Below are 71,353 nucleotides of genomic sequence, written 5' to 3'. Positions count from 1 at the left end.
AAGCTTTCTTTGGAAAGAGAATCAGAACAAAACTGGGTGGGTTTTCCTGATGGATCAAAGCCTCAGTTTCTGTAAACTCATCAGCATAGAGGTGCGATGTTCAGGGCTGGTGTCTGCAGAGCAGCGCCCAGCAAAGCCCTCATCAGAGAGGTCCTGTCTGTGGTGTGGGTCTGCAGTCAGGAGCAGAGCTTAGAGATCTTCTTTCCCATCAGTTTGTGGCACACACATTTGGTTCTAGTGTTTGGAAGCAAACCCACTCATCTGACCTGCTTGCCACTCTGAGCTCAAAGAAAGTTCAAATCCAAGCGGGACTGGAGTGATCTCCCTCATCCAGTGTCTCCAGTGTTCTTTTCTTTCTAAGAAACCAGGGAATTTCCTCCCTGCCCAGTCTGGGACTTCATCCCATGTAGAGAAGGTGGCAGGTGAGAAGAGCTGGCAGGGAGAGCCCATTCCCTCAGCCCAGACTTCCTGGCAGTCCCACAAGGCCAAAGCTGTTTGGAGCTGTACTCCTTGGAAGGTTTGCAGAGCTTTGCTTAGGCAGATACTCCTTTTTTTTCCCCTTTCCCCAACCTCCTCTGCTGCTGCCTCTGTGGAGCCCTCACCTCCACTGGCCCTTTTGCACTTCAGGCCCAACAATAACCAGTTGTTTATAAATGGCTTTGATAAAGACACTAGTGAAAAGCGAGGCGTTACCCCCAGCACAGCCGAGGCGAGCTCCTTCAGCATGCACAGTCCTTCCTCGCCGCTTCAAAGGCTGCTGCAGACAGGACGTGCTGAGCTGCCTCCAAATGCTCTGGGGCTTCGTGGACACAAATACAAATGTAAGTCTCTGGAAAGAAGATCCTCATATGTGTTGTGAAGCGGTTTCAGGGGTAAAGAGGCCAGATGTGGGAGCGTAACTGGGTTGGAACAGTCTCGTGGTTGCCCCTGTGCCCAGCAGACTGACCTGTCTGACTCCTCACAAGCTTCTAAGAGCTGCATGTGAAAATACAGTGTAACCCTGGAGAAAAAAAAATATATATAACCTATGCTTCAGATTCTGGGCTATTTTTACCATTAAGAATCAAGTCTTTTCTTCCTGAAGAGCAATTTGCTCACACCAGCAGAGGTATCTGATTATCTGCAGTGTCTGCGAGCCCGAGTGACAGTGCAGTGACCTGGGTTAGACTCAGAGGTGTGGTAAGACATCAGGGTTTTATTAACTCGGCAGAGTATTTCTGACCAGAAGTTGTGCTTTCTGCCATCCTCAGAGACACTCTGTGGCGATAATAGCGTTGTTCTGCAACGAGGTGGGAAGTCCAGGCTCTGAGCACTTGTCATCTTGGGATTTCGTGGGACAGCTCGTAAAGGGAGAGTAACTTGTGCACTTAATAAAGGCGTTGTGAAGTCAGCATTTGCCTTGTGGTCTGGTGGGTGCAGCGGGGATGGAGAAGTTTGAGGAAGAGCTGGTTTCAGCTTGGCTCACTCCTCGAGCTGCCCTCCTGTTTTTTCACATGGTAAAAGCGTTTTGCATTGGCTGCTGTGAGTGTACGTACTGTTTCTGAGGAGGAAGGTTGGTAGTTGTTCCCTCAGGTCCTTGGGGCTTTACACAACAGCGCAGCTCAGGGAGTAATCCTGTGTACCAGGGAACTTGTGCTCTCGCAGCCCCTGGGTGATGCCAGTGGAGGCAGGATTAGGGCCGCCGCATGTGACCAACTTGTATCTGTGGCCCGTGCTTGGGATTTGGGGGTGAATGCTTGGCAAATGGCAGCTTTATAATCTAGAATCTGACATCACCTTGAAATATCCAGCCAGGGCATGAAGTATAGTTGTCATGTGCCAGTTTGGCATACAATGTCACTTGTATTTCGCTCTGTTAGTTCAGAAGTGGCAGTGTATTAAAATCAAACCCTACTTGTCCCTGCCAGCTTCGCCAGCCTGGTTCCGTGCCCACTGTGTTGCCAGTAATTCCCCCCACTGTTCGCTGTGAGGTTCATGCAGAGCCACTCTGTCCAAAGTCTCAGTGCAGTTAATTATCTGTATTAAAATTGGGTTGATAAGATTTCTGGAGATGTCACACTGAGCTGCACAGGAGTGCAAGGAAAATGAAGGACCAGAGGCGGTACAGCGAGCGCAGGATAAGCTGCCCAGCTCAGCAGTGAGCGGCGGCTTTGCACGAGGATGAACGTGCAGCGTGTTGCACCCTGGATGCATCCCTGACACAAAGAGGCAAGTGCTGTTGTTTATCCTCCTGGATAACTAAGGAAGAAGGAGCTGCTCTTCCTCATGGCAAGCATCCTACTCAAAAATGCCAAAGGTCCCTGCCACTCTAGCCCCAACTTCACTGTTAAATTGCAGAAGGAAAACCTTCTACATGAACTTTGCAGCCCAATGAGCAGCAGAGTTTTCAAAGACAAAGAGCAGTCCAGAAATGCCTCTTTCTCCTGGGGATCTGTGGCCAAGAGAGCCTTTCCTCTGTGGAAAGATGGGAGCCCCAACACATGCCTGTACCCTGCCTGGGTTCCTTGAGCTTCCTGTGCTAAGACATCCAGGACACACCATTCTTCCAAATTCTTCTCTAGTAGTTCTACCCTACAATCATCTTACCTCACAAACCCCCTCCTAATTGTTTTTTGGTCTTCCAAGTTTACCCTTCTGCCTCCCGCAGAGATGCTAATGAAGTGTGAGTGTACATGGATGCAGGCTGCTTGGGAATTTGACAGGGCTCTTGCCCAGCCCTTGTTTTCTCATTAACCTGCTGCTGTGTGAGGAAGGAAGTGAGAGCTCCGCGTTCCGTCCCTGCCTCCAGCTTCCCCTTAGCAATCCAAGCCCCAGAATAATTTTTTTTTCTTTAAATATACCAATAACTGTTACTTTGTTTATTAGGAGCAGAACACGTGCCAGCTGAATTGCCTGTGTAATCCACTGAAATGGAGAAGTTACACGCTGACACGTTAGCCCTGAGCCCAACTCCTTGTGCCAGCCGCTTCAGGGGACATGAGCTCAGGTTCCCCGCGGCTTTACGCAGGTGGTACCCAAGCACGGCTTTGGGTCCTGTCTCTGAATAAAGATTAGTCAAAGGAATGCTGAGATGGGACTAGGGACCCCCTGCCTGAGCCATTTCATGCCCGTCCTACTGGGCATCCCAGAGAGGAGCAGCTTGGGGGGGTGTTCTGGGTAAGCAGGAGCTTAGCAACCTGTGCAGTAAGGTGCTGGGCTTTAAGGCCAGAGAGTCCAGAGTGTCAACGCGTTGCAGGAAGTCGAGATGCCCATACCAGTTAAAACCAGTGGGGTGTGTTGAGCCCACCTGAGCTGGTGTTCTGCAAACACCAGCCAACGTGATTTGTTGTCTCACGACGTTGTTGCTTACGAGGTGCAATGAGTAAGAGCAGCTTCCTGAGCAGGATCTGCCTCTCCCTAAATGATGGGGACAGGAGGGATACGTCACCAAGGCCAAGGTTGGCTCCCATGGAAAAATTTCCAAGCAAGTGATTTATTTTTTTTCTTGTATCACCTGGACCCACGTGTTGTATAGGCACTGCATTCTTCAGGGAGGATCTCAGCTTTAATTCCTCTTTGTTTTATAAATAAATGAAAAATTCTGATGGTAGCAGACAATCCCCCAAGAAGTTTTGACGTTGTGACACGTAAAATAAACAATGTTTCAGCAGCTCTGCAGAGAGGGTGTGCTGGCACCGTTTCCAACTTCTGTCTCCCCCAGTATTAGGAATGGGATGTAGTTTGGCTTTCCTCAGCCTCTTCCAGACCTGAAGCACCAAATTTTGATCTATCTGCCGAGCGCCTATTGTGGGAAATTTGGAGTAACTCCACTGAAGTCAATTGGGTTGCCCTGGATTTACAGTGCTGTAAATGAGATCAGAATTTGGCTCAAAGTATATTCCATTAATGAGTCAGATACTGGCAGTGCAGCCAATATGCACCCAGAAATGGCTTTAACACAGCCTAGGATGTTCAGAATTGTTTTATTGAGGGGTGGGCTGAAGGCCAGGATTCTGGGGTTCTCTTTTATTCTTTCCATGAAATTCACCTTCATGCAGCCGGCCAGCACGAGGCTGGTGCACAACTTAAGAGCCATTTAAGCTCTTTGAAAGGGGCTTGCGAGAGGCATAAACATTGTGCTGAGCTCTCTGCCTGCCCCGGGGCAGATTTATCGCTTGGAGTTCAAGGCATTCTAGGATTTATCAACTTTTACAGGTTTTTAAAGATTTTCTATACGTTAAGTGACACGGAGAGACAGTGTGGAAAATATAGTGACACCAGGATGAGCTGCTGCAGGCCGTAGGTGGCACAGTAGGACCTGGGTCTGTAGCTGGCTTTTGGAAGTGCTACTACAGGAGAAATAATAAATAAGGATTAGATGTTTCTTCTTTGAAGGGAATCCTTTAATCAACTCCCAGAGTCTTTACTTCGGTGTGACTTGAGTCTGTATCTCGCCTCTTTGAGTGTAAGCACGCGCATCCCAGGCTCTTCCTCTGCACTGCCAGCCCCATTTCCTGGTATCCCATTTCCCAGGCTGGGCTGTGCTTTCCCCCCCAGCAGTGCAGGTGGGGATAACACTGACGCCCTCTCTCTGGAAATGCCTGGTGTGAGAAATGCAGGTGCCCAGCCTCTCCTCCTGGAGAGCCAGCCGTGACACCGTGACACCGGCTGGCTGTCGGTGCTCAGCACAGGCCAAGACCTGGGTGTGCAGTTGTGCAAGTGCACGCTGAGATCCCTGGAGGTGTGTGGAGTGCAGGGCTGCAGGAGGGACACAGATGCCGGCTGTGGAGCCGAACAGGGATGCGTTTCAAGCTCTGGGCTTCTTACTGACAGGTCTTTATGGTCGGGCCGTGCTCTGTTGGCTGTTGGTGTGCAGCCGGTGTTAATCGCCTTCGTGCTTTCTCAAGCAGTGAACACCTTTTTGATTTACCTTCTGCCAAAACCAAAGTTAAGCAGGTTTGCAACAATAACTTGTCCAATAGCTCTGGCGCTTCCTGAGCGGGCGCGTACGCTCAGGCTGCGGGCGGGCGGGCGCTGTGTGGCTAGCTGGTAGCCCTGATCTCAGCAGGACAGATGAAAACGTGCTTCCATTCTAGATGATTCATCCTGGCATCAGTCCTTCAAGCTATTTTCACTGTTGCTTCAGATTCCTAGAAACTAGAAAGCAAGGCTGTAAAGCGAGGGAGGGAGAGGTGGTAATTGCCACATCCTGTGCGCAGCAGCAGCTGGAGCAGCTGCCAGTGTCTGGGATAAAGCGGGTAACAGCTACATCTCACGAGGCTGAGCCAGGGATGTTCTAGGTTACACAGAGTCCATCGCAGCACCAGAATCTGTCTGCTCTCAGAGGAGGTTTCAGCACATCTCAGAGGCAGCGTCACTGATCTGTGGTAACCTTCACGCTGGCATAGGCAGGGCAGTAACACAGGAGGAAGGGAAGCGATTCTGGGTTTACATCAGAGTCCTGCGGATCAGAATCTGCCCCAGAGCTGTTTGCCAGCCCTAATTATACTCTGACTTCATAGCTGATGCAGTTGCACAGTCAGCTGCTCCCCCTTCCTTTCTCCCACCCGGGTGAAATCACCTCATCCAGAAGGCGAGCAGAGGTTTCTCCACTGAGGGTTTTGTTAGATCACTCGTTGTCAGAGTCTCTGTGAGCCAGACAGCACAGGCTGCAGGAGGGGATCTACCCCAGCATCAACAAACCTAGGTATAAACGGGGAGATGGGAATATCACAGTCGATGCCCCTTGGGCAGCTCTCCTGCTAATTTGCACTTAGATGGGTGCCTTTCTCTAAGCACTTTATTAATTAAGGCTCGCAGCCCACCTAAGAGGCAAGTAAGTTATTACTGCCCTCATTTTACAGCAGCAACTGAAAGAAGTGGTTTGCCCAAGGCCACAAATCTAATCAGTGGTGGAACCAGGAAGGAGTGAGCTCTTCCAGGCTCCCGTGATACTCAACACGACCCACTGCCTACCTGTAACGAAATTAATGGCTTTCCTAAAAGTTAACATTTTTGTTAACGTGATGTAAATGAAGATGGAGCACCCAAAAGAACGAGCCTTGCAAGAGGAAACCTCACCAGAAATCCTGCAGTGGCACAGGGATAAAGGCATAATCTCTTGGGTTGAACCACAAAACCATCCTCCCCATAAATTACATACCTCTTCGGGTCGGTAAATTTAGCAGGAGGGTACAAGCATAAATTTAAAAGAAGCTTTTATTGTAACCAATGCATCAATCTAATTAAAACCAAACGCAATTCTTTTGCTTTCTTAGGCTGGAGAAAACCCTGTGCCCTTGGAGAAAATTGTTTCCCCTTTTCCTACAGGGAACCCAGAGCCTGAGCAGCAGCTGTGAAGAGTGGAGATAAAGAAAGAAGTGGAAGATGTTGGAAGTGCTTTGGGCAACGTGAAGAAGGATTTGCACGGAAGGAGCTGTTCAAGGGCCCAGCAGCAAAACAGAGACACATACATGCTTATATATAGAAGAATGTAAACCCTCCTGTATGCATACGTTAAAACGTGCATGCCTTGTTGAGAACGTAAGCAACATTCCTTGTAGATGATGGTGGTCTGAGCATTCATGCTCCTGCAGTCTGAGTGAAGAGATTAGTGATGTCCTTGCTGTAATGCTAGCATTTTCTCCACTGCGCCTTGTTTATGGCAACATAAACGTTCCTTTCCATGCAGCAGGATGAGAAGTAACCTGTACATCCAGAGTTAAGGGTCTTGAGAGACCAAACTTGCTGCAAAACGGGCATGTCCTAGCCGTGGTGGTGGTGGTGGGGGAGCAGGTGCTGAGCAGCTTGGACAGCAGACAGTTTGTGTGTGTATATATTAAGCTCTATAGCACCAGGTGAGATAAGCTTTTCTTATGACTTCAGTTTCTCTGGTGCTACATTTAATATTTGTCTGGGGCTAAACTGCCTCTCTGTGGTGCTACAGTTTCCCCAAGAGGATGTTCTGAAACACGGGACAAGGAGAAATCTATTTTGGTTATTAATATTTATACACGAGATGATAGCAAAAAAAACTACTACTTGTGGAGAAGGTGCTATTTTTTCCTTTCGTTCAATCTCTGCATAAATTAACACAAAACAAATAATCTAGCCCAGAACTTTATGAAACTAATTTTCCTTGGGGCAGTTCTTTTGATGGTTTGGAGCTTGGGAAGCAGCATTCCCCGTGGTGGCAAAGACACGCCAGCTCTTTTCACCACAGTTACATGCCAGAGTCCCAGGGCAAACCTCCTACAGCTCCAGAGCTGGGTGTTGGCTGGGATGTTGAGTTGAGCGGTCTTGGATCCCCGTGAACCAGGGAAGAGAACTGTATCCAGACTGATCAATAGACTAGGGGATAGCAGAGCTTGTCCTTAGAAGTCAAAGGGCTTTTTTTCAGTCTTTTACTGAGCACTTTTTTTCTTGCAGCCAAAACTACCTGTCAGAGTCAGGATACCCGACTTACAGTAACCCTTAGGCACAGCTTTTTAGAAACATTTTTTTCCAGCTTCAGATATTTGCACCAGGAAATCCACCCTCTCATGGCAGGGGGGGATTTTCAAAGGCGTAAAGGAATGTTAAGAGCCCGATTTCCAAAGGAAGTTTGGCTCATGGTCTTTTTTAAAACCATTTCCTAACCCTCACCCAGGCACGGAACCAGCCGAGCGGCCGCCGTGTCCCCGTCAGACCCTGCACTGGTCACCTCTGCAGGAGAAATGTTTCTAAGCAATGGAAAAGCTAAACTCTCCCTTTATGTAACGTTCAGCGCCGTGTTTCGGGCCCCTGCATGCATATTCATGGGTGTTACTGATCCCTGTCACTCGGGGAGCAGTGAAAGGGCTGTGCTGAACGAGCAAATTGTTCCTAATGAATAACCTTGCCCTACTTCACGTGCCGTGCAGTGTTGGGAGGGATCATGTAGCTAAATGTAGTTTGTCTATTGATAGAGTTTGGGTGCCCTCAGAACCGCAGGGACCGAGAGGACACTCTCCTGCCCTTTGTGGCCCGATGCTCAGTAACCCCCGCAGCCCGCACCCCTTCCCGGCTCAGCGCCCCCTCCCCCGGATAAGTGAGAGTTCTGCTGGCACAAGGAGGAGCCTCAGCTGATCTCAGCAGTGTGGCCAGTGCTGGGCTGGTGAGTGCTGGGCCGGGCAGGGTCTTTAGAACACAACTCTCTGTGAAGGAGGAAGTGGAATTTACAGTATCGCACAAGTCACATTTGAACTGGAAAGAACTGATCTGGCAGAGAGGCTGTGTCACTTTGCCAGTCTCCCCTTCAACCCCCATCTCCCCTCACCCTCTGTGTGTTCCCCTCACACACACTGTGACAACCCAGCTGGTGTAGGAGCTGCCTTCCATTTCTCAGTGCAAGAGAGGAGGCTGTCCCGCAGATTCCTCACCTGTAACGATCGCTGGATGCTGGGTTCTGAATGCAGAATAAGCTCCCACCTGGAATAGGCACTATTCCACCTGCCACCCAATGGCACTGCTGGTGCTTTCCCGGCCATGCTGTAGCCTGGAGACTTCTCGTAGCGTTTTTCCCCCAGAGGTGATTCCCCTGAAGCAGCACAGCGAAGGGAAAGGAAGGAACACCCTGTCCTTCCTGTGGGGTCCTCACCACGGGAAAGCCCCTCAAGTCAGTGATCACCCTCAGTAGCAAAGGGATTGGCTGATCTCCTTTAGTCCTACCCCAGCCTGGACAGGCTTTTCTGTAAAAACCCTTCTGTAAAAGCCCCAGGACTCCCAGGGGATCGGGGGATCAGGGGGATCAGCCTTCTCCTTGGTTGTTCCCAACATTCAGCTAAAACGTTTGAAGACATGTGCTGCCCACTGGCATTCTTGTGAAGCCACCACCAGCCCCGTGGTGCTTCCCAGGTGTAACCAAGAGCAGGCCCAGTACCCCCAATCCTGCTTTCATCCTGATTTGCTTCATGTTGTAGTTCTAAATTGGATGTTCAGTGTGAACCAAGGGTTAAGTTCTGGAGACTTTCATCTATTGGTGCTGGGTCAAGCAAGCTCTGCCTGAGGAACAGCTCACCAGCAGCGCGTAGCCAGCACTCACTGTACATAAACCCAATTACTTACTAGAGGGTCTGTATTTGTTAAAGCCTTACATTTTCTGGTATCGTTGCTATTCTTGAATGCCTCCACTTTTTGACAAGGGGTGTTTTTATCCTTTTTAAAATACCTGATTTAACCCTGGTCGATGTTTGTATCGGGAAAGCAAGCATGCTGTGTGCTCCCCTAGCGCTGTTCTACCGCACTGCAACAGCTGGGAGATGCTGGGGGTTCTGTACCGGACTGACGGGTAGGAAACCAGCACAGTCCCTCTCGCTCCTCCTTTCTCTTTCACAGCAGCCAGGCAGTCATTGATTTTGATTAGCTGCGCGGTTGCGCCTCCGTGAAGACTGGGGAGTGCTCTCTAAATGAAGGGGAAAAAAAAAAGACCTCATCTTAGGTTTCAGCAGACGGTGCGTGTGCAAGCCAGAGGAGGAGGTTATGAGATCATAGTCTATATAGAACGGCGCATAATGTGGCTGTGAGGAAAGACTTTATTAATTTTTAAAGTGGCACTCCACCAGGACAGCTCCCATCACATGCTGGAACTTCATATTTCAAGTTAAAAAAGCAGTCAGCAGTCTAGTGTGTGCTACGGATCAGTTTCTCTCCCCCCTGCCTGCTCCAGTAAGTCCTCTGGCCAAATTAATTCTAGGAGAGCACTGCTGCCTGGATGCAGACAACAGGGGTGCACCCAGGACAGAATTTAGCCCATGAATTCCAGATTCCTTCCTCTCAGAATTATCTTCAGTAGATAAAAAATATAGAATGGGACCAGGGCTCCTGTCATACACTTCAACGTGTGCAGGAGAGGCTTCACCCAACAAAAACAGACAGCAAATCACCAAGATTGGTGAGTTGTCAGCGATGAGGACCAAGAAACCCATCGTGCTTCTGCTTTAGAGCCTCCAGACGTGCAGAAATCACCCTAATTTAGCTGAGCCCATCACTAAAGCTGCTGAGTTACATCAGAAACACTTGTTGAATCAGTTTAACCCGATTCCTTTCTCCACCATGCCAAAGGGTCTCCACTCTGCCACAAAACAGCAGCAGGACCTTCTAGTGAAATGGGTGACAGGGAGACTTGGTTAAGCTGGTGCAGCTGGTGTGTCCACACGCACCGTGGCATCAGGCACTTTTCCCTGCTGCCTGTAAGACCAAACGCTTGGCTGCATCCTGCCACAGCTGTGGTCCTCGGAGGCCGGGCAGGTGTGTTTGGGGAATCTCACTTTGGGGGGGGTGGGACAGGTGACAAAACAGAGAGTGGGGAAGCAAAACCAAAGGAGATCTTTCCCTTCACAAAACTGCACTACCAGGTACGAATCATTCACGGTGGGGCCAGCATAGTGCATCTACCCAAACATTTAATCTCTTACAAACAGTTTGAAGACATCTGGCCGTGATGTTGACAGAAGGGTGAGTTACCTGTAACAAACTACCTGTGGCACCTAAGTAAATCCTGGAGCCATGTTTATTTGTGCACATCAAACCCTCCTGGCTGCATTCTGCCTCCCCAAAGGGTGAACAGTCCCTTCGCTTTTCCATTTTGAATCCAGCTTCCAAACTGGCCTCAGTCCTGTGTCACACTCTGAGAGGTGCTGTGTGCTGCGCTGGCTGAACTGGTCAGGTTGGGAGACACTGGCCACGCTCGTTCCATAGCCAGAGGCCTTGGGAAGTCTGCCTGATGCAGGCCTTGCTCTTCCACAGGGAAACACTAGACAGCTGAATGGAGGAGAGGAAACCCCGCACACTGCTCCTGCCTTGGCCTTCTACTTCTGTCCTGGTCTGGATGTGTGAGCCCTTCTCATTCCAAGGGCGATCCTTCTGCACAGCACAGGTCCATGTCCATGTCCCAGCATAAAACCCTGCTGCTTTCCTCTGGCAGTCCCCCTGGCTTGAACCACGCACCCCCTGCATGAGGTGTCTCTGTCAGCACCAGCCCCAAAGGCACTCGGGTCTCCTGAACATGGGCACTGCCCACAGCAGCTGTGGGGAAAGCTGAGTGTTCAGTCAGAGCTGCAGAACTCCCATTCCCCAACAGAAATGTACCACTACAAACCACAAAACAGGTGAATACTTTTTTTCTGGACAATATTTATTGGCATATGAGTGACGTTCTATGTAACTCTGCTCAGCCCTCTGCAGTGTTCACTCTGCTCCAATACTTGAGTAGTTGAATCCCACAAGTTTTTCAATATTTACAGAAAGTGACTTTGGAGCTTGGCAAACATTCCCTGAAAGCCCCTGGGCACCGAGCTCCTGTTCCAAGTTACAGCCATTATTACCCACAGGTGCAACCCGAGTAGGGAGGAAAACCAGCTACAATGGGACTTAGTTTCCATGAGTCTTCACAGCGTAACCTTTCCAATCCATCCAGCAGCTTATCATAAGAGAAAAACCTCCCCATCATCTTTAGACCTTAGGACACTGGCAGATTTTCCACTCTGCTCCCAGATGAACAGAATAAAGCGGAGGAAGTGCAGTGAATACACAATTCCTGCACGTTCTGGTTCAATACTATTCAGATGTCACCTCTTGCAGAGTCACTGTGCAAGTTTCCACCCTCACCAAAGCGAGAGCAATGCATATGCTCACTGCTGATATGAGTTGATGGAGGCTCCTGTTTGTGGTTGGATGTGGCTTCTCTCTTTTGTAAAAGGAATTTCATATGCTGAAACTCTTTGTACATATTTATAATGACTTTATTAAAAAAAAGAAAAATAACTGTTCAATGGTGAAAAAAGGCTCCAGTCTTTATTTCCTCTCTGACCTGTGACACAATCATTTCTTTCATAACCCTGTCTTCCCATCAACAGAGGTTTCTCATCAGTTGCTGTTGGAACCTAAGGTTCCCCTGTGTATTTTCTGGTCCAGATGTGGTGTTCCAGGAGAGGGTAGCGTGGTGCTGCCTCACAAAACTGGCACCCTAACTCCACGAGGGGGAGGAGGGTCTGTCCAGCTGCTAACAGCACAGAGCTGGTTCTTCCCCAGCAGCCAGGCAGGAATGGGGACTGAAAGGTGTCAGTTTACTTTTACAGCTGTGTAACAGTGGCCTGTAGTAAATTCTTTAATCTTGCAGGAATTGAGATGATCTTCATTATGCTTCTAATAGAATAAATACCCACAGCATAAAATTTCACCTTCTATTTAGCAGTAGTTAATTTTAACAGAGAAGTGGGTGACTTCTGGACAGGGACCAGAATGCTGCCTTGGAACAGCGAGGGAAAGCAAAACCAAGAAGGGGCCACTGAGCTGAAGCAAACAAAAAACCCTCATTCAAAGTAAAGTTCTTTAGAAAATGCTGCTGCTGGTGCTGGGGTTTTTAACACATCCCAGTTCTCCCACTGTGCTGCTCTGCATCTTACTGTGGGATCTTCCTGAGTCCCTGGACTGTAGCAAAGTGTTTCGAGTACACGGTGATGACAGTCACCTCTTTCTTATCACACTGCCAAAGGGGAAAGATCATTCAACAACGGAAAGGTAAAGAAAAAGTGAAAAAAAGAGATGTGAAACAGTGTATGAAACGCTGTCTGTGGTGTGAGGCTCGCACTGGCCTTTCCTTACACTTCTCCAAACACCTTTTCCAGGAGCGTTTAGATAAAAAAATCAGAATTACAGGTGCCTTTTCAAACCCTTTGAAAGCAGGTACCACCAACCCCTTATTAGTGAACTGGCACTGCACTGAAAACGAACTGAAACCTTTCATAAACTGCCTGCCCACAGAGTGAGTAATTTTCCCTTCTCCCAGTGAATACACCAGGCTCTCGTACCTAACATTTCTGTGCCCACTGAACCCTTCCTTCCCTCCTGAGCAATTGTCCCTCATCCCCAAAAGGCTATTCCCACTGGGGACAGCCACTGGATTCCTTGGCTTAGCTTTCCACTTCGTGGGATCCATATTCACTCTGTTCTGGGGAAGTGAAGCTTTTCCTCTACTCCCCTTGTATCTCTCAAGCCAGCTTCGGACTATCTTCCCTGCGCAGGCTCTGCTGCTCCTCGTTTCTCCTCCAGCCATACTACCTATTATTTCCAAAGAAATGTTGAGCCCTAATCCTGTTACCATTACCTCCTGTTTGCTTTAATTCTTCTCCCCGAGGAGTTTGGCAGCAGGAGGGGAAGGCGGCAGCCAGTACACACACAGAGGCTCATTTCCCCCAGGTACAGTTCTTCCTGATTATCCACTCAAGTGGGATTGTAACCTTACGGCCATTTCCATAGTAATGAGCACGGAAGATGCCACAATTGCCTAATGAGGCGCTTTCTCTGGGCGCAGCAAAGAGCAGAGGTTGTTTAGGAAAGAAAAAAGCTCCGGCAGCTCCATTTGCATGCAAGTGCCACTGCAGCACCTCAGCAGGGAGGAAACGGCAGCAATATAAAGTACGTCCTTTCTGGTTAACAACACAGGGTCTCTCCTCAAAGAGCTGCTTGGGAAGCGGAGGCGATACCCCCGAGTCTCCGCCACCGCAGGTGGGTTTCCCAGCCCGTGTATAACCAGGCTGGCTCCCCACGCCGTGCAGCTGCTCCAGTGTGATTCTGCCCTCGAGCCAGCGGGTCTCACTAAATCCAAAGCTCTCCGGGGGCCCTGGATCCCGATGCCCCAGCGTTTCTCTATCAGAGATGCTGTTCGGGCTCAGCGCTGCGTGAGCACATTTCTGCTGGGTTTGGAGCCAGGCAGGTCCTGGCTGCGGAGCGGCGCTGGTCGCTGGAGGCTGCAAGCCCTGCTGCAAGAGGCTGCACCGAGGGGGGTGTTGCAGTTAGGACTGTAACTTCTCACCTGGCCACATCCAACTTGACTGAAATCTCTCCCCATCTCCCACTGTTCTCCCCATATGGTGGGAAATCAGAAAGTCTGATCATGAAAGTTAAAGAGGAGGAGCATTCCCCAGAAAAGCAGGTGTCATTTCCAGCTTCACTAGTGTGGTGCTTCCCAAGTTCCTTGAGATTTTCTTGACAGCACGTGTAATTTGTGGAATCAATCACAAAATCGTGGCTGCTGGGAAATGACCTTTCCCCAACCCCAAATAAACTCTGGGCACAGGTTTCTGAAGCACTGCATTGGAAGAGTGGTTCTCAAAGGTGGTGTGACAGCAATAATTCTGTGAAGTTATAGATCCAGGGAAGCTGGGGCCATTTGATGTGGAAAATCACCTTTTTCCAGTACCCCAGGTTACACACCTGCAGTCACAGTGTGCTTCTTTCCTGGTACACACAGTATTTGGCTATACTAAAAGGACTGAAAACAAGGAAACATCGCAGGCAGTTCATAACCATGTAAGTTCAAGAAAGAACCTTGGCTGTAGCTTAGCCAGGGGGTTTGCCATAACACAGAACACACCTTCCTTGCCTCTGAGGATAAAGTTTCTGGCTGGTAACAGTTGTTCCGTTGGCTCCTGCAGAAACAGAGCTGGAAGAATGACTAAGACAACAAATCTGTAGGTAACTAAATAGGGGCACGGGGTCACCAGATTTTCCAGCCTTTCCCTTCTCTCCACACGTTCCTCCGTTGTCAGTGTGTATTTAGTACACCTGGAAATGAGCAGAGGTGGTACCGTCTTTCCAGCAACGCAGGGTTTCTACTGTGAGAGATCGACAAAGGGGGCAGGTTTTCTCCCTGTCAAACCAGAGGCAGAGGCATTCCTCACAAAAGACGTGCTGTGGGGAAGAAAGGGCATCGTCACAGCAAGGCCAGAGGGTCAGTCTGGCCACCAAGGGTGACACTCAGCAGGGCAGCCAGGGGAGCACATAACGACTTGGGTTCAGGCTGACAAGTGGCTGACTACCGGTACCCACGGGGTATGGAAAACAAAGCCCAGCATCAGTGTGCCAATGCTAATGATACATTACTCTGTCTCTTAATGTAGCAATAGAAAGAAACATTAAAGAGGCCTACAAAGTTTGGGCTAAGAAGGGAGTTGAGAAGGTTTTATCTCCCCCTGTTTCCATCCTCAATTTCCTGGGTTATTTTACAAGTCTTTTCCTAGCTCAAACCAGCCCCTTTCTTCCCCTGCTTCTTACTGGATGTGTTTTGTTCTGTTCACACCACCTTTGCAATCCCTGGTTCCCCTTTTCTATAAATGTCACTTTTCACCACTTATCTCCTCTCAATTCTACGCTGAGCCAAAACAGGGCTCTCCCTCTGGAGTGTACTATCAGAGACCAGGAGGGACAGCTGTCCAGCACACATCCCTGTCTGCTGGAAGACCAGAAGCAGGGCAAGAAGGGAGCATCAGAAGCAGTTAGAAGCTGAGACGTCCTCAACATGTCTGGAGTCAGCAGAAACATTACTCATCAAAGCCCCAACTCTGATAAGCACACACAAAGATAGCTTCTTTGGGGCTCCCAGCTGGGTAACAGCTGCACAGATGTTTGTAGGAATAGTAGAGGCATTTTTGAGGTGCAGGTGACCTACTTGTTTTAACTTCATAACCCTGGTACAAAGCATGGGAATGTTACAGCTCTTTGGAAAAAGGCTCTTGAGCTGTCTCATGGTGTCCCAAGGGAGCATACATCCCTCTAACCCCATTCCCAGAAATGGCCAAGCCATTCTGCTGTTTCTGGTGTGCACCCACCAGGAACAGCCTCCAGGATGCAGCATTTCACCCCCCCAGACCAGGTTATAAGCAGCGGGAGAGAGAATCTCAGGGAAGCATCACCAGTGTTGCCAGGAGGCGATGCCGTCAGCTGGCCTCCGATACAGTAACAGAACCCCTGGCAGCACCAGACTAGGACTACTCCTTACTCAGAGCACGTTACTCCTAAGACCCAGGCTTTGCCAGTGTTTACTAACTGAGAAACACGCCAATTCCCACGTGCTGGCAGCGGGGAGCAACTCCTACACGCAGAGCTACTTTTATTCCCAGCCAGGTGTTGGGAGCCCAGACCGCGACTACACGGGCAGTGGGTTGCCTGCAGACCAGCCAGCCACCCAAGGGTCAGATAAAGCCCCGTGTTCTAGATGCAAGCCCTGGACTGCCAGCTGGCAGGGCCTGCACTGCAAGGCTGCTCTTTTCCATCTCAATAGCCATGCTCAGCCCCTGAAGAGTGGCTCAGCTACCACCAGTCACTGGCTATCCGGAAGAGGGCAATAAATACCCGCTAGGCCCTAGGTTAAGACCCAGCAGATGATTTTAGAAGTGCTTAGGCCAACTGTGCTTCTCCCCAGCTGCAGAAGTTAACCAAATGAATGCCAACAGTGAAACCTGAGGTGGGATGTTGGGGGTCTTACCTGGCACATAAGGATCAAAGGCTCCCTGAATTCTGCCTGGCAAATGGCACAGATGTCACCTGCCTCACTGCACTGCTGGCTGGTAGCACGGACACCATAGGTCTGTTAGGGAGAGGTGGAAAAAAACCCAGTGTCAAAGGGCTTGCAGGTCATCTGGTTTGTGGCTAAGCATAGACATAGACACTGTTTTTCACACCCAGATCCCCTGCATGACCTGGGAAGGATGCTGGTGCACAGGGAAGGGAGATTTGGGGACCAGCACACAGAACACAGGGAGTCTGGTGCTCTGTGCTCTGTTTTGTTTTCCCCTCGAGCTGACTCCATCTTTTAGTGCCTCCACTTGTGGAGCAACGATAATGAAATTTAATGAGCTCAACAGGGAGCTGGAAGGATTAATTCAGCATCATTTGCAGAGGTGTTTAGATAGTGGGAGGTATTATTATTAGCAAGTTAGACAATAGAAGAAAGAACAACAGCAGCAGCACCCACAGGCTTCAGACTTTTCTTTTTTAAATATGTGGAAGGTAAATGTCATTTCTCTTATTGTAACAGTGAAAGGGGGAATGAAAACATGCTAAGGAAAGATGACCAGCCCAAGCCCACAGGAGAAGCAAGGCTCACCCTAGTGAACATCTACATTACGTTCCTTTCCTCTACAGGCTGCAGTCTTACCATTTGAAAATGTAAGTCACAGTATTCACAGTAACAGATCTAAGTATCAGTTCTCTATGATGTGATGCCTGGGATCACTTCTGTGCACTCTGGGATCCCTTTTAATGTCACTGTGCACCAGGCAGTACCTGTGTCTATTTAAAGTCTTCCTCACATTACAAAGTTTTGTCAGCTTCTTGCAGTTTTGACCTCTGTGGATTGATCCACAGGGCTTCCAATGAGATGGAACAGGCCAGGCCAGCAACGATCTCTTACCATGGCTGGGACAGGGCAGGCGTTGGGAAAGGTTCCTGATGTTCCTGGCAAGAAACACCAGCTCATCCAGTCACTGGACAAGGAATGACCCTGATCCACTGAGCAGTTTTCAACTCCATGATTCAATAGTAACAAGGTTGTTCTACCTGTGAAATAGCTCTGACACACACCACTGCTTACCTGTGGGGTGCAAAGGACCTTCAGCGCCTTCCGGACACTTCCCACGCGGCCACAGATGTCGAAAGACTGCAACAGAGACAGTCCAGGTTAGAGACAGAATTTGGGGGTGTGAGCACGTGTGTGTGTCTTCAGATGGGTCCTTGGAGGGAACAAAGACCCTGTGTAACAATGGTGCCAGAAAAGATTTCATAGTGATCAGGAAATATGTAATAAATGCAAATTGACAGTGCAGAAGGGCAGCCAGAACAGCTCTGGTAACAACAGACTGCAGACCAGGGGTTCACAGGACAGACAGAGGAACAGGCTCCAGGGGTTGTGGTGCTGTGAACAGCCCAGCCCTGCTACAGAGGAAAGGGCTAAAAGGGACCCGTTCCCACCCTGGGAACTGAGAGCCAGAGAAGCCCAGAAGTGAGTAAGAAAACACTGTGGCTAGTGCAGAGAAAGAGGGAAGGAAGGGTGGTCTGGGGGAAAAGGGGATTTCCCTTTGGGGAAAAGGGGGATTTCCCAGGGCTGTGTGGCTCTGCCAGGCAGCTTGACATTTCAGGGCCCAGGTGATACTATGAAAGGAGTGGGAATTGTCCTGCTGTGGACAGTGAATTAGTGTAGTGCAGCAGCTGAAAATTACCAAGAAAAGAATGGCTGAGGAAGGAGAAGCAGGACTGAGCCTGAGTTGCTCCCACCTGCCTAAAGAATGGGAAACTTCAAATGCTTGGAAGGGAGAGAGCTTCCAGCACCATGGTACTTTGTGGATGCCCAAAGACAGCCAACAGCAGGGCCAACAGCAGGTCCTTTTCTTTCCCCCTCCCTTCATTGCCCAGCAAACATGATGTAACTGCATCTGGAGAGCAGCGCTCATTCTGGGCTCCTCATTAAAAGACTAAAAGCAGTTCAGAGAAGAGCAGAAATGAACCTGCAGAAAATGATTTCTGAAAAGAGACTAAAAGACATAAATATTTACAGCTTGGCTGAGCAGTACAGAAGTGGGGGAAAAGATGATAAACTGCCTACAAATATCAAGGGGCTGAACACACTCAGCATTCTTAAAGTGAAGACAGGGTACTACTCATAAAAGGGAAAACAGCTTGAAAAACCTGATTTGGTATGCCAGCTTCATCCTCCCTATCTGGCAGGACAGAGGGAAAGGACACTAGACAAGATATGAAGAAATGATTGCTCAAGGAACAGCCCTGCATTAGCCAGAAGGGCCAGATGACATAACAGGACCTTTCCCTTTCTATCCTGTCTGAGAGAGGGCAGAGTGCTCAGATCTGGAGTGGGCTCTCAGTACAGAGGCACCAGAATGCCTGGAGTTGGCTATTTTTTTTTGGTTAGCAGAGTAAGTGGGCTCACTGCAGGGAATGCCAATGAGATCATCCTGCAATAGATGGGGAATCAAATGAAGGCACCAGTAATGCTTCCAGTCAGCACGTAAAAAGGCTCCCAGGGTCCTTCCAGTAATGCTTCCAGTCAGCAACTAGCACTTTAAGCTGCCAACTACTACAGACTTTTTATCTTCTACCACAGTCAGGGACCAGCTCTTTCCCACTGTCCAATTCACAGCTTTTTCTGGTTGCTTTGCTCATGGTGTGACTTTGCTCTTGCTCTGATGTCTCCCTTCCCCCAGTCCATTTCCTCCTCTTCATGTTTTTTCCTCTGGAGTTTCCTGGACCCCCAAAAGCCACGTGTTTCAGTAATCTCTCTAACATCCAGTCATCACCCCCTGCACTGAAGTCTGTGTGGTGTCAATCATCTTTCTAGCAGAAGGGTTAGAAGGAATGGGGTCACAGCCAGTGAGTGCTGCTGCTCAAGACAGGGAAAAATAGGACCTGGATGCCCTTACTAACCAACATCTGGGATCTTCTGAGGTTCTTGTTTACACAGTGCAGAGCCACCAACACAGCTCCCACCATCCACACTCCACAAAACACCCTGAAAGTCGAGCGTGCCCTTTGTGTAGGGAAAGGGGATGCAGCCCTAGCCGAGCCCTGGATTTCTGCCAGGAGCACAGAAGGTCTGAGTGCCAAATTGGCTTCTGTGGTTTTTCTAATGTGGTTTGTGGCTTTGCTAATGTGGACTCCTTTGGGTATATTTCCAGTGTCTCAGGCAAAGAATTAGACCTGCAACTCCTGAGGTTGTAAATGGGATGCATGCACCTAGCATTTCCTGGTCTGTACTGGAAGAGTGCGGTCCTGCTCTTCTCTCGCCTCCGAGCAACATCTCTAACATGCAGAGGATGCACCCATGGTAATAAGTAGTTGCCTCACACTGACATGGGACACATTCCTGGACCCTTCAGCTGGCCTTTCCATCCATTTACACCTCTGATAAACTGGAGGAATTACAGGAAGAAACATGCATGTTAAAGGAACAGGCTGTAGCCAAGGCACCCTCACACAGGCGTGTGCCTCAGTCCTGCTCCTAAGTGACAGGAGGCCACACAGGGAGCTCTCTGTCTTTCCTCAGGGAGCTGCTAAACAACAGATCAGCAGAACTTTTCAGAATGGGGTTACTTTTCCAATCTAGTTATCACACTACCTACAATGGCTTTGTATCAGAAAAACACCCCACTAGGCCATAAAGAACTGCTTATGCCTATGCAGCAAGGCCCTGAGTATATTAATGGGCCTTCATGGCCCTGACAAGCCTCACCTGGGGTCTCCACCCACAAGCCCTGCCCAGAAGCTCTATTTAAGCTCAGCCTGAGAGCTCTCAGTTCCCTCCTGAGCTGTGTGAGTGCTGGTTTCTAGCTTAGCCATAGCTGTGCCTACTGACCTTGGCACCCCAGCACTGGGATTAACTTCCCACCTTTGCCTTGAGATGGTCTCATTGCTGTGACTGACTCTGGCAACCTCCACCAGACCTCATCCTGACCTGTGGAATGATGTTCTGGGTTTATCTTGGACCTGCCCCACCACCTGGCCCTCAACTACTGGCCTACCCTGCTTGCCTTGTTTGGGTGCTGTGGGGCTGGGCCCTTGCCCTCCCAGCTATTTTTGTGCTTGGCTCCCCTTCCTCCAAGAACCAGATGGCCCTTGCTGCTCTGTCACACTACAATGACTTCTCCAGATGGAAGAAGTGGCGTGTACAGCTGCAGGTAAGCATCCTTTCTTCAGGTGCTGAGCAACTTTTGCAAGAGGAGACACCGGAAAGGTCCCACAAAATCTGTCCTTGTAACTGTGGTTTGTCCACCTGACCTCACAAGCTGGAAGGGTTTGATGCTGTTGTCTAGAGGAGAACTGGGCAATAATGTCTCTGAAAGGAGCAGCAGGAAGCACACAGCTGAGAGAACAAGTGGGTGTACTGGGAGCTGCACTGGTCTCATGTGCCTTCTATGGCATGTTTGCTCCGTTACTATTTTGCTCACAGACTGGCTGTGACCTCTGCATACCTCACCTACAGAAGCTGTAAATTCCTTGGCAGCAGGGGTTGTGTTGCCCCATTCTGTTACAACATATAGCTGCAACTGCTGCCAGATCTCACTGAAGAGTTTGCATTGCTCAGCAATCTATTAGTCCCTTGGAGCTGTTTTCAGCTCAGATATGTTCTCTTCTCTGCTCTTCAGTGTGTTGCTGCAAAGCCACAGTGCCTTTCTCCTAGGCAGAGACAAGCATCAGAGCTGCAGCAAGCCTGAGTCACTTGGCCTTTCTCAGAGAGGTGGGTGAATTGGGTGTATCATTGTTTGCTTCTGCCCCTAGGCAGGGGTCAAGACACAAGTAGGAATAGAGCTACATCTAGGCTGCAGATTTGGAGCTGTTGTAAGTCATGCCTACTAATTTACAATTCCCCAAGCACGCTTTGTGCTTTTAACCTTCTTACTTTGGGGGGCAACACTACTCTGGCCCTAGCCAGACCAGGACCTAGAATGGGGTCAGAACTACCTGTTTTATCTAGGCAGCTCTTGTATGACCCTCTCTCCCTGCTGCATTCAGTGCTGCAAGCAGCAGGATATCTACCCTGCCTTGCAAGACAGAGGAATGCTTAGAGAAGCATTTAATTGTCTGTAACCTCCCTTCAGTGTGGCATCTAGAAGTCTGAAGACAGCTAACATCTCTTCCAGCACTGGTCCCCCAAGGCTCTGCCCCCATTCTCCTCTAGCCTTTATAGAAAGGTATTAGAAAGCAGCAATGACTTCATCAGCCTGATGCAATACTATATGAGCAGCCACAGATCTTTCTCTAGCTCACCAATGCCCACACACTGCTGAAGCAAAATGCTTTTGGCAACTGAAGCACAGTGTCCCCAGCTGCTGCAGCTTCCCTTTCTGGATAGTGACAGCAACCATCACAGGGTGTATTTGTTCCCCTCAGCTGTGCTGCTTTCTCTGCTCTTGCTGCAGCTCCTGCAGAGGTTATTAACGAGGTGGTACTTGCCTTGCAGAGGCTGTACAGGATGATCAGGATCCCACCTAGGAAGTAGCTGCTGGATGGATCATCTCCCATGATGTATTTATACCATAGCTGGATGGGGACAAGGGAGCGGAACAGCTGGCTCAGCTCCTCAATGACCAGATAAAACTTGCCCTGTAAAACAAACAAGCCACACATGAGCACAGTGGGGAAGTCAGGAGCACTTCACAGGGGCAGGGCTTGAAGCTTATAGGGCTTGGGGCTGCTGTCCACCTGCACAGTGTTAAATGGTGCAAAGACCAGTATCCGTGAGGTGCAGCTTTCTCTGCAGCCATTTAACCACAGAGAGGCTACCTCACCTCAGTGTTTCTTGGCATTCCTTCTGTTCTGCCACTCACCCAGCTGTTGTGCACATTGAATTGGAAACCTTTAGCAGTGGTTATGAGTATGAACATTACTGCATATCTGTATGATGCTACAGAATGCTGGCAGCAGAGGCTAATGTGGACAGGGATGGATGGATGATGTGAGTTGTAGATACTATTGGTAATGAGAAAAGGAATGCAAGGCAAGTCTCTGATCCTGTACCCCCATCTGAAGGTATCAATATTTAAATGTAAGGTGACACTGGTCTTCCTGACAGCTATCTAGATCACTGCACAGAACCAAATTAACTCCTGATTTGGCAGCACCCTTCCACTCAGGTGTGTGTTGGATCTTGTACAGTAGTACACAGCTAAAGACTGGCTCTGAAAAATACCTGCAAGGTATATTAAACTCAGAGATACTAAATCTTCCTGAGGACCTAAAGGAAGAAAAGGTGGGGTGGGGGAAGACTTCTCAAGACACTCTAAGAATGGGCAGTATCCTTTGTATAAACCTTCACCAGAGCTGCTCTTGCCATTTTGGTGTTCACTTTGATTAGAAAGCCTTCCTCCTTGAGGGACACCTGCAAGGTAACTCCTGGTTTACTGCAGCCATGAGGTGCAGCAATTGAAATGGATTTTTCTTACCAAATTTCCATCATAAAGCACCTAATACTAGAGCTAAGAAGCTGGCTAAATAAGGGGATCTAATCTAGGGCCCCTCTATCTTAATGAGGACTTGTTTATGTTCTGTTCCACACTGTTTAGAAGGGGAGCTGGTGACAGGGCACTGGGTCAGGGCAAGCTGTGAGCCCAGAACTGTGCTCAGCCTGCAGTGCCATTATCAGGAGTGAAAGGTTTGGTTTTGACATGTCAAAATTCTTTTATTTGGTAAGATCAGGGAGTGGGGGAAATTCCCCTGGATTTTTGCTGTGTTGTCCCAGTTAGCTTTGTCATCAGTGATGTCATCCCAGGTCAATTGTTAATTGGGGATATTTGGAGTGGGGATTAAGTCCTCTGCAGTCCACAAGCTAGCAGCAGCTAGTGCCCTTCCCTAGGGTCTGGGAGATGAGATCACTCAGCAGGCCATCCTGCTGTACTGAACAAATCGAATCCTTCAGAGAGCTCTGGCATTCTCATGATCTCATATCCCCCCTGGGACAAGGAGTGAGGTCACACCAGCGGTTGCTAACGGACCTGGGCTGCTTTCTTCTTTTCCCCCCCATCCCTCCTCCTTGTTAATCCCAGGTGGCATCACATGGCAAAAATGTAACAGCAACAATCTGGGGTCCTAAATGCAAGCAATTTATTAAATTAGCACAGAGGTCTCTATCCAGCCTCGTGCTTCAATATAATCATCGTTTATTTCAGGAGCCCCTGTGACAGAGGGTCGCAGTCTGCTAATGACTACGCTGTCACTTCCTTCCCTTCACACAGGCAGTTCTCCACCTCCCCCTCCTCAGCCAGCTCTGATGAAAGCTACCAGCAAGCTAAAGGCAGCAAACTGTTTGCTTTCTCTGACTTGTTCCTCCCACCAGGCTCACACTCTCATCTTTTTATTTAGCCTGGCTTCCCTTGCAGGCTGGGCTGGGACAGGTCACCACTTACTTTGTCATTGCATCAGCTTTGGATTCAGCATTTGGGGCATCAAAGCTGAGGGTTTTTTCTACAACAGAAGTTTATAGGCACTAAAAGACCAGAGGCCACAGCAAGAAGTGAGGAAAGGTCACAGGCAGCCCTGGACAGGCTGCAGAACTGGAAGTGGCAGAGTGTGGCTCTACAATCAACATGCAGCAAATGACACACTTCCATTTTTCTAACCACAATCTCCACCCTCTACAAAGCTTTTGTAATTCCTTTATCTAATGCAAATCTTCAGCTGTCAATGGTACCTGCAGGGTATCAGGATTCTTAGCAGCTAGATACTTGCTAATATGCTCACAAGAGTGAAGTTAAGCTTTAAATGGATGCATCTCCCTGTTCAGCCCATTACCACCCACTTGACCACTTGAGAGACCTGTTGATAAACTCAGAGTGATTACAGCTAGGAAGGAAACAATAATGTCAGCTGAGCATCACTTAGTAGAGAACCAGTGCTACAGGAATGTAAGGCTTGTTGGGCACCTCAGTGCACCACACCTGTCCTTTTTTAAACGAGGAAAAGTGCCTGGAAAACCAGAAGTAATTCTACAAAGGGCTGAAGCAGAAGTGGATGTCTTCCTTCTGAGCCAGAAGCTTAGAAAATAAGGGCTGTTCCCTGTAATTTCAGCAGCAAAATTTAGCCTTCTGACAGCAGCATCTTATTGCAGGCAGCACCCATTGTTGGTGGGCACACTCACTGCACCCTTGTCTCCTTCTGTTCAGCTTTGTATCTTGGCACTCTAGGTTGGACTTCTCAAAGCCAATGTCTCAAGCTGTTTTGTGTCTGAAAGCTTCCACTAAAGTACTGCAGCTATGTCTCACCAAGCTTAGGACAAACTGTGTGTTATATTAAGCACAAATAGAATTATTTCTCCTGAGCATCTACCTTGGGACAGCAGCCTGAAACAAGGCAAGGCCTGCTTCTGTTAGGTGGCTTTTTTTCCCTGTTTAATAAAAAAACCCCATGTAAATCTTGGAATCTCCTCTTCAATGCCCTCTTAGATGTGCCCTGAGATCAGCAGAAGCTATTTGTGGTGAGACAGCACCAGTTCATGACTATACCATGCAGGACCCAGCTCTCCAGAGCATCCCCTTGCTGGCTTACTGAGATGAAACAGGATATTACCTGATTCTGGCTCCTGGTTAGGGTACAGTCAGGTACCAGAAAGGAATCTGTGCTCGTATCAAGCCCCTGCAACAGGCTGGAGTGAAGCCTGACAGAAAAGTAAGTATACGGCTTGCTGTGCTTCCTCTGCAGGGTCAGTTAGTGTAGAAGCTGCCAGTCTACTGCTCCTGTTATCAAACACTTGATTAGCACAAGAGCTGAAGGACTGTGCTGTGGATCTAATTATAGCAGTGCTGCTGCTGAGCCTTGTGATAGTGAAATCTCCATTCTGTTTTTCCAGATTGCTTTGTTAAAACCCAAGTTAATGTCTGAAATATAATCTCCTGTTTACCTCCTTTACCACATAAATGATTTCTATGCCTTAAATGCAGCACTGATGTTGAAGGAGCAGAATTCAGGGTTTCATACCCTTGCAGTTTTCCTGTGGTGCCTGCAGTACAGTTGGTAATGATGTGATCACTATTTTTCCCAGAGGGTGAGTGGGACTCATTAAGCATGTGATTTTTACTATTTGGTTACAGCCTTGTTACTTGATGGCAGATCTTCATCCTCTCACTTCATGCTATTTCAGCTCTGCTCAGAGTAGAAAATCACTAAAATTTCTTCAGTCTGCCTATGACATCACCACCACAGTAAAAGATTTTTTTAAGCACCACCTTATTTCCACATTGCTGGCTGACATAAGTTGTTCTCTGCATTTTCTAAATGAAAACTTAAGACTAAGGTTAAGGTAAGGTTGTTTTGGTGTCCAAGCTGAGATGTCTGGGATTAGGGTTTTTATAAAGCACTTAATATTCTATATCACATTACCATTAAAAGCTAAACCACTGACTTCAGTTTGCAGCTGTACATGGCTTTTCTAGAATCATCTAGGAATTCTTGGCAAAGGATGGAATTTAATTCTCCAGTGTAGCATTCAACTTTAACTTGTAGAACATAACTTCTTCCAGTGGTCTCTTTGTTCTCAATGCACTTTCCAGTTTCTACAGCAGCTCCTTGCTTTGTTTGTGGGGCACAGTATAACACAATTGTGTAATTAAAAATTGAATCACAACACACACACCAAAGGGGGCTAACTACAGCTGGAGAAATGATGCTGATCCCCACACAGCTTAACTGAGCCCTGACTTTGTAGTCTCTTTTGACATAAGGCTTTGCATAAGGGTGCATGTGTGCCTCCCCAGAAGGAAGCAGAGAGGCATGCTAAGGCTTTACACAGTGGGATTAAAATGGGATGCAAGAGAAGTGCGAGAAGTTGCAATGAGGCAACTGTAAGTTGTGATTAGCACTCAGGGGAAGTTCCAAGTCTCACTTGTTCTGCTGCCAGCAGCATTAGGACATATTCTGAAGCAGAAAGATGCTAGAAAAAACTTTTGAGACCTGCTGGCAATTTGGATCAGAGGAGAGCAGAGACTGCTGAGATTTTGGGTCATATTGCCAATATAAGGAAGTGTTGGGTAGGAGCAGTAAACAGGATTGTGGCGTACAGGATGCTGGTGAAAATCCATGCAAGACTAATGAGGAGCAATTCCAAGGTGGGACTAGAGGGGAAAATCAGATTTTTAGTGCACAGCACTTCCAAAAGTCACACCTTTGGTATCTTAAACTGGAAAGATAAATTTGGATGCAACTGTTGTCCAAGAAGAACAATTATCTTTCTGAGCGAGTTCCCCCCAAATAACATCCAAGATCAAGGAGGGGGTAAAGAGAACATAGGCTATCACTGGTCTGGAAACACCACTTTACTACACCCCACTGTTAGAGGGGAGTAGGATTAACTTGCATATCACACAGCACAAGACAGCACAGACAAGGAACAAATTTTTACCCAGATATTTTTGTAATACTGGAAACAGGCATATAGATGTGCTTGCTTTAATGCTGCCTTATTTTTAATAAGTATCTGGAAGATTCAAATGCTTCAAGAGACACTTCTCAGGATGAAAAAAAATACACATGAACTTCATGTTAAAGGATTGATAAGTATCTGGTCCTAGTGTGAAAGCAAAGCTGCTGGGACATTAGAAGATACCATCACAATTAACACAAGTTCCCTCTGGTACTTTCCTAACCTGAGCCTTCTGGAAGGGGCACAAACTGCTCCAGCTTGCTCTCATTTCCCAGTGCAAAAGGATGGACTTTGTTCTATGTCATGGGTTGTTCTACATGAATACCCAGCACATGCAGAGCTTGTTGTTCAAGGAGCATGAAACTTCTGCATAAGCAAGTTGTCTGTGCAATTAGCCATGTGATGGAGGAAGGGTCAGTCTGCCCTGTGAGAGGCTGCACACCAGGGTTAAAGTATCCCATGGAGCTGAGGTCAATGGGTGCAAATGAACCAAGATGAAGACAGGCTGTGGACCAATTCTAATCATAAGGTGCTCACATAACCAGGTAAGTGCTTACAATTACTATTTGATTCTACATAGCTGTGCAAAGAGACAGAAACAGCTGGTGACATAACCAAAACTGTGACTGTGCTGCTTCTCCATGAGAAGAGCACCAAGGCTACTCAATCAGGTCTTACCTCAGACTCTCAGAACACATGGTTATTGCAGATCAGCTGACACTAACACATTGCCTTAGGATAGTTTGCTTCAGGTGAATGACCCGTGTTGTACAAAAGAGATTCTGACACTTCATGTCCAAGGTGCAGCTTCAGAAGGAATACAGGAAGCTTTGTGTGCCAGTTTGCATGTCAGAGCTGTAACCATGTAGGCTGGGAAACATGGTACATGCCAAAAAGGTACTGGTACAAAGTCCAAGAGTAAAACTGTGTAAAGAATGGCTGCCACATACAGGCCAACTTCTCTCCAACCAAACTTGATGAGATACTTAAAGGCAGCAAAAACCCCAACCACCACAACCAAACACCCCCTCTGACAACTATCTCTGAAGACATAGCAACAAGTCCACAGTGCTGGTGTGGACCAGTAACTGTACCCTGGGCCCTGGCACCATCTGAACAGCAGAAAGAAAAAACTGAGTAATGCTGGTGCTGCTATAAAAACTCCTTTGCAAAGCCTAGCTCCAGCTTCCAAGCAAAGCTGACAAGTGTTCATTCTATAGTAATTCCATACCTTCAGTGAGCAAATGTTAGTGTTTTCCCTCTGAGTTTTCAATTTTCTGGGAACATCCCCCTTGTAACGTGGCTGCATGTCTGTATAGAGCAGGTAAAGGAAATTCTTCCTTAGGGCCTTTCTTAAATACCACCCACCAAGGCTGCTGGAAAAAAGCATGTCCTTGGTATACCTCCCCTGTAGACACAGGGTTATATACATTAAAAAAAGAACTGGGGATAACAATTTCTTACAGTTCTTTTGGTTTGGTTTTCTTTCTCCCCCCTGCTTCACTGGCTTCTCCAGCATGTCAGCTCAGATTGCTGACAACAGCATGAGGAGGGGATGGGAGACTTGGAGGCACCTGGGATTTCCTAAAGGAAATCTTTGGCAAGTGTGTCTTTTTATTATTTATTTCCTTATTTTTAATTCCACCCCCCTCAAGCTGTCATTCCTTAGCAGTGAAAATGAAAAGCTGCCATTTATGTGTGTACAACAATGGAGGCCTCTGCAGGCCACATGGCTCCTGCAGTTTAATTTACTTTAATTCATTTTATATTGAACCAAATGATCTTATTTGCCTTTTTTAATGGAGAGCCTTCAGCACGCCGGGTGGGAGCCAAGCCCCCCCCTTCTGAAGAAATTATGAGCCCAGCTGCTGTTAGAACTTGTGCTCAGCTTGATGTGCCCATCACAGCATGTGGGGGAAAGAGGGACAGCTTCAGCCACAGGTATGTTCCTTCTCCCACAAACTCCCACTGATTCCAGAGGTGTAAGACTGGACTCTGGTGGGGTTACCTTCTGGTTCTGCTTCTCTTTCCTGCTCCCAAGCTGCTGCTCTTTCCTTGTCTTACAGCCCGATTGGAGACTCACAGCCTCTCTTGGCACCTCTTTTCCAGGCTGATTGGGGGCCTGTGAAAGTCTTGCATTATTTTGTCAAATTTTGGATCCTCCCTTGTTCTCTGGAGGGTTTGCTTGCAGAGATATTCAAGGTATTGAGCTATTCAGGCTTGGAGAACTCTGGTTGCATCCCCATAACATGGCAGTCTTTGTGCTTCACATTCAAGCACTTGTTTTGACTGGTCCCTGTATTCAGACTGCAAAACCAAACCCTGTCTGTTTTACTTTGCCTCTTCTCAGTTAAAGTGTGAGCTGATGCTAGAAACCCAAGATGGTTCCTGATGCCATTAAACCCAATGCTGCCCTTACTGTGCAGGGGCCCAGGTACATCAGACTGGGAGAAGTGAACTCTCCAGCCCAATGTTTTTCATGTGTTCACTGTCAGAGTGAAAAGACATCTGAGGTAAGCAAAGTTTAATGTTATTTTCTGTTTTCATTCCTGATCTTTGTGGAACAAAGCAGCCTTATCAAATGTGGTTACAGCCTTTCCTGGTTCTGTCAGCTACACACTGGAAAGGAGGATTATAATCCAGACTCATTTTAGGTGGAGAAATGGTCTGGAAACTAGGGTGGGAGGGGGCTAAAGGCAATCCAAAAGAGAGTAAAAGCTGGAATGAATGATCTCAAAAGACTCAATACTGGGGGTTGGACCCGATGATCTCTCAAGGTCCTTTCCAACCCCTACAATTCTGATTCTACAGTTCTGTGATTCTGGTGTTGCTCAGTTTACAGAGAAGACTGAGGGGAGATAAGACTTTGATGTGTTAAAGAATCTGATCTTGGTCCAGTCACAATGGATATGGAGAGCTAAGAGACTTGAAAGAACAACAGCCAGAGGAGGGGCCTAGTACTAGACAGGCTATGCAATATCAGTGAAAACCACAGAGTATTCAGAGAAGACCAGAATCTCAAGAAGCAGCATGAAAAGCCAGACTAGCTTTGGAAGTGCCTTTGAACTTCCAAAATGCAGGAAACCTGAAGGGTCTGCTCAGAGGTGGAGCGTGGAATGATCAAAGCCCCTGATATCCCATCCAGGGGCAAATCTTATCACCTATTACTGACTCCCTCAAGAAGGTTCTGCAAGGAATCTGTCCTGTTCCCAGCTGTGTGGAACTCTATCCCTGGCAGTGCAGCCATCTCCACCTCAGGCCCTGTATTATGGGGAACTAAAGGCTGCTGTTCTGACTAGATAATTGGCAGGAAAATTCTCAGTGTGTATATATAGATGTTGAAAGAAGTCTCTTACCTAGCTTCTAGGTAGCTTTCTACCCACTACTGTTCTGTGACAGCCAGCCAGAAGTTCACAGTCTGAGCTTCAAGCATAAACACTGCTACAAGCATATGGGGAGGAACAGAGTAACTCTATCTGGCAAGTATTAATACAGCAGGTGCAAACAACTTTGGTCAAAGTTAATGTGCCTACAGAGCATCAGAACTGTTCTAACTCAGGAAAAGCTTACCCTTTAACACAACTCATCTGAAAAATAAGATGTGTGGCAGTGTGCTGGCCTGTAGAAGTAAGCTGGGTCATTGGGCTCAGGGAAAGAGCTCAGCTATGTGGTTACCAATTACAATTTCTATGGCATCCTGGGGTTCTCTTGGAGCTCTCCCATCCCAGTTGGATCTTGCTTAATTTGTTACACCAGATCTCATCCTTGGTTGGCTTAATGTGTAGAGAGGAGGATAAAAATACATCCAGATCCATAGTGGTAGGTAACAGCAGTCTCAGATGTCAAGGGACAGTGAGACCATCAACAACATCCTGAGACAAAAAGGGACTTAAAAAAAGTGAGAAATATTGCTATCCAGAAAAAGGTATTAAAAATGAAGCATCTGTGCTCAGAGTCATTATAGGCCCTTGACAGATGTGATCTTACCAGCCTCCCACTGTAGCTGCAAATAAAGACCCCTTCTCTTTCTTCTCTCCCGACAAGGATTAATGAGTACTTGGGATAGCTCTCAGACAAGCAAGCAAAGGCTGTGAACCTTTTCCAACACTGCAATTTATCTTGGGAAGACTATTCACATCACTTTTCCCTCCCTCCCCAGGCTGGATTATGCTCTGACCTAGCACATTAATCTCCCAAAATAAAATAATAATAATAGAAGGGGAAAAAAGAGCTGGACAATTGCCAGAAATAAATTAATAACCATCTCCAGTAGCCCTGCTGTGCAGGAACAAACTACTTAACTCCCTTGCCACCCATGTCATTTGTAAGCAAAACTATTCCCAGTTTAGATATCCCCTTAAGTGCCCTGTCTGAGACTTTCAGGGATTAATGATACCTCCCATCTACATAGTGCCCTTCATCCCTTCAGCTGCCACAAAGTTTCTTTACTAAATACAAATAATAGTCAGTGTTGCATTTGCCACTGAAATGTTGACAGGAGGAAGGGGAAGCTTGACACATTTCTAAGAGTTAAAAAAAATAAGGAGGTATTTTAGGAGAGAGAATGCAGTGACAAAGTTTAAATAGTTAGGCCTAGTTAACTTGATTTTATAAATGTTTAAGTGTTAACTCTTTAATTCAAGTATTTCTTTGCCTATGGTTAGAACTGGTGTTGGTTTCTTGTGGTATCAGTAGCTTAGATTTAATACTGCTACTTCAACTCAAGTGGAAAGCCAGAGACAAGCAGTTGCAGTTTCCTTCCATTAAGTGCAGAGGTAAGTACTTCTGAAATAGTTATTTACAGAGGTTACCCAGAAAACAGAGTCAAATAGAAAAGCAGTTATGTCACTGCTAGTACCTATTCATTCTCAAGCAATACTTACTTCTCTCTGGACTTCAGCTACTTGCTGGCACTACCAAACCCTTGCTCAGATCTGTGGTGGCTCAAAACCCAAAACTCCCTACCCAGCTGGCTTTCTGCCAAAGTTTTATTTTTATTTTCCCAGCCATATTTCCTGCAGCCACCTCATTGTAAAGATAGCAGATAAAGACAAACATCTGTATATCACAAGGATTCTTACCTTTGACTTGACAGCTAGGATGATCTTGGGCAGGGCAACAATTAGGCATTTCAGTGCAATGGTGAGGTACTTCAGCACAAAGTCTGCAATCCCCACAATCCACATCAGGTCAAAGAAGTCCAGCCTCTCCAGGTTGGGTTTCAGAAATATAAGGCTGAAAGGCATGACAACAAGGCTCCAATAGCAATGAGAACCTCACTTAAGCTTCTTGATACCAGATAAATCCACTGCTAGCAAGAGAAAGCCAAGAAACTCCACTGTACTTTGGTGAAGTTCTCCAGGGCAATAGGAATAAGACATGCAAACGAATCCCATGATCCCACTGGGCATCTTTGTACTTCCCATTCTGACTGAGGTCACAGCAGCTTTACCCACTGTCAGAAAACAGGACCCAAACATGTACAAAATCTGTTTTGGAAGACTGCAAGCTCTATAACCTGCAAGCCACACTGTGAAAGAGCTGTTGGTCTAAAGGCAGCACCTTTATTCAATAGCTGCCTGATCAGACTGGACTGTAAAAGCTTAACCTTTGAAGTCCAGGTCATCAGCAGTTATGATTCCTTGGGAAGCCATCACATCATAGAAGGGTTTGGATTGGAAGGGACCTCAAAGCCCCTCTAGTTCCAAATCCCCTGCCGTGGGCAAGGTCACCCCCCAGCCCAGGGTGCCCAAAACCCCATCCAACCTGGCCTTGAACCCTGCTGGGGATCCAGGGACAGCCCCAGCTTCCCTGGACATCCTGTGCTAGGGACTCCCACCCTCCACAGGAAGGATTTATTCCTAATACCCTACTCCGTTCTCCTGCAGCTGAAGGCCATGACCCCTTGGCCTGTCCCTCCCTGCCCTTGTCACCAGTCCCTCTCCAGCTTTCCCAGAGCCCCTTTAGGGACTAGAAGGTGGTCTCAGGTCTCTTTAGAGCCTTCTCCAAGCTGAACCAGCCTAACTCTCTCAGCCTGTCTCCAGAGCAGAGGTGCTCCAGCCCTCTCGACCATCTTTGTGGTCTCTTTCGGACTCACTCCAACACTGGGGACTCCAGAGCTGGATGCAATATTCCAGGTAGGGCCTCACCAGACCAGAATCCCCTCCTTAACCTGCTGGTCATGCTGTTTTTGATGCAGCCCAGGGCATATTGCTGGGTTATGTTGAGCTTCTTTGGGATGTTGGTGGACAAGTACTGCTCCTCATGACTGCTCTCCATCCACTCACCACCTAGCCTGCTTGGTATTGTGCTGACCCATGTGCAGGACCTTGCACTTGGCCATGCTGAACTTCCTGTCTATGTCTTCCTCCTCTGAGCTGGCCTCCCATGGGCAGAACTACTGCAGGGGCAACAGTCCCTGAAGCTACTTGTGCATGTCAAACATACTTGTCACAAAGAAAGCCCTGTAGTGGACATGGCAGAAAGGTCAGAACTCCAGCTGTGTCATGCCCTGACAGTGGCTTCCCACTGTCTGAAGCAGACCAAGAGCTGGGCTGTGTTCACTCTTAGCTGAACCAAAGATCCAAAAATGTAGTGTCCCTCAGGTACTGTTATTGACTAGGCTAAAGGGGGAGCCTAGGATGGCAGAACTTCACATAGCAATGGGCAGGAGCTACTGACCTGAGCAGCAGTGAGGACTGGACCCTACTCAGTCTCAAAATACAGGATTCCTCTTCAGGATATTTACCTACTAAAGCCTCAAGGTAGAAAGCAAAACCTTAAAACAAATAAATGAAAAAAAAAAAAAAGAAAAGGCAAAAGTAAAATAACCAACCCAGAATGAAAAGCCTGAATGTGAATTTAAAATACTCACAACACTGGCACAGCACAACAGGTAAAATTACACCCTAAAAACAGAAACAGAATCAGAGACTTTACTACTAGTCATGCCCTAGAAACAAGTAAAAAGTAAATCAGGAAATGAAAAATAAACCAGAAAGAAACAAAACTGAAGCAAGCTACCTCTAATTTCACAGGCCTGCCTTGTGAATAGTCACAGGTCCCCACACAGTGAGCAATAGCTGCACTAGCCCAAGCATGACAAAGCAGGCACCACTACAACACTCAGGAGTAGAGGTTTGTAGTGAAGCTGTCACCCAGCCTGTTCACTGTTAATGACCCACACCCTGAACAGTGTGTAGAATGGGACTAATTTGCTGAAAGTCTTTTATTTCAGGTGACCTAACCTTTACTTCAGTCCTCTTCATGCCTTTAACCTTGGCCTTCTTCCTAGGGACATGCTGTTTCCCTGTTGTGCACACAAATTTCTAACTAATGTTTCACACCTTTCTGTTGTATCTACTTCTCTTCCATCCCCTCCCTATATGGAGTATCCTATAGGATATATATTGCCAGTATATTACCAGTTTGACCAAACATACAAGTCCCCCTTTCCAGAAGCCTTTACATACACAGCTTTCCAGTGATCAAACCTAAATATGTTAGGGGCACTTCCAAAGATACCAGGGTCGTGGTCAGACCTTGACTCTTCTGCTGCACAGACAGCATTGGTGGAAAGAAGCAGGGAAGCAATGCAATAAATGACAGAACAAAACATACCCCAGGGCCATCTAGCCATAACCCAAGTGATGCATGTGACACAGATCTTACTTGCAGCCTCAAGTTCCCTTCAGCAGGACAAACAAAACTTTCCCAGGAAAGGTAATTCATACAGTTTTAGATGCTAATTTATCAAACCCACTTTCTGAAGTAACTAGGTTTGGTATTGCTGTGTCTTCCTATCTATTCTACCAACATTTCTGTGCTTAAGTTCTGTATCTTTGCTTTCTAACTGTCATTTAATTCCTGCTTTATGACAAGCAGGTATAGTATTGAACCAAAATACATGGGTACTAACTTTGCTTATTTTAGAACCACTTTAGTCAGAATTTGAAAGTGGAGGCTATCTTTACCCCAGATCCAAATGGTTCCAAGCCCTGAGGACACCCAAGTAAAGCACTATTATTTCTTCTCCAGTTTACCTCCCATAATAGGCTCAAAGCTTGATTGGCTGAAGAGAAAACATTATTGTCAGAGGAAAATCAGTGGGTCAGGTGCTTGTCTGCTTCCAATGCCTGCTCTTTACTTTCAGTCACAGCAGTCAAAATGGAAATTCACAAGTCCCACTATACAAAAAGTAGCCATCCTGCTTTGATACATAACAAAATTGCAAAGGTAGGTGTTTCAGGTAGCAACACTGGTGTATCATCCCACCCTGGCCCACTTAGACCCTGGTTATGTCATTTACTGATAGGGGCATAGATCACTGGTAGAAGTGATGCACACATTCTTTCCCTCCACTGGAATGTATTACAGCAAAGGCAGCAGATACCTTAATTATACCCACTTCCTCCCAAAGCATGGGGAACAGTGGGCTTCCCTCTTTTCCTCCCTGGAAATCATCACCTTCTGTCATGTACAATGAAAGTTTTCCCTACCTGTTGTACAGCTGCTGAGAGCTGAACGTGTAAAGCAAATACAAGGTGTTTCCAGTGAGAAAGGCCAGGATCCAGAAGACAACCAACACTGATCTCTTCTCCTGAGCAAGAAAAAGAAGCAAAGATAAATTATAAGTCTCAAGGGTTGTGCTGAGCCTTCAACTGCTGAAAAAATGCAGAACCAACCCAGGGGACACAAATATGCAGGTAGGTGTTCAGTAATTAGTTTATTTACATTGGACTAAGACTCAGAAATAGGCTGTTAGGTGAAGACATATATAAACACAAGCAGAAATGGCTCTCACTCACCTAACCTTTACAAATAAAGTAACTTGAGAGAAATTAATCAAAATACATGATGAAAATGACAGCCTTACTTGCAGAACACAATTTTCAAAGTTGGGATCTTTCCTGGGACATCAAAATTCTGCTGATGCTTAAAATGCAGCTTGAAAAGCAGATTAAAAAAAGTCAGTTCCATACATTGTACTATAATTCTGAGCTGTCACCTGTTTGGAGTGACACTCCATTAAAGGTGTGTTTTACAAATAGACCTGAAGTCACTTAGAAGAAGGCTTAGCTAAAACAAATATAACATCATTATGTGCAGCATGTGTGACACTTACCTGAAAGTGTGGAAGTTCTAGAACAGAGATAATTAAAGGTCAAAAGAAGTGCAAATTCTGTCTTTCCAAAGGCACAGAACGTTGTAGACGGAAGCTTGATGGCAGAAGATCTTGTCCTGGGTCTTGGCCCAGTGTAACTTTGGAGAGTAAATTTTACCCCTGGGAGGAAAAACCCTGCGTTTTTCTTGTGAGCTGATTTATTAAGAAAACAGCTCTTTGTAGCTATTCAACAGCCAGGGGTGTTAGGCTGAGATTTAAAGCAGGCGGACTAATGGGGACGCTGGGAGAAAGACAGAGGTGCAAAGTGCAAGGCAACAGCCATCTATCACATGATTGTGCAATTTATTTGTCTGTTCAGCACTGTACCACAGTTATTCCACTGCTGCTGCTAGCTGTAAGCACACACTTGTGCCGCCCATGTAATTTTCACAAAAAAGCAAATCTAGTCTTGTGGTTTTAGTACCGTTGAAGTATTCTGCTGACACTGGAGACAGCAAAGCCTGAAAAGATCTGCTGGTTTCTTTTTATTCTATGTATGTTATCAACAGAGCATTATAAAGATACTAACAAGCAGTACATCTAAAAAAAAAAATCATTCAGCTGAACATCTCAAACCATGATCTAAATGCTACTAAATTAAATTTCATTACCAGGTTGGAAAAGACCTTTAAGATCACCAAGTCTAAACCGTACACGTCCTCTACTAAACCATATCTCTACCTCATCTACCCACCTTTTAAACACATCCAGGGTTGGTGACTCAATCCCCTCCCTGGGCAGTCTGTTCCAGACCCTGACAATTCTTTCACTGAAGAATTTTTTCCTAACATCTGATCTGAACCTGCCCTGGTGCAGCTTGAGGCCATTTCCCCTCATCCTGTCACATGGCTGAAGAGACCACTGCTCACCTCTTTACACACTCCTTTCAGATAATTATAGGCAGTGAACTAGTCATTAGTCATTAACTAGTAATTTTACTAGTCATTAACTAGTGGAATAGGTTTCAGAGCACCTCTGCTGTACATACAGGGAAACTAAGGTGCAGGGAAGTGCTTGGAGATGCACTGCCAGTCAGTGGCAGAACCAGAAGCAGATTACAATCTCCACTGAGATTTCTTCTCTTTCTGTTTTTCACTACACTCCACAAAAGTGCAGGAAGGAAACTCTGGAAGAGCATCAGTAGGGACAAGCAGGAAGAGGAAGTGAGGATTACAGCACTGTCCTCTTATTCTGACAGATCTGTATCTGTACAATGGCATTCATCCTTACATTGTAAAAGAAGGTTCAACATGGATATTGTTTTGTATACAAAGACCAATGTTGCTTTGGAATGTAGGAGGTTAAGATGCTGTGCTCACCTTCAGAGCAACCTGTTCTCGGAGCGTTGAGTTGGCGTACGCGAACGTGCTGGCCATACCAATGCACACAGCAATCCCTGCAGGGAAAGACACTGTCAAAGTACATAAGGCTGGGCAGGAGGATCTTCAGTCCTAAGTCATCTGCTGTCAGCCTCTCAAGCTTAGAAAAAAAATATTACTGGGTGATAGACTGGACACCCTGGGGTATAAAATAGATAGGCAACTAAAACGGGGCAGTTTGGACTCATATAAAGTACAAATTCAAGCTAAGTGAGAACAAAACTACCACGGTGAGCACTTGCAACCCCCCCAGTACAGACACTGTCCTAATGTCAGGTTCTGTGCTGAAGGAGAACTGGAGTGCTGCAAGTTCTGGCTGCTCTGTGCAAACCGAACTCAGGTGACAGCATTACAATTGCAGTTCAGCAGCTCCTGGGGAACAGGGCACACTATGAAACCAGAGAGGATACCAGATCCAAAGAGCAGGATTTTGCAGACATGAATTGATATTTGGTTTTGGGAATACTGGCAGAGCTGTAAGTGGACTAAACCCAAGCGTTACTGGCTTCCTGGTGACGATAATCTCAGCATGCTACTCCCAGAATGAGGAAGGATCCCCAGACATGCTACACATATGGATTTGTATTAAAGCAGGATTAGATGATTAGATTTTACATGACCACTAAGGAACCAAAAGTCAGGTGCCATTAAAGAAACCTGGATAGACATATTATTGAGAGAACTCAGAAGATCTCAACTGTAAATTGTAACTGCTGATGCTCTTTTGCTTTAACAACTACCATCCTTCACAACTACCCACAAGTGTCCCATCCTCTGAGCCCTTCTGTGCTAGAGAGGCCTTTGCTAATCACTAACATATGCTCTCCCCATCTCTTCCAGAGATAGGTCTGAGGGAGAAGCCTTAGTAATATCCTCAGCCCCTCCAGGAATGTTAAGGAGAGATTAGGTGAAGTTACAGAACTGATCTCTCACAGGTCAGGACAGGAAACAGATGAAACTGCTTGAACTGCAGATGAAATCAATTTACCAAATGCATTATCCCATGCATTCAATTATGTCCCCTTCACACTACACTACCTGTGGACACTGTCATGGGGACCACCCTCTAGTACAGCTGCAATCCAAACCAGATAGATGCTTACCAAGCTTATGCTGGAAACAAACTTTAGCCAGAAGGATCAGGATGAAGGGAAGTCCTTTCTGCAGCCAACCGATCACAGCTTTCAACTCTGACAGAGCTGGGGCTGGCGTTCCAGCTTGCTCATCACTGCCCTCCTCAGCATGCCCGTGGCGGTCCCCTCCTGCCATATGCAGTAGAGACGAACCCCGGTGGTGGCCGTGGTGGAAATGATGGGCCGCCTGCCGGTGGTGAAACGGGGCTCCCTCTGTACGACTGGTCCCTTCCTCCCGTGGGGCTGGCATCTGAATGAAAACTTCCCCGCCTCCTGCTGAAGAGCCCAGCACCAAACCTGACTGGAATGGCGTGGCTGTGATGGTGCCCGACGGGATACCTGCCAGGCCTGAGAACAGCTGTTGTGGTGAAGAAGCTTCAGCCTTCAGACTTTCAAAAACTCCACTTTCATCCACGCTGGTTTCAGAACTGACGGTTTGGCTCCGGTTTCTGCAGTGGATGGAGATGAGAGAAAAGTGATGAAACAGAACTGAGTGCCACAGAGCTGCTCAGTCTTTTAGCCCAATCCTGAATCTAGTCATTTAAGAGCTCCTCACACGCTCTCACAATAGATAGATGACAGATGCTATTCCCTCTGTTTGCTTTTGGAAAAACCACAGTTGCAGAACTACAGGCCAGTAACCAGATTCCCAAGGTAAGATCAGAAGTGATCAAAATGTTCCTTTATCTAAGGAACAAAGTTCCCAAACACCCCCTTTACTTTTGGAAGAACCAAAGAAATAACACATCCAATACCAAATTCAACATCTTCTATAATGGTTTTAATATTTAAAGGAAAATGTACAAAAGCCCACGTAACTTTACACAGCACAACCAGGACAGGTCAGATTACATAGAATAAATTGATCAAGCTAACTCAAAGAAATAGCCTACCCCCAAAATCTTCTGTCTTTAGGGATGACTTCTACTTGCTCACTAATGAATAACACAAACACAAGAGAGAGTCAGCTGAGGAAGAGAAGCACTGAGAGCTGCTTCTGTGTCCCTGAACCAACAAGTACTTTAAGTGAAGGATGTGCACAGGAGTCAAGAGAAATTGTTTTATTTTTATATTGGCAGCAAACTGGACATGAATGTACCCAAGGTACCAGGCACTGGGCAGAATTAGATCTGGCACTGATTCTCTCCTGAGCATGTTGGATTATAACAAGATTTCAAGAGGTCTTAAATATCTTCATCCTAAAAGAAAATAGGCTTTCTTCACCTGAACCCAATATTGTGGTGCTGAAATAAATTAGCGTAAAGTTTAGATGATAGGGAGCAATACAGGTAACAAGTAGTACAATTACCAGGCAGCAAACACACAGCAGACAGCAAATACCTCTCTAACTTGCAAAGAAGGGTGAAGAATAAATAAAGCTCAGCAACAGGCAAAGCCCAAAGGCATGTTACAGAGCTTCACTCTCTGTTGATTTTAATCCTTGGAGATCTCTAACTTTAGAAATAGTGGTCACAAGCTAAGACTGAACATGCAGGAACACAGAGGGCCCTTAACCCTCTTTCTCCCATGGGTTTGAGAGCCTCCCCAAGCATCTTAAAGGGTACAGAGCACTACCTTTCATCTCACTCTAGAGAGAGCTTCAAACCTCTCTGGGCATACCTTCCCACTAAGTAAACTCCTAATAAGGCTTTTTATAGCTACACCCCATTCCCACTGTCTCTTCACAGGCTCCAGCAAGGAATCAAGTCAACAAGACGCTTTGGTTCAAAATACTCATCAACCAGATCTTGGATTTTACACCCACACAACAATTCAGGGATGGAGACACAAGACAGGGACATCATGTGACCGTACTTACGTCTGGGAACATAACAACAAATTGGGTGGAACCCAGTCTTACAGATAAAGACACAACTATTGTTTGGGACATGACTATTCTTTCAGCAGGAAGGAATTAATCAGGGACATATTTAAAAAAAAATAAACAAGGGTGAAATTGTGAGTTTGCTGAAGTTAACAGAAGTGAAGACCAGCAGCAACAGCATTTGATTCTGCAGTTAGAAAAACTTCAGCCTGTGTTACTGACAATATCTATTTACCTGGTTGAGAACTGGAAGTGTTTGTAAAAAACAATTGGCATTACTCTGCTTCTCTTTTGCACTCAATAATAAACACCTATCCTGAAGATGTTTTAACCATTCAAACAGACCCCAAAGTGCCTTATAAGTTTTTACAGACTCAGAGCTCTACATTGCAGATGAAGGGATACATCTTACATGTCCCACAAGCCCCAGGCCTGCCTGCTGGTATAAAACCCACAGACTGCACCAAGGCTTGGGCAGCATCATGCAGAAAAAGCTGAAGATGGATTTCTTTTCCCCTGAAATTAAGAACAGTACCATGCTAGAAGTGGTCAGGACATCAAGCTTCACCTCCACTTGCAAAACCACTAAGAAACAGTAACGATGTTTCACTCACAATCTCATCTCAGCCAGAACAGTGAGATTCATTAGCTCTATCTTTGTCTTAGAGTAATTAGATTAGTTTCTTCTTTAGAAACAAAAAAAAAGTCAAGCCTTAACGCTGGGAAAGCACAAGGGAATATTTAGTGCCAGCACAACAACAGTAGCAAGGCTCCCTTGCTGATGTTATAATTACAGAAATGAATTAGAGGCATTCTGCTTGTAAGTATTCACATACATGAAGCTAGATAAAGATTCTGGGATGAAGTAAAGGATCACTCTGAATCTTTATAAAATATTAAGTTATATTTGCTGGGAGCTTTGGATCAGCAGATTTTTTAAACACTTCAATAACAGAAATACAAATAGCCTCTGTGCATACAGATCAATCCTTTCAGATTGACAGCACTCCAGATCCCCACAGGACTATGACATCCATCGCTCCTCCAGAGCTCCAAAAGGTCCTGCCTGTGCCAAGCCAACTGTCTCCATACGTGCCTTACTGGATCATGAAACCTGACACACTCTAGTAGGTATCAGTCAGTAACTGACATGAAGGTGAAAAGCCTCTAAGCTCTCCAAACTCCAGCAGAAAGCTTGCCCAAACCACATGCACAGCTAGTATATGCCTTTCTTACTGTTGAGCGTTCATCTCCTATAACAGACCATATACTTAAATCAGGACACTCCCCTCCAGAGAGGGAAATGGAGGAAAGAAGGAGGAAGGAGATGTACCTTTCAGGAGGAACGCTGTCGGTGTTGCTGCTGTGGCGTCTCTGCATTTTCCTCAAAACCTTAAAGCACAACACGCTCAACATTAACGTTGTAGGTCAACAGCTCCCAGTGTGACAACTAACAAAGGCCCACAGAGTCAGAGGGTTGTGAGACCCATTCAGCTAGTGACATGGCTGGCATGAATAACCTGTGTCTCTGAAAGAGCACCTCATGCTTGCGCCTGTTTCTTCGTACAGCTGTGAAGAAACAACTTCCAGTTGCAGAGGGAAGCACATGTACTCCGGTCTCCAGGCAGGGCAGCAACTAGTCAGACCTCCTTTTTGCAGTGTGTGTCAGTCACAAGCAGTGTACAGCTGTGTGATGACATGTTCTGGTAAAGAGCTTGAGGACAGCTGACAGAGTAGCTCTCGATGCGATGTGAATCTGGACATGAAATCCCTTCTTCCTCTTCTGAAGAAACCAGCTTTGTAAAGCAAAACTGAGAGGAGAAAAGGAAAATGTGCAAACATTTTAAATGAAAAAATACAACCAGGTTATGACAATAATCTTTGATAAAAGCAACCCATTCCTTTTAAACCACAAAAATGCCATTAACAAACTCTGCACAAGTGCCATAAATAATATGCACACGTGCAAAAGATGGTGTGTTCCTGCTCATTCTGGAATTGTCAGAATAGATAAAGTAAGGTCTGGAATGGGAAATTAAAAAGCATTGAAATGTCATTAAGTTCAGGAACGTTTTCTAGAGCAAGGAGAGAAGGTCTTTATTTAAATATTTAAATCTGTGATTTCAAGTGTCTAATTTTATGGGTACAAGCTCAAACACATTAAACCTTGTAAAATAAAGTTAATTCAAACCAAAGAACACAGAATCATTGCCATCACCAAGGCACAGCCCAGAGTACCTGGTTAATGTTAGAGTCGTGATGTAAAACCTGAGAAATGGGCTATTTTTGCAAGTGATTTGTCCAGGTTCCTGCAGGCACTTCATAGAAGATTTAGAGACATTCTTTAAATATTGAAGTGTGATCCTCCTCAGCCCTAGAGTACAATAGCTACTGAATAAAACATAAAAGACCTGAGACTCTAAATTCTTTGGAGTATCAAAGGTTATAAGATTCATAACTTTTCATAGTGCATGAACACATGTAGATAAATGTGGAGCCCTCCTTCTGTGTTCTGCAAAGGCACAATGGCTCTGAGAACATTTCCTAGATGTCTGTCAGCACAGGCGTGGAAACAGAAAGACAGAAAATATTAAATCATTTCCCCCCCCTATATTTTCACCTTTTCATTCATATTCTTTACTTTCAGTGACACACTAGTCCTTGCAAAATTGCATGAAATTAAAATTTGATCCTTTAACAAAGCCCCTCCCCTACTGAGAGGATGCAGGAAGTTGCCATGAGCACCAGAAATCTAATTCTAATCAAAGTTTACCTTAACTACCCTCAGTTACCAACACTCTCTTAACTACAAATTTTGATTTTTTTAAACTCCCAGCAGCTTTTTAGCCTCTAGTTATACATTTCAATTTGTGTTGTGTTTTCAGGGACAAAAATTCTTACATAAAGATCTCTATGTTTTGTACAGTAAAAAATATGTATCACTGCTACTTTTTTCCAGTTTTTCTTTTAAACCTGCATTTGTAGTAACAACATTTAGTTCTCTGGGAACCTTCTATGCTTTCCCTGCAGTAAATGTTACTTAATCCTAACTTAATCCTAACAATATCTCTATTGACTCAATATATAATGTCATGTTCTTGTTAACCAAACCAGTAGTTAAGACATGATGAAAAGTACAAGACAGGCTGAACCATGCAGGCAGAGCTGTCCTACCTGTGGACAACTTAGGGGTCACTGCTTATGAAGAAATCTGTCCCTCTTCCTATGCTACAAGCTGAGAATTAGAGATAACTCTTGAAACTTCCAGAGATATCTCTGAAACTTGGAAAATCTTTTACTTCCTTCCAGACCATTAGAAGTCTACTAGATTGTAACATGGGGTGAAATCATGTTCCCAATTGACATGCATCTCTATAGGGAGACACTTTTTATTTTGGCGCAAAGGGGACAGTGACGTGAATAGTGAAGATGCAGGACAATGTGAGATGTAATCATCTGTTCTGCCCCCAGTCCTACAGATTGGACTTTGTTCCAAAAGGGACTCAGCTTCAATAGCAACTGGTCCTGCCTTTTCCAGCTCAGCAGTTTTCATCTTGCAACATTCTGACATTTTTTAGTAGTACCTGAACAACAGGCTTAACCAGAGATGCAAGGTGCCAAGGTGGGAGAGACAGAAGCTCAAGATGGTGAAGACAACTCGTACATGGTGTCCTTCAGATAACCCAAGATGATCCAATTTCAAACTCATCACAGGTCCTTCAAGCTGAATAGCTGCGAGGCACATGTATCACAGTGCTCAAACAGGTACATCTATAAGAAGCACATGCAGAGAGTAGTTTTCACCATAGCACACTGAGTTTGACAGGAACCCTCGGTGCTCCAACCCCTTCATGCATGCATGCTCCTACAAGGCCACCTTCTGAGCCTGGCACCCACAGCCCTGCCCAGCCTGCAGCAGAGCTCAACCTGCTCAGCAGCCCTGCAGCACAGGCACCCTCTGAGCTCCCGCTGGGCTGCATCACGCCTCGGCTGTGTAGGCACAATAAACACACCCGTTCCTGTGCTTCTACCCACACGCACATATTTACAGAGCTAGAAGGACAGTTACACACATATATACACGCCAAGAAACGAGCGAGGCCTTTCACCCCCCCAGTTAGGTCGGGGCAAGAGATTCCCGCCGGGGAATGTAGCTAAATGCCCCAGCGGGGGCGGGAACAGGCCGGCTGCAGGGAGCAGCAAGCCCGGCCCTGCCCGGCCCGGCCCAGGAGGCCGCGGCTCCCCGTACCTACCCGTGCGGGCCCCGGTGCCAGGCACCGCCCTCGCCTGGCGCGGCCTCACGCCCTCAGCGTACGCGCATCCGGGGCTTCCGCCTCCTCCGCCCAGCGGCCGGCGGAAGCGGTTGGGCCGCGCTCTGTGGGAGGGAGGCCGGGCCCGGCGGCGCCCGGGGTGTTCCCGCAGAGGTTCTCCGCCGGAGCCGGCGATGCCGGTCTTGGACCAGCGCTGTCCCCGCCGTTCCTCTCCCTCCTCGCGGCGGGTGAGCACGGCGGCGGGGGGCTGAGGGTCCAGTCCGCGGCCCCGGGATCGGGCCGCCCGCCGCGCCGCCATGGTGCCCTGCGGAGCGGTGCTGTGGCGGCGGCTGCTGAGGAAGCGCTGGGTCCTCGGCGTCGTCTTCGGGCTCTCCCTCGTCTACTTCCTCGCCAGCACCTTCAAGCAGGTCAGTGCCCTCCCCGGAGCCCCGTCCCGGCACCCTGAGGGGCAGGTTACAGACATCCCTCATCCCAAGGTTGCTTTCGGTGCTGCCACCGAGCTCCTGGAACGTGTTTGCTGTAAGAGTTACACTCTTACACATCTTATGAGAGCTAAAAAAAGTCACGTCTGCTACTGTATGCGGTTTTGAACCAAAACTGGGGGCAAACCCCCTTGAAGCGACTTGGTTGTTCTGCTCTGATACCTCTTGTGAGCTGTGGTTCCACCAGAATTGACAAAAAAAGAACTATGCAGACCTATAGCAGTTTTCTATGATGTATGCTGCTGTTGTAGCTGTAGTAAGCAGGTTCCAGCTGTGTTAGCTGATCCTGTGGCCAATTTGAGTGCCCTGTTTTATGGGGTTACGTTGCTTTCACATACAGTGATTAGTAAGGCACTGCAAGTGATACGTTTCTGCTGACACGTGAGTGTCCTGTGCTGTGGAGCACATGGCTACTGGGCGCTTGTAATTGTGGGAGAAGCACGTGGATTGCAGTGGCAGGAGGGACTTGTATGTTTTGGTTGCATTGCTGTCTTTCCCTGCAGGAAGAGAGGATGGTGAGGGATCGGAACCTCCTCCAAGTGCAAGAGCACGAGCAGCCGATCCTGTGGAAGGTGAAGTTCAGTTCGGGGAACGGCAGTCAGCTGAGTAACCAGTGCAGGAATTCTGTGCAGGGGAAGCTCCTCATTACAGATGAACTGGGTATACTTGATACTAAGAATTTACTCTCTGTATCACAGTGCTGAATGCGGCTTTGCCTGTCCGATTGTTGATGGTGTTTCCAAGTCACAACTGCTCCTTACTAAGGCATCCTCACCACAAACCCCAGCTGTTGGCATTTGATCCTTAGACTGGATTCATGTTGTTGTGGCTGTAGATGCTGCCCATCAGCCTCTGTGTGCAGCAGGCTTGGGTCCAGCTGGACACAGCTCAGTGCCTGCACCTTAGGAGCATGGCTGTGCTGTTTCCCCTTAGATTCATCAGATTGAGTCCTGCCTGATTTAGCATGGTTGCTTGCAGAGCTGTTTGTATCTCACTGTAGCATATTCCTACTGTCAGGTGTGTTAGGGAGAGTAATCAGGGAAACCTCATTGCCCTTGTATGGATGTAGCTCAGGGCTGGTTTAGTTAGTGCACAGTGACAGTTAACAAGCTGTCCTGGCCTGGCCAAGGATATCTCTTGCAGGTTCTAAGCACTTGCGTTAAGTGTATGGAGCTTCTTCTGCCATGCACATCTGCTTCCCTAGTGTGGTTATTGCTCAGGCACTGAACCTTTCTTGACCAGAAATCAAGGCTGTAGAAAAACCACTACATCATCTGTGATTGGCATCAGTGTTAAATGTGTTACTGCTTGAATGATGCTTACTGCTGATGCACTGAGGTCTCTAAAATCACAGATACTTTTCACAGTCTAGCCCTGTGATAGTACAGTTTCCATAGGGGCATACAATGTGGCTGTATGCTGTTAATGATTCCTTTCAGCAACAAATATTACAGCTACCCTGTATAAATCCTATAAACCTAAGTCTCTTCATATTGAGCTATAAAGCAAGTGATCTGGATGTAGACCAGTTGAAAGAACATATGTCACACTTTGTTCCAGTACAGTCATTATCAATCACCTTTCCCCTTCCAATCACAGCAATTATGCCAAAAAGAAATCAGACCTTAAATATTGTACATTTAAAGACCCGTACTGTGTGTACAGCATGTTAGAGTAGGTGTGTAATAGCTATGCAGATAACACCTGGTTATTGTAAAACTCAGCTCCATGTCCAAGTGTTAGCTCAAACAACTGCTAGTTAGGACTTGAGTCAAACTGAGGGCAATTGTAATCTACTAAATGATAAATTAACCTGTTCTTAAGTAATGTAATGCTTACTATAGATTTCCACAGACCATAAAAAGAAGTATCTTTTGCGAGTTGTTACTATTGTTTTTGTTTTTCAGGCTACATATGTGAGAGGAAGGACCTGCTGGTTAATGGCTGTTGTAACATCAACGTGCCCAGTACAAAGCTGTACAGCTGTGACAGTTGCCTTCCCAATGGCTGCTGCAGTGTGTACGAGTACTGTGTCTCCTGCTGCCTGCAGCCCAGCAAGGTGTGCTGACTCTCCTGCTTTTCAGGCGCCTCTGTGGCTAAAAGTGCTGATGTGTGAGGAACTTTTCCTTTAGAGGTGGCAGTTCCTTTTCTTGGAAGGATAAGGAAAGCCTGCAAGGGACTGTATGGCAAGCTTTGAAAAAATCCATCTTTCCCACCTTTGAGAGGAAATATTGGGAGTCTTGCAAAATGTTTCAGCTTCAGGGGAGTTGTTTGCTGAAGGGAAATGATTGCAAAAACCTATTCCAGCCAGTATCAGTTTTGCAATTAGCACTTCCTTGTATTCTGTTAGCTTCTCTAGGCCCTCTTCCTACTGTTGGGGTTCTGTGATGTGTTAACCTTTCAGTGCTTGCTAGAAATTAAGTGGAGTTGCTTACTATCCCTCTGATACTTGAGCTGCGTAGGTTAAGTTGGGCTATGATTACTCCTTGTTGAACTGTGGTGTTTGTGGGTTTGTTTTTTTTTTTCTCTCTTTTTATTGCTAAATTTAGCAACATCTTCTGGAACGTTTCTTGAACCGGGCAGCAATCGCTTTTCAGAACCTCTTCATGGCAGTGGAAGATCGCTTTGAGTTATGTCTGGCAAAGTGTAGGACTTCATCCCAGGTAAGATACCAGTCCATGTCCAGGGGAATACCTGAGAAGCTCTTGGGGAATGGGGCAAGTCTGTTGTGCTTGCATCTGTGCAGGCATTTTCGTAAATGCTGAAGCTGTGGTTGAGAGCTAATCTGAAGGCAGTTCTCAGATTTGTAAGGTGAAATAGTAATGCTGCAGTAAATGAGTGTGTATTTAGAGCAGGATGAGTTGTATGCTCTCTTTGGAAAAGACATGAACTAAAAAGAGACTAGCTGAGTTCAGTGACCTCATCCAATGAGTTCTGGGGAAGATCTTGTAACAATGAGAACAGTGAGAGTTGTTCCCAGCAGCCTCAGAATGCTATTTGCTTTATGGTATGGCTTTAGGCTTACCATATGCTGACAGCCATTTGCACAGGAACTCAAAAAGTATATTGTAATTATGTTTTTTCTTTTTAAGCACAGAGGTGAACTTCTGTTACCCATGTGAATTTTAGAAATGTTGGCCTAAGCAAGCATCAGCCCTCTTAGAAAATGCTGTTGGGAGATGTCATGAAGCTTGAGTATTTAATGCAACAATAGGGATGGATTGCAAACAAAGGATGTGGTTCTAAATACCTACACAAGGTTTTTTATACATAGTATCTGAACTGTATCAAGGAAAGTATACACATCTCAAGCAGCAACTTCAGACATTTGACAATGCTTCCTAAGCATATATAATTCTTTTTTAATACTGCATCTGTCTCCACCTCCTTGAGTAGCCCCCTGAAATGGATATTCTGAGTATGTTTCAACATTAAAGTCCTATGACATAGGAACTCTTATGTCTTGTATGTGTTGGGAGTGCAGTGCTGTTTGCCTCCACATCGTATGCTAATGTGTGGAAGAACTTGAGAACTTTTTGTATACATGTAAATGCTGCAGGTTTCACCCTCAGTAAAAGGATGTATTGCTTCAATATGTGCGTATTAAAGCTTCTCCTCCTCTTCCTGACAGAGCGTGCAGCATGAAAACACCTATAGAGATCCAATTGCAAAATACTGCTATGGTGAATATCCCCCAGAGCTGCTGCCTGTTTGAAAGCTGCATGAGCTAAGCAACAAGGGAAGGAACTGGAGACTAGAATCCAAAAGATCAAGACAACAGCTGCTGCTTTACAAGAGCCTCAGTGTAACTGGCTTCTTTTGTCTCTGGGCATAAACCCAGAGGTGCACAATGTAAGCAAGGGACTTAGTAAGATTCAGTCCCAGAGAACTTTTCTTCAGTCTGCTATGGACATGCTTTTGAGTACTGGTACTAGTACTGCATCAGAGTACTAATACATGCTTTGAACACTTCCTCTAAATTCCAGGATGCACAGAGTCAATGTAGGCTCTGAAGCATCACAGAAGTATCTAATGTGGCTGTATGCGGAGGCTCACTTGTCTCTGCAGTCCAGAGACTTTCCAGAGTGATGATAATAACTGGGTGAGCTTGCCTTCAGAGAGTAAAGCATGGCCATTGTGCTTCTCTCTGGAGCACTGCTTGATGTGCATGGTGTACACTACATATGTAATTATGAATTATTTATTCAGTTTATATGGATTACTAGCTGAAAGTATTGATGCTTTGCATAGCTAGTTGTTGATGCCTTTCAGTCCCTGTTTTATGTCAGGTATAAAGGATATTTTAGATCCTGACTAAAAATGGCTGTATTTTCCTCCTTAGTGTAAAGGAATTGTATTTGGATTTGTCACTATAGTGCTTATGTTCCTCTTAGTGAGTTTAAAGCATTCAGAACTCCAATGGAGTTGTTATTCTCTCAAAGCCCTATGACGTGAGAGAAGAGCAGGGATCTGCCTAGGATGGGATGTTGCTTTCCTCCATACTCTGCAGCAGTTCCCTTGAAGCAGAGTCTGAGTCTTGCAAAGAGCTCTCTGCTAGTCCACTGACAGGGAGCACTGAGGATTTCTTTGCTTGAACTTGTTCAGGCCTTGGTAATGCAGATGTACTTTGCTCCTGGTTGTGCAGGAGGCAAAAGGGTGGAGTTGTTCTAGGATTTCAGTTTAATGACGTCCTTGTGCATGAAGTGATTAGAATGTCAGAACATGGCATAAGCCCTCTGAGGACAACTGTTGCATCAGTTCAGTTAAACAATAGGTTTTGATTAGCTGTTTGACATACCTGCTACTCTGGAATTTTCAGTCTGATCGGAATGGCACTAGAACTAGGGCTGGTTCTCCCACAATTTCTCCCACTCTCTAAAGTTGCAGTTTAAACTGTCTCTCTCTTAAGGCCACTCAACACAGAAAAGATGGGCAGAGAGCCTGTAAAATGCTGGTTAAATCTGTGCTCCCCTTGCAAGTCACTATGTAAAGTCCAAGTGCTAGACAAAATTTTTTATATGCAGAGCCTCACTTCTCTTGTTTTTACCCCATCCATCTCCTACTTGATTTTGACTTTGCATGTGCTTATTTAAGATTATACTTCCTGTTCCCTGACTGAAGTAAAACGATCTACAGAGGCTTTAAAAAACCCTGACCAACCAAGCACAGTGGTGGAGTATCCTGGTGCAAAAGATCTGTTTCAATTACGTATGATAAAAAGAAGTAGTAGTGCTACCAGCCATCTGATAAAATCCACTTGCATTGTTGTCACTTTTCTTTCCCAGAAGTCATCAAGGGAGATTCTCTCATCAGCAGATTCTCTTGAAAGATCTTTTTTTCTTTAAAAGCTTTAGCATTAGCAGTTTATCCAGCTGAAAATCTCTCCCCTTTGCTGCCATCCTATGGCAACTTGCTGCAGCAGACATGATACAGTATGAGGATGCAGTGTGAAATGCTGTCTTCAGAGGGTAGCAGAGGTTCTCTTTTCAGTGTCAAACAGATTCTTCACCTCTGTTCCAGCACTTCATAACTGTTTTCCTCGGGCAATGCTTTCAGGTTGGCCTATTATATCATTCCTGCTGAGACATACTCCAGTGCTTCATGTTTTTGCACCACAGCTGCTGAAATCAAGATACTGATGGCTTGCTCTTGCTTTCTTTATCAACTTGGTATTAATTCCTTAGCAGGTCATACCACTGCTTGAAGCACTAATAGTAAGAAACTGTAAGAACCAACCTGATGCAGACAACATTAGTGGGAATTCCTGCCCCCTTTTCTATTAGAAAACACAGATCAGAAGTGCATTGTGACCATTGCCCGTTTGATGCACAGAAATGGCATCCTCACTCCCTGGTTGTTGAGCTGTTTAACTAGTGTTTATATTGCATATTAAATCATTAAAAACATACCTGTTCCAAAATACTGCCTGTTCTCATGTCTTTTCTTGAATTACAAGGCAACTGTACCAAAACCTAAGTTTGAAGAAGGTAGTGGAGCAGAGAGGGACACTAACTTGCACATGTAATAAAGGCAAGCAAGTAGAGGCAAACAGGGTATCTATCTCCTTTCAAGCTAAGAAAAGAGCTCCCTTCCCCCCATGGTACACATGTCCCTCTGTGACAGTGGAGTGAGTAGGGGAAGGAATAGAAAACGAGCGCTTCATGTTGTGAAGCTATGGTGAGAAATGTCACTTATGTGCTTCCTGGTAATATTTCTGTGTGGTTTAGGCAATGTCCACCCCTCTTGCATAAAAGCCTGTTGATGCTGTGGTTGTCAGTGGCTGTCTGACATCTCTGTCAGCTAAGAGACTTGGGTTGTTGGCTTGTGTTTGGCAGCAGATTTAATGAGAGCACTTGATGGAGTGACTAGCTCTGCTTATCTGCACTGAGGTCAATGCTGGGGATAATTGAATGGGTTGTGTGCTCCTTGATTTCTGTAGTTTACAAGAATATTAATGCTAGTGAAAAATGGTAGCAGTTGACATCTAGTGAGGAACAGGCATAGCATTTGGCCGTACCAATTTAGAAAGAGTAATCTATGGCAGAAGGGTAAAGCAGTAACTGCCCTCTTAGCTGGATTCAAATGTGAGCCATTGGCCTTGAAGGAACATGCTGCATTGCTCCATTGGGATGGCAGATGGAGAATTAGGTAAAACTATTGTGATGGGCTGGAGTTCTGACAGGCAAAAGCAGGTCTGGCTTGAGGCTGACACTAGGCAGTTCATGAGGTGTTTAGGTGTCCTCAGAATCTCACTCATCACAGTGGCAATTCTTCACTCTATCCTCTGAAATTGCTCAGGCTCTAATCAGTTAGAGAACTTCGTTAGTGGTCAGCTTTGGAACATAAAGTACCAAGCACAGCAAGTCCTAAATGTGAGTCTTAATACTGATGTGCTTTTAAAAAGCAAAGGCTTTTTTGGACTTCCCTGGTCGTTTAGCTGCACAGGCTTGAGCTTTAGGATTTGTTCTGTCTTGTGCTAATCACTTAAACTGCATACACACTATTTCCTTTAACCTAGCACCATAATGTGATATTTGTTCTTCAGTTATTCTAGTCAAGGAGAGGTGGGGGAGGAGTTAGAAAGGAATCCTCTAACTCAGCAAGTTCCACAGAAGATGGAGTTCAGCAAATTACTGGTGCTTTAATAAGTCCTCTGCATTTCTCCACAACCCAAGGCAAACAACTAACTATATGCAGAAGGGGAAAAATGCCAACTTCAAAACCTGCAGGGAATGATGGGAAAGTACTTAGTTCTTAATTTTTGATCCATGTCTAATTAAACAGGCAGCTCTAAGATTTTTTTTTTTTTTGGTCAAATAAGGTCTGACTTGTAGCAACATGCATATGGCCTACACATTTTCTGCTTTCAAGGCAGTTATAGAGCCACAGATTTTTTCTTAGAAATCATGGTTCTTACTAGATTTCTCAGGATGCCATCAGAATGAAGTGTTTGCTGCTGCTGTAATGCAAAGTTTCAGAGTAGGGAAAGTAAGCAATTAATTCTGGCTGAAAAGCTTGTCTTGATTTCAATTAAGGGGACAGAAGACCACAAGCTATAGATGCAAATGGAATGGGAGGCAGGTGTTAGTTCACCGGTGAGATTACTATTAATGTTTCTCTATTAATAGTTGAAATGGAGATTAGTACCTGATTACTTGGCAGAAACTTGCAATAAAATCCACCTCTCATTGATCCAGTATATTTTCTGTCCCTCTGCACCTACAGAGTAAGTAACACTAACAGGAATCAGGGTGAATGTGAATCATGTCAATTGTCTGCATTCCTCCTGTCCTGCGTAAAAGTTTGGACTTTGAACTCCTCAGGGTGGGAAGGAAACTCCTATGCCTTCAGACCATGGTCTCACCTGGAGCCTTTAATCTGCCCATTCATGAGCAATACCTGCCTCACACAAAAATCAATTTTTTTTTTCTTTTAGAATTTGGTGCTCAGCCTCTTCAGCATCCCAAGCTATTGACATTCATATGCATAAGAATGCATTTCTCAGCTGTGCAAGATGACACTGGGTACACTGTATCCACATCTTCGAAGTGAAAAATGTAGATTATTTGTAAACTATAGTTACAGAGCTGCTTAGTAATGAAAACTGTGCTGAGGAAACAAACATGTTTGTACAGGGCTGAACAAGGTGCTTGTTTATCCGAACTGCTGATGCCTTAAAAATACTCAAAACAAAAAAAATCCCAATCCTTTGTAGTAGCAAATGCATACAGAAGTATGAGTAAGCCAGTGTAATATTCCTCTGCTGCTGTCGTCTTGTCTACTTCGTGTGGCAGCCTCCAGCCTTGCTGCAAGTAGCGTGTCTCAGGCGGTGTAACGGCGCGGCTCAGCCAGCAGAGGTTACCACAGGCTGTGGATAAACGCTGGCCTCCCTGCTGCGGGGCCAGGCTGGCAGATGGCCCCGAGAGCTGAATTTCACTGGGCAGGAGTACAGAACAAGAGTCGTTACGCTGCTCCAGGAAAACGCGCGGAGTGTCTGGAATTACTCCTGCGCCTTTGGCCTGGCTGCCCAAACCCACAGAATGAATTTACCTGTGAGGGGGTTTCAACCTGGTGGGCTGTCAGGGGGGTGCTGATGTAGGAAAACAGCCAAGGTACTGGGCAGACCCTGTTGGCAACGGTTGTACTGAAATAATGTTAAAAATACCTGACACTCTCAGTATGGGGAGAAACGGGAGAGAGTTGCCTGTCCGCTGCTCTGTCATGGCGGGTCTCCTCGCTCTAGCCCGGAGCTGCTCGCTCCCCCTAAGAAGACTCATCTCGCTGCGCCAGGTGCTGGAGGTGAGAAGGGATGGCTCTGCGGTCGAGGCTGGGGCTTCTGCAGGGCTGAGGCTCCCTCACGAGGGCTGGAGCGGGGGCGCAGACTGAAGCCCCGCCGCCTCCACGCTCGGCCCTGCTTCCCGCCTTTTTCGCCTCACGCTGCCCGGCCCCGGGGCGAGAGGAGGCCTGAGGTGAGGCAGCCGCTGCGGTAACGAGCCCGGCCTCGAGACAGAGAGTCTTGGAAACGACGGGGCAAACTGGGCTTTTAGGCAAGACGGGGCGTCGTGGCGCTCAGACCGGTCTCCTGCCGTTCATGAAGCTCCGTAACCGTGTCCGGACCTTGGCCTTCAGCTAGCCCTTCTCTCCCTCGCTGCACGGCAGTGCCACCCCGCGCCTTCTCGGCGGTGACTCTGGCAGGGAAAGCCCAGGTAAAGCAGCGTCCCGGTTTATTTTTTGCTAAAACAAGCACACATAAGGCCACGTTTTAATGTGTAATCAGGTGTTAAGCTCACTGCTCCCCCGTTGTCCCCCCGGTACTGGGAGCCTGGCTGCTTGTGGCGGGGGGTGACAGCCGCGTCCGGGGCACAGTGGGGCGGTTCAGCCCCTCAGAGCCCTGCTTTCTGCCTCCTGATTCCAGCCTCTCACCACAGAGCGCTGTGCTTTTCCTTTTTAACCTCCCGCCACCCCTAAACATGCTTTCAGTATTTCTTCTACCAGCTCACTGACTACTCTGGGAGTTTTTTTTGGTTTGTTTTTTTTTCTTCTTCTTCTTTCTTTTTTTTCCTACTCCCTCCTCCTTCTCCTCAGGCCCCCATATGTTTTCTCCCTTCCCCAGGTTTGCCTTGGATTTGTCTCAGATGTAGCCGCTGAAGGCTGAAATAGGAGAGCAGGAATTCTCCCTCTTAGAGGAAATGTTGCTTTTTCCAAGTAGGGAGAGGTGGTGTAGCACTTCCCCTTGCGTTTGATGTAAGAGGGTATCTCTCTGCTCTTCCCCCCCCCCCCCCTTCTTAATTTCTCTTCACCCCCACTTTAAGACGGCACTAGTTGTAGCTTTCCAGTCTCTCAGTCCCCCTTTGCTTCGAGTGCTTATGCAAAATTTCATGCTATCTTGGTCGTAGCGTGTGTTAAAAGGTACACCTGTCCAGAGTTTCACGAGAGAAAGCTGGTGCTGTCCCTGGGACCTGTGCTGGCAGATGGCCTCTAGAGCCCTTGTTGGGCTGAGAAGCAGAGTAGGGACTTTGCTTTTTATGTTGCACACATCTTGGACCTGGATCCCACTAGGCAAGTGCATCTTAAATATATGGGTTTTGCTTTGATAAGCTTGCAGTTACATTTTCAGCAGCAGGAGTTCTAAATCTATCAGAAAGTTACTGAAAAGGTCTAGCTTGCCAGAGAAAGCATTTGCCCTAATTATGGTGTCCTAGCTTGCTGTCAACAGCAGACAAGGCTTGTTTGCAGCATAAATATGACTTACGAAAAAGAAAGGTGTGCCTGCTATCTGGTCTCAGTCTTTCACTGTGAAAAGTTTTCTTTAGAATTTGTTGTAATGCCAAAATGGCAGCAGCAGCATTTTTTCCCCCACCACTACTTAAATTTTTATTATCACCTCCAAATGAGCCCAGGTGAGTTGCTCTCATGAACCTTTGTCTCACTCTATGGAAGCCCAGCCCTATGCTGACAGTAATTAAAAACAAAATCAATGATGATCTCCATTGCTTAATGTCATCTGGGAAAACTAGTTCTGAGTGTTCAACATGATTTTTCTCTGGCCTAGTTTGTAAATTCAAGCTGGGTTCTCTCTGTATCATTCACATTCCTATTTATAAAAGCTTTGCAATTGGAAGTGGGAGGATTTACTGGTGATACATGAAACCAAACAGCGGTGTTGAATGCTAAGTGTTCTGAGTGTTCAGCAATCACAGGCCAGGTCTACTCCTAACATCATAATAAATTTGAAAATAAGTGAGAACTGTGTTTGTTTATCATATAAAGATGGGCTAATGAAGTTTCATGAGTTCCTCTCTACAACTGCAGAGGTTTAATTTTTCTTTCTTGTGTAAAACCTGAGGTTTCCATGTGGCCCCCTTACTCCAGAAGGGAACTGGAAGTGGGAAAAAACACAGCAAATATTATGACACCCATGAAAACATTGTGGGGTTAGTGACTGATAGCTCTGTTATTTCTGTAAGGTGAGTGAAATAAAAGTCAAACTTCACTCTATATGGACTTAGTTGCTTTTGTATATAAAGCAGAAATTCATTGAGGTTTTTTGTTGGCTTTTTTTTTTTGGTAAGTAATACTCAGCCACAGAAGATCTGTTAAGGAGTTGTAGTTTTTGTGAAGCTAATTTTTCTTGTCCTTGGTCCTACAACTAAAAGAAATGGTGTGTGGGAGGTGGAATTCCTTTGGAATTTATTAAGTGCTGTAAGTTGGGTAAAGACTGAGAGCTCTGGACCTCATCAGGATTCTCCCTGGCTTCCTGCCAGCTGGCTTTCAGGTAGTTTCCATATAAAGACCTGATACATTCTGTCCTCAGAACCAGAGTTTGTGGTGGGAAGGGGCTAGGCTATTAAAACAAATTAAGCTATCTGTTTGTGAGCATCAGTGAAACATTTTGTGATGTTACACTATATGCAGTTGTCACAGTCCTGCCACATCAAGGTTAGAGGGAGAAGGTGCCTAGCTGGCAGTCACTTAATCAAAGGGAGATGTTGATTTCTCAGGTAACCCAGGCAGGGTGAGGCTTGCATGCTCCGTTGCTTTTAACAGCCAGATAATGAATGTGCTTTCCAGAATTCCTGTTTCTCATAGTGGAAGCAGCAGCTGCATGTGATCTGTGTCGCTGTCAAAGGAAAGTGAGATGTAGTTAATTCAGGTCCACACAACAAAGACATATTGATCAGGGCTCTTCTTGCTATAGTTGGATATCTGCAATAACAATGACTAGGACAATGCAGCAAGCCCGGATGGCGAAACCAAATACGCTTTGTCTTAATCCAAAAAGTGAGAGGGATTGCCACCTACATTCGCTGCTGAGCATCAGCAATTTCAGAGCAATTCTGTTCCAGTTCTCAAAGGGTCAGTAAGATAGTGAAATAAGTGAAAAGGGCACATCTTGCTCACGTCATTATAAATACACTTCATTTGTAGCTATGAGGTTAAAATCACGGATTCAGAACAAACAGCTTGTAATGGATCAGTTCCACACAATTTAGAAAACCTTTATGTTTATGGTTTCTGGATAAAGTTATATTGAGCTGCTTACAGTGGTACTGAATGTTGCAAGAATTATGTGGAGTGCATGTATACATTATGTTTCCTCTACTACTCTAGTAGTAATACTTGGATGTGGATGATTATGTGCTATATATTTAGTAATGCTCATATTGCAGTGTCTTTTTTCTAGTGCAATGCTAAAAATCCTTGTATACTGGTTTTGTAATAAAAACCCCATAATCAGTATTTTTTATTTTTGCAGAGGTATCCAACTCATTGTCTGTCTTTCCACTTTTCCTTCCAGTCAGGTTCCCTTAATAGCTGTGTCTGTTTTTCTTTTGTTCGTCTTTTGTGCAGAAGAAAAATGGGCACTAACAGGTTTGCTAATTACTACAAAATTCTTGTCAGCCTTGTTCTGTTCTGATCATTCTATTAGCTAAAATAATGGAGTGCAATGACATGTTGGTTCTTACACTTTTCATTATATAAGGTCTTTCTGGTGCAATATATTACTGGGATTGACTTCTGATGCTGTCACCAGTAGCTTTTGATTTTCTGTACCTGCTGTTCTATCTCAGCATTCCTATTTTGCTGCTATGTTAATCCTCCTTATCTTTCCTAAATTAATTTTAAGGGCATGGGACTGTTAGTCCCCTGCTTCCTCAGTTTTTACTAGGCACTGGCAAAGCTGAGTATTGGCATACTTGGTGTCTTGCAGGACCGTCCTTTGACCAGTGTCAATGCACCCATGTCAGTGCAACAATTCCCATCAGTTTTAGTTTCACTGCTACACCTACAGGCAAGGTCCTTTACCCTCACTGCATCACTTTGCTACTGACACCTATTTTTCCATACCTATCAGTATTGTCAATGTCATCTTCTTCAGCAGCATTTATGGCAGCAGACTTTTGTCTCATCACTGATTATATTAGCTCCAGTGATTGTACTTTCACCTCATTACTGAAATAAAGTTAACATTAATGAGAGTCATGCAGCTAAACCTCTGCTCACCTCTCTGGAAATTTATTCTAATGATGAAAAGGAGATGCATGTGGATCTATTTAAAAGCAAGCTAGCTTTTTTGCTCGACCCCCACCCGGGTACCGACCAAATTCAGTGTTAAATAAAGTCCTTTGTTATTAGGAGCTGATGATGCAAAAGAATCCAAATACATTATACAATGTTAACAAGGACAAATTATGTTGGTTAAACACTGATCTATGTACTGGTCTGCTACAGGATTCCTTATGACCCAAATTTCTGTGTTGTTGTCACTTTTGGAAAGGGTTTCTCATATCTGACTCCCACAGTAAATTAGCCATAAAGCACTTGGACGTCCTAGGGGGTATGCTCAAGATATTATCATGTGTAAAGCATTAATCGCACCTATAAATGTGATGAGGCATTGAGAGGGAGGTGGAAATTGTTTATAGAAGACACAGGAAGGCTTTAAGATGAAAGAAGAAATATAATTTCGATTAGCAAAGATAATGAGACAAAACAAATGTACATGATGCATATGAACCAAGCAAGGAAGGTTGTTGGGTCTCTTACTGATCAGAAATTGGATTTACAGTAAGAGCCGTTATTTTTGCTGCTCATCACTGCTAGGGAAGATGTATCAGTAGAGGTGGTTTGTTTGTGTGTTTGTTAGTGAAAGGTTAGAGAATAAGAATTCTGATTTTATTAAATCTTCCTACAAGCGGCTACCACGATGTGGCATCAGTCCTGTCTGGGGCCACTGTCTGCTGTAGCAACCCAGGTTAACCAAATGGATGTTAATACTGGCTGAAAGGAAAGCATCCTTTGAATCAGCCTTGCTGTTGGACATTTTCCTTATATGTTCCTTCTTTGAAACTAGACTGAGCCTGGTGTAGTTTAAGAGGTCCAAAACAATTCTTGCTAAAAGCTTGTATATATTGTAAAGAGCTTTTATTAAAGAAAAAAGAAATCACCCCTCACAATGTTATGAGCGAACAAACCTCCTTTGTGTCCCAAGCTTTAAAGATATGTATTACCAAAAAATACCACTGGCCTGTACATTAAGTGGAGTTGGGACCCTAATTGTTTTAAAATGCTTGCTTGAGGCTTTCAAAGAAAAAAAGTAAACCAAAGATTACCAAAGCGTGGTTGTCTCAGAAGAGGGAGTGTAATATTACTGTAATGATAATGAAGCTTTGACCTATTTTAGATTCCAGGGTGTAGAAGTATTTTCCCTTCTGCAGGGTTGTGATTTTTGACCGGAGTTCACAAGGAAGAATATGTAGACTTGTCACTGAGAGATGCTTTCTAGTAGGAAGACTGTTTAAGTTAGCCTTTTCAAATGTCAAAATCCTAAACAAAAGAGATGAAGTTGGATAAAGGTAACCCTCTACAAAGGTTGGTGAAATAACATTATCGCCCTTTGGCGGAGGGAGAAATTGAAACATCATGTTTAGGAGATACCGGTCTTGTCAGATGATGCAGCAGGAGCGGACTGGGGCATGGCATCTAAAACTGGCCCCTGGATCACTGTCCTGCTCTGCCTTCTGGAGATTTCTGCCTTGTCTCTCTGAGCTAGCTGCTGTTGTGCCCAGAGATGTACTGATTCATGTCTATAGTCACAAACTGAGTCAGGTTGAAAGGTGCCTTATGAAATAATTAATATTATGTTTAATTTGAAAGATTTTTACAAGATTCTGTCCTAAAGCAGCTTTTCTTTCAGATGCAGACAAAAGGAGATATTGTTTGTATAAGCAACATGAATTAAATAAGCCCATGGTCATTCCTACTGCTCCTGCAAACACCCTGTTTCGAAAACAGTCTCAGCCACAGGTATTTACTTCACAGTTTGTTCTTGATCCTTTACGTGCACATCCCCCTCTTCCCCACCTGCTTCCCAGCTTGGCTTTTCCTCATCTTGGTGCCCAGGAAATGCCAGTGTCTAGTTGAATGAGCTTTGCTATAAATCAAAGTGTCATCACTTAGCTGGTAGAAGTGATTTAATTAATGCGTCATGCCATCCCCAGAGCCTCTCCCCACCTGACTGCTAATCAACCTTCATCAGCAGGAGGAAAACGTAGGCCTTCTTAGAACTGTGCAGGAGAGGCTGAAGGAGAGACAGTTAATTGCAGCTGCAGAGATCAGCCTTGTCACTTGTCTCTAATCTGTTGTCTGCGTCTTGAAATACTGCTGTCCTGGTCTCTTACAAGCCACGCTTTACTCCATCCATACAGAAATTATCTAGTATCATATCAGCAATCGCTTTCTGTCAGAAAATGTATTTGGCAGATGACATGTTTAAAAGCAGCCCTCGTGCATAAGAGTGTTGTAGCAACTTTTACAGCCCAGGTACTCTTTTAGCTGGAATGAGCAGTTTATACATAAACGTTTCCATGCACTGTGGATACGCGTCACAGGTGCTTAACACTGCCGATCACTGAGTCAAAAATGGTGGTGCCAATATGGAATTATAGGGCAGATGTTGTTAGCAAGTCGTGCCCTTTGTCAGCTGCTGAATAAAGAGTTGATTGTTTTATCTCAGGTATATATGTGTAAAAAAGCCAATTTCTGTGCAATCCAGAATGGTGGTCCATTGGCAGCTTCCACCGCTGAGGTTGGGATCTCTGGTAAGGGGAATGTTGGAAGTGTTGTATTTGTGACTATCCATATAGGCAAGCAAGATAAACATGGGAAATTAGGAAATAGCAGTTGTGGGAAGCAGTGTTTTTTCTGGTAGCTGGAATAGAAAACTGAGAGTCAGAATACCTGCTTTATGGGTTTGACCACTCCCAAGTTGCTGAATGCCTGTGAGAAAGGCACTCAGCTAGTTTTCATCTATGTCTGTCCCAATTATAATATCTGCTAGAGAAGGACACATACTTAGAATAGGACACATTCTGGGCACTCTTCATAGAACCAGTTCAACCTTCTGTGGAGATCACTGAGACCCATCAGTATGGGAGCAGCTGTGTAGCCCAGGTTGCTTTAAGGTCCATAGGCCATTGGAATGACAGAAGTGCAGTAATGATAATTTCAGCCTTAAGACAGTAGGCGTTAGGCTCTGCAAGCAGAGAGGTAGTGCCTGAGATGGTGTGTCAATACAGCTTTTAGGGAAACTTCAGAGGGCAGTGGGAGAAGAGTGTGGCCCCAATAACTCTCAGTGTGGCCAAAAACTGCCACAAGCAGGAGGATGTGTGACATGGACCACAGTGGGTCTGGTATCCCACATGACCTTATGACGGTGAGCCTGTAGCATGCACAGGGTCAGCCTTTAATCCTTCCTGGGAGGACCCGCCACACACATTGCTTTGTCCTGTTCCTCTGCTTGCCTTGTGACAAACAATACAGATGAGTCAGATACAAGCGCTGTGCCACGACAGTGATCCAGTTCCATCTCTGTGTCATCGTGTGTTGCGCAAGACCTGTGCCCAGAGCCACAGCCTCAAGGTTGGGTGCTCTGCAATCTGACCAGAGTCATTACCATTATGGTTAAGCAGCTGTTTCCTTTGTAAGTCCATAATTTTGAGGGTTTATTACATGGACATAAAAGTCCTTTCCAGGCAGAGATTTGGCAGACAAAGCCCAGCCAGGGAGCTGTTTAATCATTTGTTAGTTTGTTTATTTTTTCATCTGTTGGGCAATCCTTTTGGTGTTTTGTATACAAGGCAGCAAAAGATACAACTGCAGTCATTTTCAGTTCTTACCATCAAGGTCTTAATTGATTTTTATTTTGCTATTTGTCACTTATGATTTATTTGAAGAAATAAATGTATATTACTATATTAAATGTGTTTCCTACATAAACAAATGCAGTCTTCAGATAGCAGCTTTTTCTGACACTTCACTGATTTCATTGTTTGATCCATCTACTTTACTTAATTTCCACAAACTCTGCGACGTGCTGATTGCTTGTTGCTGGTTCTCTTGTTTTATACCAGAGTACTCTGTAGTGTAGTAGATAAAGACAGTGTTCACTTCATAGCTTTGCTGCTATTTTTATTCTTTCCCTGGCTTTTTTTGACAGAACTAAAAATCTGGAACCAAGCTGCATAAATCTCTATATTTCTTTTGTGATTTACAGTGAGAGGAACTTTTAAGATAGTGGAATTACTGTAAGTTTTTCCCAATGCAACTAGTAAGAGAGTTTAATTTCTGTAATTATTTTTTAGGAAATGCTGTTGATTATAACATCTGTAAATTTGATCCCGAAAGAGAACTGTATCCTCAGGCTTTCTAAAATTCCACAACATGTCTTATTTCTACTGTTTAAACCACACCTGAGCTAATTTAAAAGCAAGATGCACTGATACCCATAGCAACCGATGCCAAATAAAACTGTCTCCCTTTGTAGGATTTTGCTTAGGGCACAAGACTGAATAGCTGGCCTTGTTGTAAGGATTATGCTGCAGGTGAGCGAATGAAGACATTCTTCAGCACATAGCTGGATACTAGTGAGCCTTTGTGCTGGCAAGATGTGGAGCTTATAAGTGCTAAGCCTGTGGTTTTTTCCTCTTAAGAAGTCTTGACAGTATCTGATGACTTAAATCTGAGTTGTCATCCGGCCAGTTCTCTTGCATTGGAAAATAGTTTTAATGAACCCCTTCACAGAGGGGAAAGGAGCTGTGAGTGTATTTTCGTCTCACACTTCTAGTTCATTTTAGCACTCTCACAGTTCTGTCTGCACACTGAGCGGGCCACAGAATTGGGAGATACGTGCTGCATTAATTGTGCTGCCCTCTGAATTAGGAATGTCATCCTTTGTGAGCCTGGACAATATCATAAGGACTCTCTGTCCAAGTGCTAGGTGCTAAGAAGAAGAAAAGTTGGTAGTTCTTGTATATCAATCCCTTCACTGCTTGTAGATGGGAACCCTGTGACTGGACCTGCATGACCAGGAGATAGTGTGCGAAGGAGCGGAGAGCTGTGGGGGTGTGAGCCTCAGCCTTCTGTGTGCCGCCAGAACTCTTCAGCTGTCTCTGGCCCTCCTCTGCTAACACCTCATGAAAACTGGCTGTTACATGGGAGAGCAGAGCTTGTGTCTTCAGAACAGACAGACCAAAATGCTGTTATTGCTATCAGGACAAATACAGTCTTAACCAGGAAGTTTGTAAGAACTTAGTAATTAAATTTTTTTTATGTTAAAATGTCCCATTAAAAGCTTTCTATCCTTTTTTTCTCCAAAGAAAATTACTTTATGATGAAATGAAAATGCTAAAAGAAAACATCTGTTTTGGTTTAGGAATATTAATTTCTGGGAGGGGGGAAAGGGTAGCCAGAAAGCTCCATTTTGATTTAATTAGAAACCCAGCCCTTTAGAATATTTGGTACTTTTTTTTCTTGAAATCTTGACGTGATACAGTTTTTTTAACTTATTCTGAATAAAAAACAAACATAAAAGAAAAAGTCCTTTTCAATGAAAAAAGTGCAGATGAACGGGCAATTTGCAATAGACAGGGTATGGGATTGAGAGCCTGGTGAGAACACCACCTTTTTTTGTAGAGAATGGAGGAGGATGCCTGTCATTTCTGAAAGTGTCTGAAATGCAGGGGTTTTTATTCTCTTCTGTGTTCTGCCTCTCATTCGCATTTTTGTGTGTGTATTAAGTGGCTCTTGCTGAGCTCTGCATTGAGATGTGTCATTGTGATAAATCACTTTTACTGGAGATTATATTTTTCCTCCAAATGAAGCTGCCAACAAGACATATTTTAACAGTTGCAAGTGACTGCAATGTTTTCAGTCACCTTTTCTCTCTCTCTTGTCCCTCCCTCCCTTCCCCCCCCAAAATATTATTCAATAAATTCTGTGGAGGACCATGTTTTCCAATGGGAAGGAAGAAATAACAGAGGTAGCAATTAACAACTGTCAGCACTAGTCAGAGATTTTTATACATGTAAGTAAATCTGTTTTTCTCCCACCTTGGCTATATTTGAGGAGCCCTAGGCTGCTTATTGTATAATCCAGTGAAGCTTTCCAAGATTCCTATGAAACAGGGACCATAAAAAAGTTGAGTTGCCAAGTATCAAGTATCAGACCCATGGCATGACTGCAAAGAAGAATCCTCAGGTGTTTTCTCTAGCTGTGTGAACCCACATCAAGGTCAGGCCCCTGATGTCAAGGTCATACAGTGTCTTTAGTAAATTTACTAACTTCTCTTGGCAAACAATTGTCATCGCTGCAGAGCTGGAAAGCTTAAAAAGAACCTACTCTAATGGTTTGGAAACTTTTCCTAATTTCTCTAAATCTATTCCTGATGATTCCCACCCATTTTGTTGTTCTGCTGATCTTGTCATTGTTCTTATCCCATAAAAAACAGTGAAAAGGATAAAGGAGATAGCATATTATAGAATATCCTGAGTTGGAAGGGAGCTGTCACATCATTCTTGTAACAAGACAGGAGCAAAAACTTCATTACAATAAAAATAAATACTAGGCCTTTGCTATTTTCAAAGTGCTAGCAAGTGGGAGATAGGATCTGTGGGAAATGTTGACCATTAACGATTTCTTGGAAAGTCTTTATCAGGGTCATCAAAAACATGACTACATTTATTTGGGGTTTGGCAGATTGTTAATTGTTTTTGACATTTTCAAGTAAATATTTTTTATGACATTCAGATGTGTGAGCTGAAATGCAGTTCAGAGTCAAAATCAGTAGGGCTTATTCTCTGGTAGCTTTTTGTTGTGCTTGACAGTCACTTGGTAGGTTAGAGTTCTATTCCCTGGGAAACAGCTGGTCGAATCCCAGCTGGAATCTTAAGGCTAATCCAAGAAATGGGTATTAGTTCTTCACAGGTATGTGAATTAAAACATCTCCTCCCAAAGGCGGCTGGTTACTCAAGTACAAGATGAAGTCACTCTGGAATGAATGATGTTACTGCTCAGGCTGCACAAGTGCTGTAGACAAAAGGGGTACATGTTTTCCAGTCTGATCCCTCTCTCTCGGGTCTTCTCTGTTTGTTGACCTGCTTTGCTTCCCTTCCTCTAAAATTTTGGAACTCACTCCTATTGTTTTCTCTGCAGTTTTTTCTTTCAGATGAATTCCACATCATTTTAACCTTAAATTCAATATGTTGAAAGTTGAATGAAAAGTCTGTGTGACAGACAAACAGTACTTAATTCTACTCTTGCTTCCTTTTTAACTTCACATTTCTGGTATGAACTCAAAAACCATCTTGATTTATGATTTGCTCTGAGTTTTCTTCTTTTTTCTTGAGAAAGATTCTGAGAAAACACTTTGCAACAGGTCCCTTAGAAATGTGTTTTCTGCATATGACCTGGACTTCCCTCAGTAATGTGATTCTGCTTTTCTAGTGGAACCTCTTGTCTTTCAAAAGTGAATTTCTTTGGAAAAGGAGAGAGAAATAGGCTGGGTTTTCAAAGCTACTTTCCAGATGTTTAATGCCAGACCCCTTATTTTGCCAACATCTTATGAAAGCCAGTCATCTAGAAAAATACTGACTGTAAGCCAGAGTCTGGGGTGACTACTAAGACACAGATAACAGATAGGCATGTTATGTAGTCCCACAGCAATGAAGAGCGCAGCTTGGTCGTGGAGGAGAGCCCTGTTCTTCTGTGGTTACTTGATAAACACTTAATTATCAGCATTGTCATTTGCATAATGGAATTGTACAGCTGGCCACATACAGCGAATGGAGTTAGCACATGCTCTGTCAGTACTCATACACAGCGAGAATCGGTGGAAGAATGCTGGGTCTGACCAGGGGGTGTAAACAATCACACATCACAAGTGGTGGGACTACCTGCATGGGAAGAAGGGGTTAACTCTGCTAGATTATGGAGCTCCTCAGCAGCTTGAGCAGTACTCAGTACTCATTTGCTGGCTTGTATCAAGAGCCAGTTTCTGTTGGTTGCAGGAAGCTACTTTAGGGTAAACAGGCTTTTTTTTATTATTATTATTTGGTTGTGGTTCAAAGCTGGAAGTCCAGGGAACGGCTTTTTGACAGAGATCCAAGCATCTTAATGTAATGGTCAGCTGCACTTTGGTATCCTGTGGTTTTGGCTTTGGCTTCTGCTTGACTGCAGCATAGATGAGTAGACACTGCATTTCATATCCTCATGTACCAGTGTGCACTGAAATAAGAGCAGGCTGTGAGGAAAGATGGATGGCTGCTTTACCTTGAAGGCTATAAACACAGCTGCGTGGATCAGCAGATGGCAGACTACCGCTAGCAATGCGCCACAAACAATATGAACTGTGCCTCTTCCCCTTACTGTTCCAGATGGGAGGCCTCTAAAGGGAAAATGGAATATGCTTGTTTTGTGGTGGTCTCTCCAATTCTGCCTTCCCTACACTTGGCTTGTGCTTCCCTTCTGGGGGACACTTTTTCCCCTGTGACACATGATTCAAGATGAGCACAGCCAGTCTCATTTATTGCATATACTGTTTTATGACTCCCTTTGACCCTGTAACAGAGCTAACCCTACTCTTTAAGCTATCACCAATCTTAAACGTAGAATGAAATGTAATAAATGCCATAATTTCTGACACTTGATAGAGTTACAAATGAGGATTTTGGATTGCAGAGCCACGATCAGTGAATAATTTTCAGAGAGGAGGAATGCATCAAAATTAATCTGCTCCATCTGGGGCAGTTGGAGCTTGGCTGCCAGTGTAGTAAGAGTAAACAGGATTGCATCTTTCAGAATGACATGGTATTTGGCATAAATAAGCTCTCATTTTGTCCCATCGCTAAGGCAGTTAACTCTGTCCACCAGCAAAAATTGTTCCTTAGATGCTGCTCTTCTGTGTGAGTGGGCAGTTGTAGAGTACCAGTGTGTGGGACAGCATTGGCAGTTTAGGATGGTGGAGTATAAGAGGAATAAATTGATGGTTTTGGTTATAAAAAGTGACCATTTAGTTGTCTTTGTGGCATCGGGTATCAAGAGTATCCCAGTGGGAATTTTTTCTAGTGATGTGAAGAAAGAGAAGTCCTGTCTGTCAGCATGTGTTAACCTCTGCCATCAACAGACCAAGAGTTCTCCATGAAACACCTTGGTAAGATCCTGTTAGTGCTGTGCTAGTAATGTAGTGAGTTGTCTGAATGTCTTCAGTTTCTGATTGAGGGCTCACAGGTATGAATCATGAACTTAACACTGAGGAAGGATTTGGGAAGTCAGTCATCTCAACAACAAATCCCTTTCCCAAAGAGCTGCTGTTATTTTCCAGATAAAACATTTTTTATAGGGCTTTCAGAACATTCTACAGAACGGTTTTCCTCTCTTGCACATGAAATATTAGGAATTGGTTTTGGTTTACATTTTTTCTCTGCTTCCTAAGTGCTTAGTAAATGAAACAAGCAGCAGAGAATGAATATTCTCATAAATCATCTTTTGTTTGTATATGCTAGTCAAGACCTAAAAATCCTCTTGGAGGGAGAGGGGGGAAAACTCTGTAGCTTTCCTTTATGTTACTTCAAAAGTAAATGCTTCCAGTTAAAACCCCAAACTCCATAAAGTGACTTTGTCAACTGGCTGCATAGAGGCATGAAACCAAGAGAGACCGCCAGTCTGGGAGTTTGTCTCTTCCACAGCCAACTAGATCCATAATTCTGACTTCACAGCATGGGCTGACCCCAGCAAACATTCAGTCAGGGCTCCCTGACTAGTTTCAGAGGGCATGCGAAGCAGCCACTGAGAGTTGTTTGGAGTTTTCATGTCACATAAGCAATTGCAAACATCCTATTTCTAAACACATCCAGTGAAGAGGCTCTGATGTAAGAATGTTACAGCAGAGTACTCAATATATTATTTTCCATAGAAAATTGTCTTCTAATCCTCCCTTGAACACATCTCCAAATGACCTCTTGGAGACAGAACCTCAACAAATACTGAGGAGGACTCTGTAATATGAATGTACACCTTGTTTGGGATCGTCACTGTTTCAACACACAGATAACACAATGAGAGCACTTAGAACAAGAGGTTAAATGTGTGGTTCAACACAAAATGCAGTAATAAGGAAAATAGTTGTTGGGAATGACTGCATCTTGCAGTGAAACAAAAATGATAATTGAGCATTCTAGGGTTTGCTGTTGAGATGAACATCTTAAATTTATTAATGACCTGGAAAAATGGACCATAAGCTTTCAAAATTTGTGGATAAAAGCTATGGAGCTTGTAATGTCCATGCAAAAATAAGTAAATCACTGGGACAATCATTATTACAGCAGATGAAATTTCATTTGGCTACGTGTCAAGCACTACATGCAGACAAAAACAATCTAGGCATTTACTATGTAGTATGCTGATGGACTTCAAGCTTCCCATATCCTCTAGGGAAATAGTGAGCAGTCTGTGTAAATATTTAATTAAAAACCAGGGCTACTCAATGAGTAGAAATTGTAGCAAAACAGGACACTTAGGAGCATTGTAGGTGAGGCAGGGTAAAAGAGAACAGGTGGGTACTGTATCACTGCATCAAGTTTCCATTTTCATCCTCTGTGACCTGTGGTTTCCCCTAAATCTGGGATTTGGCCTTGTCTTAACCTGTGTATTGGAGTATTACTGCTCTGCCTACTATCTCATCTTTTACATTAGCAGTGCTTTTGGCATCTGAATAGCTATAAATGCCACAAAAATTTAAGTTGCAAGAGGGCAAATGGATGTATCACAACAAAAGGAGATTTGATGTGTGCATTTGTGACCTTCAGTTCTTGCCTTGGGTATAGAAAGCATCCATCTATCTACCAACACAGCATCTCACTGCCTGGCTATGCTGATTTCCCAGGTTCACTAGCAGAGCTCAAGGTCTCTTTCAGCCTGGTTTATGTTATGCCTTGGCCACTGGGCATCATCTGTATAGGATCACAGCGTCTCTGTCCCAGTGGCATACAGCAGTTCTATAGGAAAACAAGCTTTTCCAGGCGCTGGGGAAAACCAGAGTTGTTTCTAGTGAGATGATGACTCTCAGCTTTCAGTTTTTTAGAACACAGTAAAGAACTGGTTTACATTGCTCAATTTGTCATCAGTTGCTCATCTACACTGTCACATCCAACACTGTCACATCCAACACTCGCTTTTCTCTTTTTCCCTTATATGCTGCTGAAACCCTGGCATTTTAGCCTTTTAGGGACATGACAATTGCACAAGATGCACGCCTAAATCAGTTAACACTGCATTAAATACAAGCTTGCATCACACTAGATGTGCCATAGACAGTTTGTATAAAACTTCAAGTGAGCACAGAGCTGTCCTTTTATTTGGATAATAAATGAATATTTTTTCCTCTTGAGTGTTAGTCTGAGGTGACTTTGTCATGCCTGAATGAAGAAATACATGGTATTTGCGTACCACAAATGTAAGTAGCAATCTCCTGGTGAAGATGTACTAAGCAAAGCTCTCCAAACTCATAAAAGAGTTTGTGGCTTCCTCATTTCTGTTAGTCTGTTCCACCCTGGCTTAAAGCAGTCTGTCTCTTTTGGTAGTGTCTCAGATGAACAGCGATAACAGGAGCCCCAGGGTAACAGGCATTGAGCTGTACTAAAGTTATATGCATGGTAAGAGCTCAAAATCACCAGACAGCTATGGTCTATGCCATCTAGAGAAGCAAACTCTCTGAAATATTTCCAGGCCTCTCTAGCCTTGCTTAGCCTAATCAAAGAGGAGAAGAAATGCAAGTTTTTCTAGGATCACTGGGAAATGATCTGTAATGACTACCTTAAGTCACTGAAAGGAATCCGTGAGAAATGATTGCCATGTGCCTAAAGATATTGCTATAGCCACTGAGGAGTGGATGGTGGAAAGCAAAATAGTGGATATGGATATACTTTAATACTGGCTCATCCTGCAAAGATAACATCAAATAAAGGAGACATCAGAAGACCAGTGAAGAATCTGAAACCAGAGCACACATTCTCATCACTAAACTTGTATTCAATAAGCATGGCAGTAATAGTGCTATAAATTCAGATTCGCTGTTTGTTATAACCCCATACCTTAGCACTTAGAAAGACAATTCTTCAGACAGTGAGCTTTGGAAATAACTATAAAAACTAGCCTGCAAGCCACTGGTAAAACCTGCCAGTGTTGCCCAGGTGTACCAGACAATATCCCTTCAAAGCACTGAGCTAGCTAATGAGTTGGGGAGTTGGCCTTGATGATGCTTATGGGTCCCTTCCAACTCAGGATATTCTATGATGGTGTAACACAGTGTCTGTGGTGAGGTATTCCTAGAGCAAAGATTGTGTTAAAGGTGGTATATAGCTATTACTGACAAAAACTAAACTTGCTTTGCGATGCCCACAGCTTGAGCACTCATGTGCAGGACCCAGAAATACAATATAAAATAAGATTAGTTTTAATTTCTGTAAACAAGCTAATTTTGGAAAGGTAATTGAGGGACTTGGCTTGAAGTTTTATAGCTGTTCTTCACCTAAAAGAAAATGAGCTACTTCTAGCCAGCCAGGCTTGGTTTAGGGATCTGGAAATCAGTAGCTATAGCTTTAGCTACAGGCTTGTTGATTTTGGGGAAGATCCCAAATGAGTTCATAGCTGTAGGGACTCCTGCTCAGGCCATGGCTGATGGCAGGGGATCATTTGAAAGTCTCCTACCAGGTGGCAATCTGAAACTGAAACAGCTCCTCTGTTGAGCAGCCAGCTGACTTAGCCAGAAAGGAGGGCTCTCACTAGTGTGAGAAGTAGCACATTGTAGCATGAAATCTGCTCTCATTACCAATTAGCACTTGGGATACTCAGCCACTAGTCCCTGCTAACAGCTGGAACTTCTCTTAGGTAAAGTCTTCCTCCAGAAATCCCTGTCCAGCCACAGTGGAAGAATTGGTATTGCTGTGTGTTTATTGTGAACCTGGGTTTAGCTTCCGAAGCAACCTCCCCCTCCCCTGTTCACCCAGCAGGCAACCACATCATTTCCCCACACAGAATCTTATACCAGTTAATCCAGTGTCCTGGGTTATTTTATGCTGCTTGACTTGAAGTGCTCTTAGCTTTACTGAACGTGTCTATACTGTTTTAACTGTCTGCATAGTACGGAGGCTAAATTCCAAAAGCTGTTTTGCTGTGCCTGCTGCAAACGCTTGGATATCTTCCAAGTCCTAGCCTGGCATTTAAAGGGGATTTTCCAGGATGTTACAATTCACTCAGCTCTACAACTGTGCCAATCCAAAAGCTTTGCTGCCTTCAAAGATACACTACTGCATGTAGTAAAAGTGTGTTCCAAGGCACACAAAGCATCAAAAAGACCAGCTCAACCAATGGCTTTATTGGTATAGTCATTAAACTGTCCAGAAATGGTTTCTCTAAGCCACTTTCAGGCTGTTTGAACTATTCAAAGGTTGCGTGCTGCTGTGTGTGTAGAAGTTTATGTGACAAAGGATATTCTTGTGTCTGTTCCTGCATGTATGTGGCCTGCCTAGAGCTTTTCACACAAAGGAGGAATGTCCACTTTCTTTATTCCC

General features: G+C 45.1%; 2 protein-coding genes across 2 annotated transcripts; one reads left to right on the top strand and one right to left on the bottom strand.

Moving 5' to 3' along the window:
• Positions 1-14,553: 14,553 nt before the first annotated feature.
• Positions 14,554-41,611, bottom strand: RNFT2 (ring finger protein, transmembrane 2; the record flags this gene model as incomplete). The annotated part of the gene is made up of 9 exons (XM_084272084.1): positions 14,554-14,688; positions 16,262-16,363; positions 17,369-17,434; positions 21,739-21,888; positions 31,777-31,930; positions 35,194-35,294; positions 37,178-37,254; positions 38,341-38,819; positions 41,529-41,611. 9 exons carry the CDS (start codon positions 41,609-41,611, stop codon positions 14,554-14,556), a joined length of 1,347 nt encoding a protein of 448 aa, XP_084128210.1.
• Positions 41,612-44,762: 3,151 nt separating this feature from the next.
• SPRING1 (SREBF pathway regulator in golgi 1) lies at positions 44,763-49,169 on the top strand (the record flags this gene model as incomplete). Its single annotated transcript, XM_084271990.1, has 5 exons — positions 44,763-44,873; positions 45,452-45,608; positions 46,856-47,007; positions 47,498-47,611; positions 48,580-49,169. The coding sequence occupies 5 exons, from the start codon at positions 44,763-44,765 to the stop codon at positions 48,661-48,663; spliced, it is 618 nt and encodes a 205-aa protein (XP_084128116.1). The 3' UTR covers positions 48,664-49,169.
• Positions 49,170-71,353: the final 22,184 nt, after the last annotated feature.

The sequence above is a fragment of the Gallinula chloropus genome, assembly GCF_964237585.1.
Source record: "Gallinula chloropus genome assembly, chromosome: 17".
NCBI classification, from domain to species: domain Eukaryota; kingdom Metazoa; phylum Chordata; class Aves; order Gruiformes; family Rallidae; genus Gallinula; species Gallinula chloropus.
This window is presented reverse-complemented; position numbering and strand designations above follow the sequence as displayed.